Raw genomic sequence first — 72089 nt, 5'->3', positions numbered from 1 at the left:
ATTGTGAATACCTTCAAGCTTTGCTTGTGTAATGTTTGATTGTTTGTGTTAAAGGAACTAATAATTTGACAAATTGCTTTTCTTCTATAGATTAGCTTAATATTAGAGTTTTGATTATTGAAATTTATTTTGGATGAATATTTGAATGATTTGTGATTTAAAGAATTATATAAATAAGTCTAATGTATTCACTACAAGAAAAATGTAAATTTTTGACGAAAATTTTTTGGCGGATATGGATCCGTCGGAAATTTCTGACAAAATTTTTCGATGGATATTTTCGTCAGAAATTTCTGATGGATTTATATTTTAGTCATAAATTTTCGACAGAATTTTCTGTCAGAAATTTTTCGTTGGAAATTCCGACGGAAATATAAATCCGTCGAAAATTTCTTATTTTTAATTCTTTTTTTTAATTTCTTATTTTAATTTTTTTTTATTTCTTATTTTTAATTCTTATTTTCATTTTCTAAAATTTGAATTTTTATTTTTAATTCTTATTTTTTATGTAATCATTTTTAACAACTTTTTATTTGTTTTTAAAAAGATAAATAATTATCTTAGGTGTCACCTACAACAATTACGTACTATTATCGTATTGATATTTAACACCTCTAATTTTTTTTTTGTTTTTCAAAATAAATATTATTTATCTACCATAAAATAATCAAACTAGTGAATTTATATTTTAGAGGGATGAAAATCAAAGAAAAATATTTTACTCATTTTACAAGTACGAAACAATCTTTATAAATCTTACAAGGATGAAAAATAAAGAAAAAAATTTACAAAGACCAAAATCAAAATCACTCAACTTATAGGAACTAAAATATATTTAAACCTTCTAAAATTAATATTTTCGATCTTAACAATTATTTTAAATAAATAATATTTATTTTTAAATATTTATAAACTACTTAGAGATGTTAGTATATTGTCTTTAAAATTATAGTAAGCAAGTTCAAGTGTGAATATTTTCATATTTGTGTGTTTCATGAATTTTCTATTAAATAATTAGTGCATATATTAGTTTATTTAACATAAATAGTAGTTTTATATTTTAGAAGAAAAAAATATATTTTCTAGAAGTAATAAGCTTAAAATTACATATATATATATATATATATATATATATAGTGACGGATCCAGAAATTTTAGATAGTGGGGGCAATACTTATTTATATATTTGTAGTACTAAAAATTTTATATAAAACTTTTAAAGGTATAAATATATATTATAATTATTTATTACAAGTTTTTTTATATCTACGATTAGTATTAAAGATGAAAATAAATTAGGTCACATTTTATTTTATTATAATTTAGTTGGTTTGAACCTAACTTTCTTTAAAAATATATATTTTAAGTATGACTTATTTATCTATCATAGACATTTTTAAATGTTTGGGTAGAACTACAATCATAAAGACTTATTTTATAATAATTTAACACTATTAAAAAAATAAAAATAAATATGTTAAATTTTATAAAAATCAAGTTTAATTTATTTATGATATAAATATGTTTTTAATATCTAATATATATTTTTAGATGATAATTTATTTTAAAATATCTTATAATAACAATTCTAAATGGAACATAAATCTTCTGATTTTTCTTATTTTGATTTTTTTAATCAATATATACAATTTTACTATTTTGATTTTTTCAATCAACGTATACAATAAATAAAAAAACACAAAAGATAAACATGCATGCTACAAATTTTATTTTATCAAAAAATATTTATTTTAATATATTACATTATATATGTGAATATTAAGATATATATATATATACACATATATATATATATATATTATAATTAAACTTTTTTAAAAAATTAATTCATTATTAAGAATTTTTTTTTATCACATGAGAATTAATTATCTTCAAAAATTTGACAGATATCAAATAAATAAACATTTTTTCTAAATCTATATATTTATTTTATTAGAATATAATTTTTATTTTTTAAAATATATTATTTTTTTAGATAAAAAATTATGTATATGTCAAATAGTAGTGGGGGCAATTGCCCCACTATTCCAAATGTGCATCCGTCCCTGTATATATATGTGATATATATATATATATATATATATATATATATATATATAATATAATATAGGGGGTTATAATTATACCGGTATAACTTTTACTAAGTATTATGTCGCTTAATAACTTTATATTAAATGTGAATTTTGTAAACCCAACCGTTAAATTGAAAGTTCATATCATTTTATATGTGTATCAAATTTTGTTAAAATTGAACAACTGGAAGGTAATCAAAGTGTTCATATTTTAGTGTATTTTGAAATGAATATATTACATCAATTTTATTTTATAAAAATGAAGTATCAAATCATCTTGGATTAATATAAAGTTTTGTATATATAATCTATAAGAGATATGAACTTTCAATCTAACAGTTGGACTTACCAAATTCACATTTAATATAAAGTTATTGAGCGGTGTAAAACTTAGTAAAAGTCACATTTAATATATATATATATATATATATATATATATATATATGAGGGGATTATAATTACACCGGTGTAAATTTTACTAAGTGTTACACCGCTCAATAACTTTATATTAAATGTGAATTTTGTAAATTCAACCGTTAAATTGAAAATCTTTTACTCTTAAATCATATATACAAAATGTTATATTAATCTTAGATGATTTCTTATAAAAGAAAATTAAATCTGTCGGAAAATTTATATTTTCAATCAGAAACTTTTTGTAGAAAAAGTTATATTATTGATGGAATATTTCAGACAAATTTATATTTGTCGACAATGTAAGAACTGGTTTTAAATTTGATATAAAAATATTATGATATAATTAGATAAGATTTTAAGTTAGTATTTTATTAATGGTTGAGAATTAAAACATAAAACAAGGATAAATACATTTTTTGAATTTTACATGTTTGATTTAAGATAACTTACAAAATAACTTTTGGTAAAGTTATTCCGCTCAATAACTCATGGTGTGTGTTGAATTTCATCGATCCAATTAATTGTTAAATTAAAAGTTATTAAATTTTACTAATAATTAATATAAAAAAATTAATTAGTTTTGAAATAAATTATTTGCTAATTAACAATATAATTGAAACATTAATTATTTTAAATTATTTAACTAAAATCTTATTGACAATTTACTATATGATCTTAATATTTTTGTATAACTAATATCTGGTTTTAAATTTGATATGAGAATATTATATATAATTAGATAACATTTTAAGTTAGTATTTTATTAATAGTTGATAATTAGAAAATAAAACAAGGATAAATACATTTTTTGAATTTTATATGTTTGATTTAAGGTAAATAAATATATTAAATTAATTAATAATTTATTTAAAATATTAAATTTTAATTTATAAGTATGAAATAAATAAATATTTATAATTTTATAAATTATATTATCATTATAAATTATAAAATTAAATAATTTAAATTATAATTTTAAATAGAAATAAGTAGATGTTAATTATAAAAGTAAGTACATATAAATAAAGAATAATTAAATATATTATTATTATTATTATTCGTAATATAAAATTATTATATATTATTATTATAGTACAAATATAAGATTGTATATTTGAGGATGACTTAAATGAATTAATTTGTACAAGTTATACTGACAACATACATATATATTTCGGTAGCTTACTCATCAAAACTTCACAGTTAAGCGTGTTTGACCTGGAGTAGTACAAAGATGGGTGACCTTCTAGGAAGTTTTCCAAAAATTGCACAAGTAAGGATAAAACATGCTAAACAGTGAAATATTGTGAAATAAAACCCTTGAGAGACCAAATATGAGGGTTGTTACATTAATAAATTTTTTTAAATTAAAAAAAAATTATAATTTTTGACCGAATTTTTTGTCGGAAATTTTCGACAGATTAAATTATTTTCGACGGATTTTTTTTTCCAACGCCACTTTTTCTGACAGATTAAAATCCATCGGAAAAAAAAAAATCCGTCGAAAATTTACCTGTTTCCGTCAGAAATTTCCGTCAGAAATCAACATTTTTCTTGTAGTGATTGAGCATTTTCTTGATTGTGCTTATAACATGTGAATTATGATGAATCTATTAAGTCAAAATGTAAAAGAATCAAACCTAATTAAAGGTTACTGAAACATGTTTGGTTAAGACCATATTGTAAAGCCCAAATATGGTTTGTTCATGAGTTTACACTAAATATTGGGTGTCCCATGCTAAGCATGAGACTCTTAGAGGAAGAGAGTTAATCTTTGTCACTCTGGCTCTAAGCATGGATACATCTATGGTAAGTGCAAAATTTATAGATAACAACCTATAGTTGAGATGAGATGAGATAAGATAAGATGATGTGGGATGAGATAAGATGTGCTAAGGTGTAATGGAGCTTTTGACAACACTTGATATGCGACTTCCTTAAGATGAATAAGAAAAACAAGAGTTTTTTTTTATAGCATTTGGTATGTGGCCTCCTTAATAATGAAAATACTAAGATGTTGAGATAAGCAAGAGTTTTGAGTGGAACTTGTTGTGGGACCTCTTTAATAATATAAAACTTAAGAATCTAACGATGATGTGAACTTTGTATTAGCCAAACATCACATGCATATAAAATCTATTTTTGAGGTATAAATGTGAAATCATATACTAACTTTGGGGATTTGTTTGGTTTGAGATCACCATTTTTCTCATGACGAGGGGTGGACTTTGTAGTTGCATCAACACTTGGTGGATGTACTTAACAACGAGGACAAAGAAAAGGTACTTTAAGAACCGAGACTAGTAAAAGTTTTGTGCATATATATATATACATATATATATATATATATATATATATATATATATATGTGTGTGTGTGTGTGTGTGTGCGCGCGTGTGTGTAGGGACTAAAAGTGAAATTTGAAAAAAAAAATTAGGAACTAGAAACATATTTAATCATTGTTTAATTGAATGATGTTTTCGTCTATCTTTATATAATTATGCTTTATTCACTATTTATTTACATGCTAATGACTTTTGTTCTTTTTATTTTTGTCTAAACATACATGTTTATCCATATAGATCCCCAATTCAAAGTCTATCTCTAGTGAAAGTAGATTGGCACACATGATTAAGACAATTGACCATTAGATGCATGATTTAGGAAAGTCCATTAGGATCTATGATCAATGTAATAACTCATCAAGTATACCAAAAAGAGAGGGGTCCAAAAATTTGCATATGTGTGAGATTATGCAATTAAGGATGACTTTAAGATATTAATTTGTGTTATTTATACTAACAAGATGCATTTACTTTTCAGTAGTTTATCATTAAAGAATTTCATAGTTAAGCGTGCTTGATTTGGAGCAATTTAAGGATGAATGACCTTTTGAAATTTTTTTTAAAAGTGTGTGAGTGAGGACAAAGCATGTTGAAAAGTTTTGTATTAATTTGTGGAGATAGTCGTTAATTCTAAAATTGTTAGACATTTTAGAGAATGGCTACCAACTAATGGTTTTAAACAAAGAAGAATTGTCTAAAATATCATCATGTAAATTGTCATGAAGTAAAACCATTAAGACATCAAATTGATGTTACAATCAATCACATACCTTTAGTAATTAACAAATTGTGCCATATTTAGCAACTATTTAGGGATTATAACATGCCATGTGTTTTTTTATTTTGTACCCTAATTGAGATCATATTGAGGAGATCGATAAAAAAAAACTCATTTGACAAGATATTGGTATTTCCATTAAACCCTTCATCTAAATTATTTCATTATTTTACCATATTATTATTATTACACTAATTAACTCTTTAGATTTTATTTGTATTGGAGACTAAATTTGATATTAAGAATACCCTACTTCAAGGAGGAAGATACTATCTTATGAGACTACTAAGTAGAGGTTGATTAAATCACATCTCACTAGGACATACTTTCCATGTGTAAGATATTGATGAGAAAACATGGTATAGAAATTCCTCGAGAGTCAATTGGACTTTAAATGGGAGGTTAATTCCTTACATAAATTGACTTTGTTAAATGGTCATGTCCCTATTAAATAATTTTAAATTTTAACTATACACATATTATACTATCTATTTCTACATATAAGAGTTAAATATTTAATTCATTAAGATTAAAAAAAATTAGTTAATATACATTGATGATAATAACAAATTTGTTATATTTTTATATTTTTTTTACAAAATTATCTTTATACTATTTTTCTCTCATAATTAATATATTATTTTTTAACCATTAAAGTGCATGTCTTATATTACTTCTCTCTTCTAACAAGGGAAGAGAATAGTTCAAGCCTTAAACAAGAGATCTATAACCTCACCTCTTTAAAGTCTAGTTTGGCCTAACCATTTTAATAAAAAAAGTCAAGTTTCGACTTTTAGAAAAGTCTATTTATATAAAAAGATTAGGCTTAGGCTTATAGAAAAGTTTGTTAGTCCTGATAAATTAACCTATTTATTTATATAATATAACAATATATATATATATATATGTATATTATTAAAATATATATAAATAACTAAATTTATAAAAATAGAAATAAATTAATAAAATTTAAAATATTTTTTTATATAATTTTTTTTATTTTATATTTTCAAATTTATGACCTGTGCATGAATATACATTAGTATACATGGCTACATATGAATTATCTCTTCAACAAAAATAATTCAATTTTTCTTCTATTAATAATTTAAATAGACTTTTAAATAGGTTAATAGACCAGACCAAACTTTAAAAAGGTCAAACTAGACCTATAAAAAAAAGTTTGTAATAATAGGTCAAACTCAAGTTTTAACTTTATAGAACAGACTTAGCCTATATGTTCAAAGACTAGCCTAATTAACTTGACCTATTCCGATCCCTACTCCTAAACAATTAGAGAACTTCTTTTTAAAGAGTATGATTATTGTATTTTACCAAATTAGATAACATATTTTAATCAAGGATCTTTGATAATTTCTAAATATGCATTCATATTTTATTTAATTTAAGTAATTATTGATCTACATCATGCCTTTAAAAAAAATTTCAATCACAAAACATTTAGTCAAGAGATAATTTCAATTTTAGTTTAATTACTTAAATATTAGGTAATTTTAATTTTTTTTTCTTGGTTGAAATGGAACCTGAGAGAAAATAATTTGAAAGTTACAAGTTTCAAAGAGAAAACATTGCTCCAAGCTACACAAAATTGTCACTCCAAGCAAAAAGAATTTTCTCAGAGCTACCAAAACTTGCTTTAAGCAAGTGACTATAGAGGACACCCTTGGATGTATTAACTTGGTTACTAAAAGCGAGAAACATAGGCGCTCTGAGTGACTACACCCAACTTGAAAGTCCATTAGAAATTATTATAAAATTAGGATTTCTAGAGCTCTTTGTATTGATTCATATTGTAATACATCTTCCTTAGTACAATTTTAGAGAGATTAAAAAAGGTTCTGTGGATCAACATTGTGATTACAGATTATTCAAAGATTCCTCTGGAGTTGTAATCATTAGTCATGAGTGACTATGTTCTCTATTGTTGGAGATTAAGGTAGCTGTTAGAACAATGTAAATTCTTCATTTTTTCACTCAATATATAAAAGTATTATTTAATTAATTTTTTCTTATACTCTTAATGCTTGTTTTGGTTGGATAATCCAATGCATGATTTTAGAACTAATTGAGGTTGGAAAACCCCTTTCAAAACTATGATTTGAAGAAAATTGTGATGACATTTATTATTAAGGAATTGAGATAAATTTCATTAGTTGACTTTTAGTTCCTAACCTTAATGCATGATTGTTTAATAAAAATTATCAATGAATTAAAATTTTCCTTAAATAACTTAAAATTTCTTACTTAAAGAATTATGATTTAAATACATGCGTGGGTTGTTAAATTAGCTATTTAATTTCAAATTGAATGAAAAAATTATAGAATTTTACAAAGAGAATGCTAGTGAATCAATCTCTGACTATTTTTATTATATATTAAGTTCATCCTCGTTATTTTTTTCTTTAAATTTCTACAATTAAATATTTCTTTATGTAATTTAAGATAATCACTTTTAATTTACCTATCTAGTAACATAATTATATTAAATAATTATAAATGTAAGTCTCTATAGATCAACAATTAAAATTTTGTCCTCTTTATTATTACTACATTAATTGGTATACTTGTCAAATATTTATCAATCTTTTAGTCTAAAAATAATTAATGTATGAAAAAAAATATAAATTAAATCTTATATAAAGAAATAAACTATATGTTTTAAGTTGAGTTTATAAATAAAAACGGAAGTAGTAATATATTTAAGATTATTTACATATTCTTAAAATAAGAATTTTTTTTTCGTATTTATAATAGGTTATTGGTTTAAATATAAATTGTTGAGGTCTTTTGTTTTGTTTTTTTACAGGAATTGTTGAAATCCTTGAACATTAATATTTTGACATTTCTCACCCAGAAAAAAATGATAACTTTGGAAGTTATAGAATTATGATGGTGGGGTGGCAACCTCAGATTTATCATGTAGTCTTAAATAATATTGATTTTTCATGTGGGTCTTCAAATTTAATTATGCAATCCTTATGAAAGGAATCTTTCAAAGGTTGGCCATTCCATTGTTCGCTCTTCTACCTATGATTGACTTGCCACTCAAAAGTAGAGAGAGATATCTAAACTTTGCTCGTGTTGACTTTTCATAACAGGATCTAATTGTGATTCATTACTAGGAATGTTAAAACTTTGCAATGTCCAAGCAGCCTCCAAAGTTTTGTGCGATAGCTCAGTACTCTTCATCATTTGATCCACTTGCCAATCAAAATTAGGGATCTTAGAGCTTTGTGATGCCAAAGCACCCTTTAGGGTTATGCTATTCGTATCTTCACTTTTCATCATACGATCCACTTGCCATTCAAAATTAAGGGTGTTCGCACTTTGCATTGGACAGACACCCTTTAGGTTTCCTTGTTCACTCATCATCCTAGAATTACTTGCCATTCATAATTATTGATGTTGCAACAAAATTTATTATTATAGACGATTATTTAATAATAATAAATTAATTATTTTTATTTTATTATTTAATAAAAATATTAATGATTAATATATAATAGTTATTAAAAATATATTTACATCACACCAAAATTTATTATTAATGATAATTATTTATTGGAAAAAATTTAAGTCGCACATTCAGAGATAAGGTACTTAAAGAGTATACAAATGGATAATAATCCTCACCTTACAAGTTTATTTTGTAATGTTGAATTAGACTTATAACTCACTATTCTAAGTTGGTATTAGATTACTCATCATTATCAAGCTTAATAAGCTTAATAGTCCTAAACTTGAGGAGGTATATTAAGAAAAACTTAAGTCTCACATCGTCACATCGACCAACGATAAAATAATTAATTAGGAGATAAGATAGTTAAAAAAATAAAATAAAAATTAAAGAATATATAAGTAAAAGACAACTCTAATCTTACAAGTCTCACATCGACTAGAGGTAAAATAATTAAAAAAATTATGAATCATTTCTTAAACTTTTAGTAATAATAGCAAAAAATATTAAATACTAGTAAAAAATGCCAAAAAAAACTTATATATTTTTCTTAACTATTATAAAAGTCTTTACCAGTATATAGAATAATTTCCTATAAATATTTTAGTGACATTGCATATAATGACTAATAGGAAAATGCTGGTAAAAGATTTTACAATAACTTTTATTATCACTAAAAGTCTATTTTGTAGTTTGTAATGACCAATTTCCCTTTAGAAGTTTCTCTTGAGCGTGTTGGCGGTTTATCATCGGCGAAGATCTAGAAAAAATTTTACACGTGAATAGTTACCCTGACCAAATAACTCAAGAAAGAAGACTAGAAAATTTAAAATGGAAAATCCCCTTTAACAATGATGAAATAATCTCGAGATAATAATGTCTGATGAATAGTCCACATTACCCTTCCTATACTCTTCTCCGATAGTTACCTTATACACTTTCTCTACAAGACCCTCTTATACTACTACTGTAACATTGAAATATCCTCAGATTCTCCAATTTTTCTCAATATGAAAATCTTTCCTTTTCTCTGCTTGATAATGTTTAGAGGCTGCTCTCTTCTCTATTTGTAGAGAGGCATTGCCCTCGTTGTGCTATGAAAATTTAGTGATTTTTTTAAAAATAAAAATTACATTACTTCGTCGCTAAGTTAATTTTTCATTTTCTTTTTCTTTTGTGCTCACTACTTGCAGTTCATAATATGGGATGTTTGGAGCTTTGAAATGACCCATTATTACCTGGCTAGTTGGACATTCGCAAGGGCTAATTAATGAGAACTATAATATATATTTGGCCCATTGAAACAGCCAATGAAAACTAGAGTTCGTGATAGCGCATAATTATTTGGGTTGTTGGACCTTTGCAATGCCCAACCATCATTGGATATGGTGAAGTTTTTTGGTAACCTACCTTTTTTTTTTTTTTTCTTTCTCTTTTCCTTATTGGTGTCAAACAGGTTGTTAAGGTATCGTATAATCCTATTTCCATTTAAAAAGTACGTTAAGAAAGACTATATAATGATGTCAAAGTCTCCCACGCGTCTACCCGAAAATGTAAAAAATATAGCCGAATAAATTTGACCAATTATAAAGCACTATATATATAATACTACCATATTTAAAGAAAGACAAAGGAAGTGGTTCTTTAGCTTATTTCAATTATAGAATTGTACTTGGAAATTACCTGGAAAGACAATGTCGACGTCGCATGAACGTATCCAAAGTGAAATTGTCTACATTTTTTTTTAATTAAACTATGAGCATTCATCCATTATTTTAGAGCCCCCTCGATGTTATAAAAATCAACACCAAATGTCATTGCCTCATATACCAAAACAAATAACCTAGTCTAAGTGAGAGAAGTGGATAATTTCCTTAATTTCAAATTGTGAAACATTCGATACACAACACGCGGGTGACAATCAAACAACAAACATGTCTCACGGCAATTCTGGGTATATTTTTGTATACGTTTTAATGCATCTATGTTAATATTGAGTCTGTTCTTTTCTCTAATATGTAATTGATTGATTTTCTCATTCAATATTTATTTCATTTTTCTTGTTTTCTTAAACTTAAAAAATCAAACCAAAACTTTTCATCTATGAGATCCACATTTTGTTTCACATTGCTTTAATATGTTCTCTCTCAGTTTTATTTTCACGGTTTTCTTAACCAAAGATCACACTTTCTCTTAAACTTTCTTTCTCCCTTTCATGTCTCGATCTCTACCTTAGATATGTTCATATATGCGCTCTCTCTTTCTATGTCTAGATTCTCACAATTGAAACAACTACATTTTCTATTGCTTTTTCCTTTTCGGATTTTTAAGAGCTATTCTGAACTGATTTAGAGTGTATTTAGAAAACCAATTAAGTGAATGTTACAGGCTATTTTAAATCCCAACAATTTTTGTTTTTTCGTTTTGTACTTTGACAAGTGCAAACGCATATAATTCACAGTAATTGAAACACACTTTTAATTACAAATGTCATGCTTTTCACATATTAACAATCACGCAATTTTATAATTCACAGCCCAAAACAGAGGATTTTGTTAAATTAGCCAATATCTATCTACACCGCCGAAATAGGAATGACTCAACATTCCTTCAATATTTCCACAATTAATTACACATTTCATGCTTTTCACATATAAAAAATCGCTCAGTTTAGAGCTACCTAAATTAAGTCATGGTTATTTAAAGTGCACTATCCTATATGATAATTCATTATATGTTATTGAGGCATAATATTATATCACATACGTTAGTGGAAGCTGTGTTTTGATAAAAAAAAAATAATTACGAAACTTTCTAATCCCAAACCACTAAGTTTTTAAATGCAAGTGGTCTCATTCAAAAAGGATACCTATATAAGGCTATAACTTATGTAGAGATAAAATTAGGTAATTTACTAGTTTAATATTATTCTGATTAAGTTTTCAAATCCCATTGATTTCACTGAAAAAGGAGTTTTATTTCTCAAGTTAGAAGCATTTCATGTTAGAGATGTGCTGAATTATGTTCAAGTTTTGCCTTGAATTTTCATAATCAACAAGGTATTATTTTGAACTTAACATATTAGTCATCTATCTAAATAAATTAGTGTGTTTTGAGTTATCCCATTTGTTGGGTGTCACACTCACATTTACTTGTTTTACAAAACAAAATTACAATACTTTTTTCCTAATCCATGCATCATGACATTTGCTCAGTTGCACACATACATGAATTTTTTTTTTTAAATTACATTACTTCGTCGCTAAGTTAATTTTTCTTTTTCTTAATTTCTTTTGTACTCATTGCTTGTTGTTCATAATACTTGTAAATTTCAACAAAATTACAAATATTTTTTCACTAAGCCACTTCTAGGTCAACACAAGTATTCTTTGACTGATCACTTCAAATCATTACCCAAGTATTCTTTTTACAAATAAGTCCCTCCAAACTTAACTCCAAGTATTCTTTTACAGTCAAGTCTTTCCAAGCTCTACCTCATGTATTCTCTTACAACCAAACCTCTCTAGGCTATACCTTAAATATTCTTTTACAATCAAGCCTCTCTAGGCTATACCTTAAATATTCTTTTACAATCAAGCCTCTCTAGGCTCTACCCTATATAACAATGGTTATGAAGGTATTACCAAGTTGTAGTTGTCATCTCTTTTATACATGATTACAACAAGCGTTTAAGTACAAAAGAACTCTTGAAGAAGATTTTCTATGAGTTGTATGTTTTGTATCTTCCACTACAAAAAAATCAAGTTTTAGCTACCACCAAAATCGGTCGCTATTTAGGTAAATTCAGTCGCTATTTCATTCAGCGACCAAAATAGCGACCGAAAAAATCCGTCGCTAAAACCCTGGTCGCTATTTCAAATTGCGACTGAAATTTTTTCCTTCGCAATTTAGCGACCGAAAAATCGGTCGCTAACCAATAAAAATCCGTCGCTAAAATTTTGGTCTCCTAACTTTTGGAGACCAATTTTGCGACCGAATTTTTTGGTAGCAATTTCCGTCGCTAATTTTTGTATTTATTTAATAAAAACATTTTATAAATCAGTCGCTAAATCGGTCGCTAAAAAACTGAAATAGGTACGGATAAAATTGGTCGCTATTTCGGTCGCTAAAAAAACTGAAATAGGTACGGATAAAATCAGTTGCTATTTCGGTCGCTAAAAACCTGACATAGATACGAATAAAATCGGTCGCTATTTCGGTCGCTAAAAATTTGAAATAGCTACCAATTATTTTGGTCACTATTTCAGTCGTTAATAACTTGAATTAACTACAAATAATTTCGGTTGCTATTTCGGTCGCTAAAATATACCAGTATTTTTAATTTCTTTTTTAATTATAAATTTATACCTGCCTGCATATGCAAAAATTGGTAATTCCTGGATCATAAGAATAGCTAGTTTTCCCAATGTAGAGGTTAATTGCAAAATTATATTTTTAATATAATAATATATTAAATGTCAATTCTATATAATTGGAAAAACATAGCAAAAGGTTTATAGTATTTCAAGTAAAGATAAATCCATGACATTCCCTAGCATCTATACTTGGATTAATTCCATAAAAATTACAAGAAATAGAAAATTAACAATTATATACCAGGTGTTCTCCTGGAACCTTCATATCTGTCCCGCTTTCTACCATATTCACTTATACTATGTTCACGGTCATACCTACTATGTGAATCCCTTTCTGAATAAGATTTTTTACTCTCATAGTAGTTCCGTTGACGCACTCTTCCACTATCACTTCTTGAATCATCCCTGCGATGCCTCCTCTCACTCCTATGATCTTCCCTGTCATATCCAGATGGAGAAGCAGGAACCTTCAAAATTGATATATCAAAATTAGATATATGCAGCAAACTTTAAAATTAATGACAATTTTATTAATGAAAATTCCTAAATGTAAAAAGGAAATTTCAGCAATGAAAATATTGAACATTTATTAATAGCACAGATTGATAAAAGCAAATTTTGACAATTTCTATAAAAACTAAATTGTATTCCCATGTTCTTCATATCATTTCAGGAAAAACAAAAGGCAACAGACACTTAAAAGTAACACAATAATCTAAAGAAAAAGTTCTTTAGATTCTTCCTTTCCCTCATCTTGCCAATCCTTTTGGCAGGTAAACAAGTTTGGATTTTGTTTCACAAATAAATTATTTCCCTAGGATAGCATAATGACACTTTAAATGTTGTTTCTAAAGCAATTAATGAAACCATTAAAAATGAAAGGAAATAAAAAGTAAAGAGAAATAATCTTACATCTGAACCCATATGTTGTTCAGTAGAACGAGTCCTGTTGGTTTCTCTTCCTCCATAGTGATCTTCACTTAAAGAACTTTCTGTGTAAACAAAGTCACAACACCTTCAGATGTTATTATTTACTTTTTCTTGGGGAAAAAAATAATACCAAATTCCATCATACAACAAAAAGTATATATATATATATATATATATATATATATATATATATATATATATATATATATATCTTAAGCTCCGACTATTTCAAAAACACTAAAAAGCTTTTACTATAAATGAAAACTCATATTTACCAAAATGACGTAGCACCTTCTTGGTGGCAATGGGATTTATACATATATATCATGTGGTAGCCCATTTTAACCAAAATGATGTAGCACCTCGTACAAACTATCCAAGCTATTCACAACTAGCCCAATCCTAATAACAGTGTACATGTAGTGGCACCTGTTTTACTTAAATTGACAACAAATCAAAATTAAATTCTTCTGAAAAAACATTTCAAATTATAAAACAGTAAAATTGATGCAGCTTTAGAATAAAGCAAATTACTTGTTACAGAAAAGAACAGGAGCATATTCCAAGAGACTATGCATTCCTTTTGATTATAAAATAATTATTGCAACATTTCCAATACAAAAAAGAAAGTCGATTATATTATATTGAATTATGTCATGAACATCCAAGTATCAAAATACAACTATTGGTGAACAAATTCAAAGGTAACAATTTTTTTGTGATAAGTGAGCGAACATAACTCATTGCAATTCAACAGTGACTCCAACACACATAATGCATATTGGTCCAGGAAGACTCAATGCACATAAAGCACTATCTTAAACATTTTATAGTAATTAATTTTTTTTTATATTAATCCAGTGCCAGAAAAAATAGTCTTTTATATTAAATGCAATAATGTCAAATTTTAACACACATAACACCGATTAATTTTTTTTAATGATAGAACTTATATGGTCTTTCTAAATTTTCATAAAAAGGAACCTTGATACAAAAGACTAAACCACCTACTTGGTCTCTAAAATAGGCAACTGCTCTTTCAGCACACATTTCCAAACTTTCACCATTTGGGGGAGGTGTGTCATAACTTCTTCGCCACTCATGTACTTGTTCTTTCCCATATCTGTCTGCTGTTTCTTGCTTATTGAGACCCTGTAGTTCCCCGTACCTGAAATCATTACAAGTATAGCTTATAGATTATATGTTGTACATAAGGTTGTGAAGCAGTAATAACAAACGATGAAAGTAGGAAACAAATTACTACATTCTTTCATTCAATTGCCAAGCTGCTATGACTGGAATCGATTGCTTTTTTGTATCTTCACTAAAAACTTGACTCCATTCCCTTGCTTGTTCACTCTCATTGTGCATTATGATAGGCACCTACAGGAAGTTTGATAAGTAATAGTTTAGGAAAAGGCATTTGAATACTATATTGTAGAAAATGAAAACAAATAGAGTTAAATTCCCCTGCCTTCATAGTTAAGCGCTAGCCGTTTGATATTCCGAATCCAAATGTCACTTTCAAGAGGAGTATCATACATAAAAGAGTTACATCATATTTTTTCTCCTATTCCATCAGTTATTATCGCTTATCACACAATTCTCTTTTCTTTAATATAGAAATAATTTAATGAAATATAATTTCTCTATGAAAGATAAATCATTGAGCCAGCACCAACATACAAAACTGTTGGACTAATATAGTATTCATTGCGAGTAAACAAATATGTTTTTTGAATATTATGTTTCATATTCAATTAGGCAACTAGCTAATAGCAAAATCTAGCCCAAAACATTAAAAACTCCAAATGGTTATTTTTATTATTATTAGAACAATAATGCAGATACCTAAATCTGTTACTACTACGTGCATATTTACCACTGCCACAGATTTAGAAATTAATACATTAGCAAACACCAAAATTGATGACGACAGGGAACCAAAAGCAAAGATACACGCACACAAATCAAGGGTACAATCAGAGTCAAAATTTGTTAATGACCCTACAAATGGGAAGGTTCTTTTAACATCTAATAAAAAAACCATAGTTACTACTTGAGATTTAATTTAATTAATTAGCAACTAACCAGAGTGTGAACTGATTAGGATTCATTATGTCAACAACAGCTGTAGACTCATTGGTTAAGCCAGTCGACCATATTGTCTTCTCTTTCATTATCTCTGTGAGAGAGTGAGATCATGGATGTAGTGCTAGCGCACTATACGTGAAGCTAAACAGTTGAGTTTTCAACTGTGCAAGCATGCATCTACATAATTTTAATTTTGAAAACATCAATGAATTGAATACCTGAGGCCATCTGATTAAGCACATCAACAACTATAGCAAACAAGAGAAGTAATATGGATGTTGTTGCCTAGATTTCTCTAACGTTAAACCACAGTCAGGTTCACCATTCAGAATCACACAAGAAGCAGCAATATAAAAGCAAATAGAGGTTCACCTTCTCGATCTAGAGAAACTTATTTAAGAAGCACTCCAACTAACTAATCATTTGCTTTCTCAGAATATAACTACATATTGAAAGATTTATAATGGTAGAACAAAAAGACTTAGTTGCTCTACAACAGATTAATATAACAACAAAGGTATGGAGAGTACCTCTATTATCCGCAAAATTGGAGTGATAGTGCAAGCGCGTAGCCTCAAGCAACTTGGAAACAACATGAGCACTCTTGGAACCTTGAGAAAATGATCATCGAGATCAGCAAATATCTGCTGCAGATTGACGGAATGCTTCATAGAACTCGGCGTCTGTTGCTTGATCTTGGTGCCCTTGGGCAACGGGGTCTCCATCATTTCCTCAGGCACAGGAACAGGCTCGGGCTCAGGCTCGGGCTTGGGCTCAGGCTCAGGCTCAGGCTGAGGCTGAGGAACACGAAGATCCTTCTGAGGCGTGATAACCTGGTCCTCGTGAACAACCCTGGCGGGCTTTTCATGGAAGACCTTGGCCTGAACCTTGGGGAGGGCATCTTCTTCGGCGACATTGAGGGTGGGGCCAGCGATGTTCTCGATGGAGGGGAAGAAGTACTCCCAAGCGCCGCTCTGGGGATCCTGCGGCATGGATTGGGGGCCAGGGGGTTTGGAGGGAGAAGGGGGCATGCGAGGGGGAGCCTAGACCATTCCTACTTCACTTAAAACCCTAAAAAATATAAGCAAATTTTAGACTATCCTAATAAAAGTCTATTATATATTAATGATATTAATAAATTTAACTTTTTAAAAAAATTAATAAATTTATTTTCAAATATATTACTACGAGTATTTTTTAATTTACGTGATAAAAATATGTTTTTTCTCGTTATCATTAAACAGGTTTCCCGTAAACATTATCAAAACATTCTTATTTTATCTCTTTCTCATAAATAGGTTTCCCGTAAGAATCCATAGAGCACTTTAATACATATCAAAACATGATCATTCTCAAAATTAACCACATATCTATAAAATATTATTCAAAAAGTATCATAATAAATAATGAAATTAAATCTTATAATGGTTATTTTTTTCATAATTCTAAATTAAATATTCTAATTATTTTATAATAAATAAAAATGAAAATATAATAAAATATGTTAACTGATATTTTAAATAAAATATATTAAAATATTATAATCAAAAGAAATTTAATATTAAATCAAAATATTATATAAATCATAACTAAAATTATAATAAATATTCTGATATTAAATTTATTATATATTAAAATTAATTATATATTTGTATAATTGTATCAAAGAAATTGCTCTAGATTTTAGATTTTATTTATTATGTTTTATAATAAATAAAATCCAATATTAAATCAAAAGATTATAACAATCATAACTCAAATCTAGGTAAATATCTTTCATAATAAAAAAAATCCAATATTAAATCAAAAGATAATAAAATTTATAACTAAAATATTTATAAATTTTCTAATATTAAATTTAGTATATATTAAAATATTATAATCAAAAGAAATCCAGCATTAAATCAAAAGAGTATAAAAATCATAACTAAAATTATAATAAATATTCTGATATTAAATATTTGTATCAAAGAAATTATTACAGATTTTAGATTTTATTTATTATGTTTTATAATCAAAAGATATCTAATATTAATTTAAAAGATTATAATAATTATAACTCAAATCATAATAAATAATTTGATATTAAATTTATTATATATTAAAATTAATTAAATATTTTTATCAAAGAAACTGATACAGATTTTATATTTTATTTACTATATTTTATAATCAAAAGAAATCCAATATTAAATTAAAAGATAATAAAAAATATAACTAAAATCATAATAAATTTTCTAATATTAAATTTAGTATATATTAAAATTAATTCAATATTTATATTTAAGAAATTGTTACACATTTTAAATATATATTTTAAAGTTTTTATTTATTAAATTAATTGAAAATAAATTATATTTTATCACTTTTTAATAAAGTAAGTGAATGATAATAAATTAACTAAAATTTTTAAATATATTTTAATTAAAAATATTTTTTTTATCAATACAATGACTAAAAGTATTATAATAAATAATGAAATTAAATAAACTAAATCTTATAATGGTTATTTTTTAATAATACTAAATTAAATATTCTAATTATTTTATAATAAATTAAAATAAAAAGATAATAAAATATTTTAACTGGTATTTCAAATAAAACACATTAAAATATTATAATCAAAAGAAATCCAGTATTAAATCAAAAGATTATAAAAATCATAATTAAAATTATAATAAATATTTTGATATTAAATATTTGTATAAAGATATTGCTACATATTTTAGATTTTATTTATTATATTTTATAATCAAAAGATATCTAATATTAAATAAAAAAGATTATAATAATTATAACTCAAATCCAAATAAATATTTTGATATTAAATTTATTATATATTAAAATTAATTAAATATTTTTATCAAAGAAACTAATACAAATTTTAGATTTTATTTACTATGTTTTATAATCAAAAGAAATCCAATATTAAATTATAAGATAATAAAATTATAAGCTTCTGTATTATATACATATTACATTCCCAAGAATACTAAGAAATCAAGTTGGTATAACGGTATGGCTGCTGGCTCATAACCCCCACAACCAGGGATCGAATCCTAGCTTTGTAATTTTAGTTGAAAAATGTGGGAAAGTCACATTGGTTCAAAATTTAATAAAAAAAATTTAGCTACCGAAATTTAATCGGTCGCTAAAAAATTCAAAAGTTCAGTATTAGCGACCGAATTAAATTCGGTCGCAATTCTTTGATAATTATTTTTAAAATTGGTATCTAATTCCGTCGCAAATTATATTTTCATGAAACACAAGTAAATAGCGACCGATTTAGCGACCGATTTTCTCGCTACCACTCTAATCCGTAGCTAATTCGGTCGCAAAACAGCGACTGAAAAATTTCAGTCGCTAAATCGGTCGCTAAACAGCGACTGATAAATTTCGGTCGCTAAATCGGTCGCTATTTTAATCGGTCGCTAATTTGGTCGCTAAACAGCGACCGATAAAATTCGGTCGCTAATTTGTATTTTTCTTGTAGTGTTCTACATTCATGTTCTTTATTTTCACTTCGCTTTTTGTTCTCGAGTTCTAAAGCTTTTTATATAGTAACTTCGAAAGAGATGATTGTTGCAACTTCTTAAGTCTGTTTCATAGAACTATTTTGTCTTACTCCTTCATTTGATCTAGAGAGAGGAAGTATTCATTGGTGTATTAAATGCTTCAATTAATGTCTTTCACCTAAACGTATTCTTTATCTTTGATAGATCAAGTTACTTATTAGAGCATAGTAGCAAAATGGGAATAATAGGAAGCAAAGTCAGTATACAGTGAAGATGCAGTCCTTTTCTTGTGCCTTTTGTGTGAAATCTGAAATCTGTGTCTTTTATTCTGATACTCTTTATGCTTTTATACACCTTTAATAGAATGTGAGTTCCAAGACAATGAATTTTGATCTATTAAGATATAAAACATTCATTTGAAATTTCAAATGTGTTAGTCATAATAAATGATAGACGTTAAGAACAATTGTATGTTTCGTTTGATTAGCTTCGTCTTACAGACGCCAATTTGTCTTACAGAGTTTGAAACAATGAATTTCTGAAAATGTTTTCTTGCCTAAATACATAGTATTTATTATCATTAAAAATTATGAAAAATGAGGAATTTAACTTAACAAAAAGTGTGCTTTTCCAACCAAAAATGCTCCAAAATAGAAGCATGGTCGTGCATAATAGCAAGCACGAGCATGCTTCATTCAACAAGTGTGACTTCCTCTACCCCACTTACCATAACACATAAATAATAAAATTAGAATAACATAATCTTTCATTATTAAAAATACCAAATATGTTCAGATAGAGAACACCATATCCATAACTTAAACAAATAACATAATCAGCGAAAATTACAAAGAAATAAAACTAAAGTCTTCAAAATAATTTAATAGAAATAACACCCTAATCTAATCCTATCTACGCCCTGATGTCACATGTCCTATCAGAGCAAAACTCACATAGAAGCCTAAGCTTCATCACCAACATCCTCAGCCTCATGTTGATAACCACTTCGATAAGCAAGAGCTGAAACTAAAGCTAGATCTTGCTAGTCCCCTCCTCTGGGTTCTCCCTTGGTCTTTAGAGAGTGTAGAAGAAAAAAAAGGTTAGAGGTGAAAAATATGCTTTTGGGAGTGCTGGAGCGTTCTATTTATAGGCATTAAGAGTGGCCAGAACAACCCGTTTCGAATCCGGAACGGCCCGTTCTGGACTCGCTCATCATGCTTAAATTTCACATTCAGAACGGCCTGTTCCAAAACTAGAACGACTTGTTCCAAAACTAGAACGCCCCGTTCTGAAATTACATTTTACCCACAACGGCCATGTTTGGAATGACCCGTTCCCAAATCGGAACGGCCCGTTCTAGCTTTGCATTTTACTCATAAAATCCTGGGTTGGAATGACCCATTCCAATATAGTCTTTTTAGGCCAAATTAGTAGTTTGAAATGGTCCGTTCTAGTTTGAGAATGACTCGTTCAAGGCTACTAAAAATTAAAATATTATCCAAAAATAATTTTATAAATATTTATTATTAAAATACTAATAATTATTAAAAAAACCTTTAAAACATCTTATAAAACCCATTAAAATAACTATAAGAAAGTAATTTCCATAAATATAAAATAAATAATAATTACTCATTATACTAGTAGAAAATTTGGGATGTTACAACAAGGGCGTGTTTCCTCTTGAAGCACGGTTGTGCTTCAAGAAAGCACAGTCAAGCATAGCTTTAAAAGTTCAAAAGTGCTCCATTTTATCCCTCAATTGCATGGATTTCATCTCTTAAAATATATTCCCTGTTCACTACACACTTAGCTAAGAAAATTGAAGTTTTGCCAAAGACTTACATGGAAATATTGTATAATAACATGTTATTCATGACTATTTTGTCATATTTTATTGTTAAGAGGAATAAGTTGTCCTACTCAAGGATGTGATTCAAATTGTGGGATGTACCTTGATGCTTTGCTTGTATAATGTTTTATTGTTTGTATTAAATGAATTAATAATTTGATGAATTGTTTTTTATTTCTATAGAATAGCTTAATGTTAGGGTTTTGATGTTTGAAATTGATTTTCGATGAATTGGATGATTTGTGAGTATAAGTTTTGATCTTCATCCTTATAGGTTTATGTTTTTTTTTTTGCTTGTTTGGCATGTCTTTTAGATGAGTTGTGAATACCTTGATGCTTTGCTTCTGTAATGTTTGATTGTTTGTATTAAATGAACTAATAATAATTTAATGATTTTTTTTGTTTCTATAGAATATCTTAATGTTAACGTTTTGATGTTCAAAATTGATTTTCGATAAATTGGATGATTTGTGAGTATTAGGATTGATCCTCATCCTTATAGGTTTATGCTTTTTTTTTTGTTTATTTGGCATGTCTTTTAGATGAGTTGTGAATACCTTGATGCTTTGCTTGTGTAATGTTTGATTGATTGTATTAAATGAACTAATAATTTGATGAATTATTTTTTATTTCTATAGAATAGCTTAATGTTAGGGTTTTGATGTTTGAAATTGATTTTCGATGAATTGGATAATTTGTGATTTGATGAATTATATGAACAAGTCTAATGTATTGAGTGCTTTCTTGATTACGTCTATATCACGTGAATTGTGATGATCTATTAAGCCAAAAGGTAAAAGAATCAAACCTAGTTAAGGGTAACTAGAACATGTTACTTAAAGCCCAAATATAGTTTTTTTTTAGTCTACACTAATAGGCTTTTTTACACTAAGCACAAGACTCCTATAGAAAGAGAGTAAATCTTTGTTCCTCTAGTGCTAAGCGTGGATACATTCATGCTAAGCACATATACATGCACGCCAAGCACAAAATTCACAAAAAATAACCTATAATTGAGATGAGATAAGATAATATATATATGATAAGAGATGAGATAAGATATGCTAAGATGTATTGGAGCTCTTGATCACACTTGATATGTGACTTCCTTTATATGAATAAAAAACAAGAATTTTTATAACACTTGATATGTGACCTCTTTAATAATAAAAATACTAAGATGATGAGAAGAACAAGAATCTCAATAGAACTTGATGTTTGACCTCTTTAATAATATAAAACATCAGAATACAGCAATGGTGTGAACCTTGTATTAGCTAAGCATCATATGCATATAAAACTACTTTTAAGGTATCAATGTGAAATCCTATACTAAAGAGTTCACATTAAGGATCTTCAAATATAGATTTTAAGGCTTATTTGGTTTTGGATCACCATCTTTCTCATGATGAGGAATGATTTTTGTAGTCATGTCAATACTTGATGGATGTACTTAACAATAGAGACAAAAAAAATAATGAAAAAAAAAGTTAGCAATGAAGGCCGGTCAAAATTTTGTATATATGAAAACTAAAAGTGACATTTGAAATTTTTTTTAGAAATATATTTAATCCTTGTTTAATTGCTGATGCAATCGTTACGTTTATCTATATATGTATGCTTTATTTACTATTTATCTTGCTATATTGACCCTTGTTATTTTTATTTTTGTCTAAACAAACATATATTGTTTATCCATCAAAATCTCTGACTTAAAAGTCTACCTCTAGCAAGAGTAGACCAGCCATGTGATTAAGACAATTGACCATTAGATGTATGTTTTTAAGAAAGGACACATGTTGATGTGATCCTCAGACTGGCTAACGAGGAATGAAACTCCATTAGGATTTATGATCAATCACATACCTTTGGGGACAAGCTGTGCTATATTTAGGGGTTATTTTTGTTTGCTCACATGCATGTTTTTATTTGGATAAATTATATTTTTCTTTCATCTATTTATTTTTAAATTCAATTCAATTTTATTTTTTTTTAAAAGGTTAATTTAACATTTTAATTTTTAAAAAATGTTTAATATTGTACTTCCATCCAAATTGACACTCACACTTTTAATGAAATTAGGTGAAAGGATAATATTGACATTTTTTAAGATTTAGAAGATTAAATTGAAAATTTTAAAAATAATGGAACCAACATTTTAAATGATTCAATTTGATCATCTAATTTTCAAATGATATTCAATGATGTCCTTCCATCAATTTCATTAATGACATCAATGTTAATTTGAACACAAGGATAAAATTGAAAAGTTTTTAAAAATTAGAAAACTAAATTAAACTATTTAAAAATAATAAGACCAAATTAAATTTTAAAATAAATAAAATTATAATTTACCCTTTTTATTTTGTACCTATTTGGGATCATATTGAGGAGACTGATAAAATCCTCATTTGGCAAGATATTGGTGTTTTCAATCAACCCTTCGACTTTATTAGTTTTTGTAGCAACCTCTGTCGCGACGGGACGGCGAAAAATAAATTGAAAAAGAGGAGTCGCCACCAATGTTATTTTTTACGGAAAAACATTGGAAAAACCATAAAGTAGAAAACAGTCTGCGAAAACCAAATTTTTGAGTTCGGGAGTCAATTACGTGTGAGGAAGGTATTAGCACCTCACAACGTTCGTCCTAAGACGATTACCTTTAATTAATTAAACTAATTATTTGTAATTTATAAAAATATTTATCTCACTAAAATAATCAAATATTTTTTTTTTTTTTTGGGCTCGACAAGATTTAGTTCTTGCTCCTACGTATCTTCATGTGCAATGAAGAATCAGAGTCACGTAGTTCTTTGTAAAAAATATTTGTGTGTTGATATTTTTTAATTAAATTTTATTTTTGTTAAATATAAGATTCTTGAACTGTCTCAGCTCATTCATCTTAAAAATATAAAATTAACTAAGGTGTACACCAAAGTCAATTCAATAAAATTTTAATTATAATTATTGCTAGAGATTGTTATGAGGTTTTAGACGAAATTAAAGATAAATAGAGTAAAGTAGAAAGCTTAAAAGGAAATAACAGAGGATAAGAGAAAATAAGGAGGCTCGGCCTTCCATTTAAATATGATTACAATTCATAAATTAATAGGAGGCTCAGCCTTCCATTCAATGAATATTTTGGAATAAAAAAAACTTGAAATTGATTATTAAAAATGTCTTAGATATTTAAATGGAGAGTATGACAAATAGAACTGTACACAAGAGATGATGAACGTGACTTCCACCACGGATCTCCCTCCCTTTCTCTCTATTTCCTCTTTCAGCTACTAGCCTCTGGATAAACAGAAACTTCGGGCAGAACCTCCTCCTCTCTTAGGGATCGGAACTAGGGCAGAACCTCCTCTCTCTTTCTCTCTCTCTCTCTCTTTCTCTTTTTTTTTCTCTCTCTCTCTCCCTCTCCTTTCTCTTTTTTTTTCCTCTCTCTCTCTCCCTCTCCTTTCTCTATTTATAGGAATTACGAAGTTACTATTCAGGTACTATTCACTCACGAAAATACTATTCATGAACAGTAAAATACTATTCATGAACAGTAAAATATTATTCACTCACGAAAATACTATTCACTCACAGAAATACTATTCACACTGAAATTACTGTTCACATTTTTTTTTTAATTTACCTTTTTTGCTATATATATATATATATATATATATATTTTTTTTTATTTTTTTTTTTAAAACAAAAATTGACATTTTCCGGACGAAATTGGGTTACTACAGTTTTATTATTTTACCGTATATATTATTAATATTATTCACTAAATATTTATTTTGTTTGTATTCTAGACTAATTTGATATTAAGATTAATACCCCATTTAAAGGAGGAAGATACTATCTTCTGAGGCTACTAAGTGGAGGCAGATTAAATCGCATCTCATTTGTATATACTTCTTTAATAAGTGGTCATTTCACTATTAACTAATTTAAAATTTTAACCATTTCATGTATAATACTACTTTTTTATATATAAGATTGAAATATTTAATTCATTAAAATTAAGAAAAATAATTAATATAATTAATAATAATAAATTTATCTTATTTTTATATATTTTTTAAAATTGTTTTTATACTAGTTTTTCTTTTAATTAATATGCTTTTTTTAAGAATTAGAAAATATATTCTATACTACTTCTCTCTACTAACTAATTAAAGTGTATGTCTTTCAAAGAGTTTATAATTGAACATATTTTAATATAAAAATTATTAATGCATGAAATAATGTGAATTGGATCTTATATAAAAAAGCAAACAAAATGTTTTAAGTTGAGTCTCATAAAGAAAGAGGAGTAGTATATTTAAGATTTTTACATGTTCTTAAAATAAGAATTATTTTCTTATTTGTAAATAGGTGGTTTAAATACAAATTGCTGAAATATATATTTTTTTTACAGGAATTGTTGAAATCGTTGAACATTAATATTTTGACATTTTTCACCCAAAAAAAAAAAAACTTCAGAAGTTATAGAATTATGATGGTGGGGGGCATCCTGAGATTTATCATGTGGTCTAGTATAATATTGATTTGCCATGTGGGCCTTCAAATTTGATAATGCAATCCTTCTGACAGGAATCTTTCAAAGCTTGGCCATTCCCTTGTTGGCTCTTCAACCTATGATTGATTTGCCATTCATAAGTAGAGATGTCTAAACTTTGCTCACCTTGACTTTTAATCATATGATCTAACTGTGATTCATAACTAGGAATGTTGAAACTTTGCAATGTCCAAGCAGCCTCCAAAGTTTTGTGCGATAGCTCGGTACTTTTCATCATTTGATCCACTTGCCAATCAAAATTAGGGATCTCCGAGCTTTGTGATGTACAAGCACCCTTTAGGGTTTTTCCATACGTATCTTCACTTTTGATCATACGATCCACTTGCCATTCAAAATTAGGGATGTTGGAACTTTGCATTGGACGGACACCCTTTAGATATTTGTCGTTTCCTTGTTCACTCATCATCCTAGAATCTACTTGCCATTCATAATTATTGATGTTAGAGCTTTGCGATGACCAATTTCCCTTTAGAAGTTCCTCTTGCGCGTGTTCACGGTTTATCATCGGCGAAGAAGATCTAGAAAAAAATAATGACACGTAAATAGTTACCCCAACCAAATAAATCAAGAAACAAGACTAGAAAACTTAAAAAGGAAAATCCCATTTAACAATTAATGATGGAATAATCTCGAGATAATAATGTCAAGAATATTCCATTGTATCAAGAATAATTACATTACCCATCCTATACTCTTCTCCGAGAGTTACCTTATACATTGTTTCTCTACAAGACCCACTTATACTACTACTGTAACATTACACCTCACTCTTGAAATATCCTCACAGATTCTCCAATTTTTATCAATATGAAAATCTTCCCTTTGCTCTGCTTGATAATGTTTAGAGGCTGCTCGCTTCTCTATTTGTAAAGAGGCCTTGCATTCGTTGTGCTATAAAAATTGGAACTTTTTCATAAGAAGATAAAGTATTGCTGGAGTCATAATTTCGGTGGCCACTATGGTTGACTTGCAACCGACCAAACCACAGCCACCGAAACCACAAGAAGAAATTAATGTGTTTGTGATAAAATCCAAAGACAAATTTTTTTTGTCACTAATATTAGCGTATCAAAAGATTTAATGTTTTTTTTTTAAATTACATTACTTCGTCGCTAAGTTAATTTTTCTTTTTCTTTTGTGGTCACTACATGCTGTTCAAGTGTTTATAATATGGGATGTTTGGAGCTTTGCAATGACTCATTATTTACCTGGCTAGTTGGACATTCGCAATGGCTCATTAATAAGAACTATAATTTTTGGCCCATTGAAACAGCCAATGAAAACTAGAGTTCGTGATAGCCCATAATTATTTGGGTTGTTGGACCTTTGCAATGCCCAACCATCATTGGATATGGTGAAGTTTTTTGATAACCTACTATTTTTTTTTCTCTCTCTTTTCCTTATTGTGTCAAATAAATTGTTAAGGTAATAATCATATTTCCATTTAAAAAGTACGTTAAGAAAGACTATATAATGATGTCAAAGTCTCCCACGCGTCTACCCGAAAATGTAAAAAATATAGCCGACTAATTTTGATCAATTATAAAGCACTATATATATAATACTACCATATTTAAAGAAGAGTTAATTATATATATATATATTGTCAAATGTAAATTTTTTTTACACTGGTAACTAATTATGCACCTTAATAGTGTCATGTTATTATTATATCATTTATTTTTAATAGTAACATAACACTATTAAAGTACATAATTGGCTGCTAGTGTAAAATTTTTTTACACTAGTAGTATATAGGTGATTAACTCTTAAAAAAAAGATAAAGGAAGTGGTTCTTTAGCTTATTTTAATTATAGAATTGTACTTGGAAATTACCTGGAAAGACAATGTCGACGTCGCATGAACGGATCCAAAATCAAATTGTCTATATTTTTTAATTAAACTCTGAGCATTCATCCATTATTTTAGAGCTCCCTTGATGTTATAAAAGTTAACACCAAATGTCATTGCCTCTTATACCAAAACAACTAACCTATGTAAGTGAGAGAAGTGGATAATTTCCTTAATTTCAAATTGTGAAACATTCGATACACAACACGCGGGTGACAATCAAACAACAAACATGTCTCACGGCAATTCTGGGTATATTTTTGTATACGTTTTAATGCATCTATGTTAATATTGAGTCTGTTCTTTTCTCTAATATGTAATTGATTGATTTTCTCATTCAATATTTATTTCATTTTTCTTGTTTTCTTAAACTTAAAAAATCAAACCAAAACTTTTCATCTATGAGATCCACATTTTGTTTCACATTGCTTTAATATGTTCTCTCAGTTTTATTTTCACGGTTTTCTTAACCAAAGATCACACTTTCTCTTAAACTTTCTTTCTCACTTTCATGTCTCGATCTCCACCTTAGATATGTTCATATATGCGCTCTCTCTTTCTATGTCTAGATTCTCACAATTGAAACAACTACATTTTCTATTGCTTTTTTCCTTTTCGGACTTTTAAGAGCTAGTCTGAACTGATTTAGAGTGTATTTAGAAAACCAATTAAGTGAATGTTACAGACTATTTTAAATCCCAACAATTTTTGTTTTTTCGTTTTGTACTTTGACAAGTGCAAACGCATATAATTCACAGTAATTCAAACACACTTTTAATTACAAATGTCATGCTTTTCACATATTAACAATCACGCAATTTTATATAATTCACAGCCCAAAACAGAGGATTTTGTTAAATTAGCCAATATCGATCTACACCGCCGAAATAGGAATGACTCAACATTCCTTCAAGATTTCCACAATTAATTACACATTTCATGCTTTTCACATTTAAAAAATCGCTCAGTTTAGAGCTACCTAAATTAAGTCATGGTTATTTAAAGTGCACTATCCAATATGATAATTCATTATATGTTATCACTACATCAAAATTAGTTTTTTGTGACAATTAATTTATTATTTAGCGACCATATAAATGGTCATTATTTTTTTTACCAGCATTTAACTAATGGCTAGTGTATCCAGTGTCGCTAATATTATTATCGGCATTTAAACAAAATGCCGGTAAAGATCTACTAAATTGTCGGAAAAACTTATTTTTTTTAGTGACAATTCTAGTAGCTATTTTAAAAGCTATTAAAAATTATTTTTTTTTCAATTGTCTCTTTTACTTTAAATAATTTATTCCTATAATTTGTGAGATTTGTAAGATAAGAGTTGTCTTTTATTTATATATTTTTTAATTTATTTTTTTAATTGTCTTGTCTTTTAAGAGATGTGAGATTTATAAGGTGAAAGTTGCTCTCTAATTGTTTTATAGCACTATTGAACTTGGTAACAATGAGTGATTTGATACCAATTTAGAATAGTGAATTAGGAGTCAACCCTATAAAATGAACTTGTAAGGTGATAGTTATTACTCACTTATATACTATTTAATTATCTTATTTCTAATCGATATGGGACTTAAGTTTTTTCTAATAAATTGTCGCTAATAGTAAACTTTAATGTAATATAAATACATTTTTAGTGGCTATTATATATTAGCCATTAATATTTTTACATATGGCAACAATTAAATTATTACCATTAAATAATTGTCATTAATAACAAATTTTGTTGTAGTGTATTGATGCATAATATATATCACATACGTTAGTGGAAGCTGTGTTTTGATAAAAAAATAATTACGAAACTTTCTAATCCCAAACCACTAAGTTTTTAAATGCAAGTGGTCTCATTCAACAAGGATACCTATATAAGGCTATAACTCATGTCGAGATAAAATTAGGTAATTTACTAGTTTAATATTATTCTGATTAAGTTTTCAAATCCCATTGATTTCACTGAAAAAGGAGTTTTATTGCTCAAGTTAGAAGCATTTCATGTTAGAGATGTGCTGAATTATGTTCAAGTTTTGCCTTGAATTTTCATAATCAACAATGTATTATTTTGAACTTAACATATTAGTCATCTATCTAAATAAATTATTGTGTTTTGAGTTATCCCATTTGTTGGGTGTCACACTCACATTTACTTGTTTTACAAAACAAAATTACAATACTTTTTTCCTAATCCATGCATCATGACATTTGCTCAGTTGCACACATGAATTTTATCAAGGCAATTGACCAATATACCCTATGCATCACTCTGCAGTGAAATTAGGTCTTTCTCTGCCGTTGTTAATGCTTCATTACTGTCTAATAGTACTAATGGTGACAGTATATCTGAAACATTTAGAAACGAGGAAAGAAGATCGATGTTTTCCGCTAAGTCAAGGTATATATATTGTTGAACTTTCAAGTTATATTTTTGCTCGTGTTTGATTAAAATTATTTGTTTTAGTTGTGTACTGCATAACCTATTCATTCAGTATTAAAGTAGAGTAATAACTCGTGCATTGTGTTATTTGCATACCTCTTGAATCTCTTGAAAAACATGCATTAGTTGTGTCATATAATTCTTCTCTACCTTGTAGCATTTCAATTTTAAGGTTCGTTTATACGGTCGTTTGCCAAATAAAATCTATTTTTACCCTTTAGCAGTACTAGTGTTTCAAGGTTCATCGTACATATTGTTCTTTATATACCAAACGGATAAAAAAATCACTCAAAACCTGTGAGAATTTTTTCAACAACTTAGTGAAAACCCAATTCAATTGAATAAGTACCCCTTCTAAGAAACCCTATCTCAAAAGATAACAACCCATGCCAAGGACACACCGGAAAGAAATCATCTGATTATGTAGCTTTCAATTTTGAAGCAGTACTTATATCTTTCACCTTTGAAAACAATTAGCATGATTTTAAAAATTGGCCTGAATTGGTCTAAAAGTCGGTCTTAAATTTGGTTGAACCAAAAAATTGTTTTTGTGTTGAATCGGTTAAAATGGTTAAAAAAAAAATTAATAAAATTGATTTAAACCGATCCAATTAAAAAAAACATTTTTTTTTAAATTTTAAAATTTAATTAAGATATTTTTAATAAAAATTATAAATTAGATTAACTTATTTTTAATACTTATCTTATAAATATAATTTTATCATTTATGTTAATTTGTAATTTTAATATTTTTATTTTTTATAATTTATATTATATTAATTTAATTTTTTATTCTAAATGTAAACTTATTATTATTAATGGAAATTGATATATTAAAGCATAATTTTAAATGTTACATTATATATAGTTTAAAATTTTATATACATTAAATGTTAAAAATCTTGAAATAGCATTTTATTTTAATTTTTAGAGTTATAAAATTATAATGTTATATTTATTTAATATTATTTTTTATTGATAATAATATTATTATTTTATTAATATTGGTTTGATCACGAATCAACTAAAGTTAAATCACTAAACCATAAATCAATATTTAGACTAAATTTATAACCGGTCTAATTTTGAAAACATTGACAATTAAAATTGTGTCTTAGAATCATGGAAATAATGTTTCTTTGAACGCAAAATATCACTTTGTAAAATGTTTGGTTATTTAAAAAGAAACCCAAAAAGTTTTATTTATATAATAAATCATTTTCATGTCAAAGTAATCAATTAAATCAAGTTGGTATAATCGATTGAAATAATCATCTAGAACTTTTCAAATTTGTTTTATAACAAATTATAATCGATTAATCTAATCATTCATCAATTGAAAAAAAGGTGATTTTAGCCATGAAAGTCAATTAATCGTTAAAACAAAATTGTAATCAATTAAATAATTTTTCAAGAATTAGTTAAAAAAGTCTCAATCGATTCTAATCGATTAAAAAACCATCCTAATCGATTGAAATGAAGCATCACTTTTCTTTTCAAAATGAACAAGTTGTATGTAATTATCGATAAAACTAAAATTAATAAATTTTATAAAAAAAAAAAAAACCATTTTAGCATGTGTAATCAATTTCAAAAATCAAATAATCAATAATTTATTTTAGTTGTAATTTTTAACCAATTTAAAACACATATTTCTCAGGTGCCTAATCCTTTTTAGACATAAAATTGTCTCATGACTTTCAGTTTAATAAGTCTTAAGGTAGATATATGCTTTAAGCTTTTAAACGCACACACACAAGCACATAATGTCACCCAAGAGACTTAACAACCATTAGACACAAATAAAGAAAAATTTCATGACCATGATAATTCATTGCTAACAATGTACCCTCTAGTTGGTTACATCATCAACCAAGTTCTAGGTCCACCTTTTTCAGCCTCTTCACTTCTAAAACTTGAGATTCGAGGGTTTTGTATCTTGAGTTCGATTTCTCAATCAACCATGTTGGAGGTCCACCTTTTCAAGTCTCTATGCTCCCAAGGCTCAAGACTAAAGAGTTTTATACCCTCCAATCGGTCGTCCAATCAACCATATCATAGGTCCACCCTCTCAAGCCTTTTTTATTCTAGAGCTTCTCTGATTAGTTTCCCAATCGACAACGTTGAAGGTTTACCATCCCAAGCCTATTCGCTCCTAAAGCTCGAGACTAGAAGGTTGCATACGCTTTAGACGATTACCCAACCAACTAGGTCAATTGGAGGGTGACAACATGTCTTTTTCCCACATGAAGGGCAAACCAACGATGATAAATGTGGCTAGGTAGCTACTACATGCATGGTAAGATGGAAGTCTATAATCTCTTTTGTAGGTGAGGAATGCAATATTCATTTTACTTTGAGAAATCTAGGATTTTTGGGAGATAAATATCTGGGACAAGAAAACATTGCCAGTAACAGTGGGATGGTTTATTGGACATTTATGCTTTGTAGACACTAGGTAAAAACTCAAATAGGATGAATTTTTAGTTCTATGGTCTTAGATTTATTTTTTTGTGCCATAATACATTGACCGATGATATAACACTTTATGTCATATTGTTATATGCATATCTCATCACTTATCCACTTTAATAGTTAATATGTTACATTAACTGTCGATTAATAAACTAATAGTATTGGACAATTAATCAATTGAATGATAAAATTCGTGAAATTTTGAAAATTAAGTGACAAAATGTATAAATTTAAGAATTTAATGGCAAAATTTATAAAATTATGAAAATTATGTAACACAATTTACAATTAAACCTAAATGTTATTTATTAACCTTTACTAATGGAACAAACTTGAAAAGATTGACATAGATACCAACAATTATTCTATCATTATTCATTTCTTTTTATTTTTCTCATTTTGTCTTAGCCAAAAAACACATCTATATTCTTCTTGTTCTTTTTTTTTTTTTTTTACGATATGAAAGCATATTCTTTTCTTATTATGGATTTTGGTTATTAATATTTTCATAAAAGATAACTCCGCCAGTAAAATAATTCATTCTAATTTAGTATATTATTATAACATAATAAATAGATTTCTTTTAAAAAATATATATATAGCATGTACATATACTAATTTTTATTACATTTTGATAAAGATTCATAATCACACATGAAGCTAAGAAATTGATGATGATTGGCCATTGTAATTTCATATTTTTCAAATTATATATTTAATATATTTTTAGATAAATATAAATTTAGGTATATTAGATTGTTTTAAAATAATTATATATTTTATATATATATATATATATAAAATTTGATACTTATATATTTATTGAACAAAATTTATTTATTTTTTATTGGTCCTCGAGTGTTCCAACTTCCAAGTCCGCAGGAGTCCATGTTTAAGAAGAGTCCGAGTCAGCAGTTGACAGAGAGAGCACCCAAACAATCGCTACAAAATTGGTTATCCCAAAATAAAATTGGAAGTCACAATCGAACAAACGTAGCGCTACTGATACCAGGTGAGTGGTCATGATTAAATCTTGCACCGCCTCGTAAAATTGGCAACACTTAATTTTTATAGTCATGATTGTGATTAAAATTGGAAATCACAACACGTAAAGTATTTATTACTATTTTTCTATTTTAAAAATAGAGAGTTGCTACGGTACCCTCAAAGATTGATGGGTTTCAATATATTCTTTTATGTAAATTTATAAAAATTAAAAAAATAACTAATTTAATTATAAAATGAATAACTCAAATTATATTTATAAAATGAAAAGTAAGATAAAATTATAGAGATTAAAATTATAAGATTTCAATAATGTTATAAAATATTAAAAAAGAAAAGAATTAATAAATAGTAAAAATAAAAAATTATTAAAATTACAATATAAAAATTCAAAAATTTAAGATAAAACACAAAAATATACTTAAAAAATTATTAAAATTAAAATATAGAAATTTAAAAATTTTAAGTGAAGAAACAAAAAATATACTTAAAAAATTGTTAAAATTAAACTATTTAAATATATAATAATATTATTACAAATAAAATTAGAATATATAAAATAAAAATAAAATGACTAAATAATTTAAAGAATAAAATATCATAAATATTATTTAAATAAATTGTTAAAAATATAAAATATAAAATAAAATTATAATTACAACTGTACCAGTACCCTCCCAAATAATATGGGTACCGTAGAATTTCTCTTAAAAATATTGTTCTATGTATATACATAGATGAGCAAATATTGGAACAAAATGGGAATGACACGAAATCATTATTAAGCCTTGAGGCAGCAGAGGAACTATGGAGGCGACCAAAATATGGACAAAATATACAACGTGGTAACAGCAAATGTGCCAGCGCAAGACATAGAGAATCGGTTGAAATATCTTTTGGAGAATCCACAGTTGTTCTCGATTGACGAGGCAATAGAAATCGCTGATGCTGCATATCTTCTGAGACTTTTGAGAAAACCAGACCAAAACATTGAGATGGCGGGGCAAATGGCACACAGAGGAGCCCTTTTGAGGCTTCAAGCAGATATGTTATACAAGAAAGGACAGGAACTACTTGAGCAGAGTAAAAACAAGTTGAAGATATGAAAAGTTAAAAGTCCTGTTAAAATAATACTAAAATCTATTACTATTTTTAAAGGTTGTAGTGGCTAATATATATATTATATGTAATTTTTTTTTTCTTCATATATTTGCATCTCAAAAATATGTCCCATAATTATAAAAGCAACTTTTTATCCTCTCATTTTAATGATGATCCCAATTTTTTTTTTCTTTTTTAATGTACATGCAATCCTGTCATCTGGGTACGCCACTGGTAAAATTGTTTGTTCAGAACTAGATAAATAGGAAATTTCGCGTAAAATAATATTATCTAAAATTTAATGGACATTTTACATGAATTTGAGATAGATTTGAAGTTTACAAAAAAAAAAAAAAGCAATCTTCCCAAAATCTATTTTGTTTTGCTTGAAATTTCTGCACCAAACAAACTGGCGCCCACATTAGATTTTAGCTATGAATTTATTGCGATAATTTTGTCATCATAGTAAATAAGATAATTAAATAACTAAGTATAAAGTCATAAATTCAAATCTCATTTATAAATATTTAAATATTGTATATAAATTCAATACCTGGACGGCTAAAAGGGGGGATTACAATGCTTAAATAGTATAAATATTTTAATATTTGGAGGAAATAGATAAACTAAAAGAAAAAAATAATTGAAGTGAACTCTTGAAGGCATGTGGGCTTGCGAGTGAGTGAGTTGGCCTTGGTGCATTTCAATAGTGGTACGGTCACTCGAAAACCCCATAAGTCAAAAATAGTGCATGAGATTCCTTGAAAAACGTTATAAAGTTAATACCTACTAGTAACAGACGTTCGAGGTCGAAAAAGAGTTGATTCAAGTCGAACAAAGATAGTGAAAAGGTTATTGGAGGTTTCTTGTACGGTTGCATCAAGGTGGGCATTACAAAAGCGGGTCGAGGAAGTAAAAACACGCGGGAGAACGGTTATGGGAAGTTATATTTTAAGTTTATGTAAGCAAGGTAGTGGACAGCAGTTATACACACCCACGATGGATTCTTACGAAATTAACTGCTCTTGATTAAACTCTATAAATACGAGGAACATATACCTTCACGGGGTCAGAAACTTCATACTTGAAACTCTCTCTCAAGTACTCACCACCTGCGCATATAACTTTCGTGCATGGAACTGCTTCTGGGTATGACCATTTCTCGGCCACTTTTCTTTTCCATTTTTAGGATTAGGAGTAGTTTAATTATCTTTCCCTCTTTTAATCACGTAGTGTTGGATTATTATTAACGCTGTAATGTTTTGAACATTATGTAAAGTAAACTATAATTTGTATTATCAATGTCATTATCGTTCATTCTGTTCATCTAAGTGTTTACGTGCATGGAAATTACTACGTGTTAATAATTGGTGAATACTTAAAAATCAGTAATCATTAATCTTTCTACTCCATTCTTTCTCATTCTATAGAATTCAAAACATATATCTAAATTGAAACGTTTGTCGTGCTAGTCTGAACCGTAAACAAATAGTAAACCTCAGAGTCAGTGCTATCACTCCCATGTGTGGCACCTTGTTACTTGCTGTTTCGTAAATAGGGTTTCAGTTTCAGAAACCATAAGAAAGCAATACGAGAGAAGGAAATCATCAAATACACTGAATTATTTCCGCTATCAGATATTTCACTACCAACACGTGCATTTGAATTCGACGCCGCGTAACAACTATTCCCAGGGGTGGCTTCCTTTTCCTTGTTGACATGTATTTTGGGTACTGCCAAATGTGTCGAGCGTGCAACAATATTACCCTTAATCGCATATTTCACTCGCGATGAACCTGCAGGAACATTACCACTTCTTTTCGGAATTGCGCTTAATTCTAACAAATTTGATGTTAGCGAAGTGTCGGTTTTGATGTTAATGTCATTAATATTATCCACCACTAGTGAAGCAACACTGCGGATATTTCCATGAGATGTTTCCGAAGATGTTGCCACACTACTCTCTATATCATTGTTCACCCTCTAACCAAAACTGGGGACGTGCCTATTGGACATTCCTGAGGGATTACTCCGAATATCATTATTCACTCGCGAAGCAAAATTGGGTACGTGAGTCGTGACTATTGGATATTCCAAGAGAATGGCTCCAAATAGCCTTATTCACTATGGAAGAGAAACTGTGACCGCTTTGATTATACGTGTAATTTTCAGCACTCCCAATTAACCTATCTACTTGTGAAGCATAGATATTGGAGTTGGCTGAGCTACCACTAGGGTGAGTATGATCACGAGGGTTCATTTGTTGGCATAGAATTAATGTTGCCAAGCTTGGATAGAAACAAAGAGGGTCGCAGGCTTTTTGGTGTGGCGTGGTCTATCGCCAAATAACCCTGTTTTATTTGAAAAATTGATGCGTCTTTTTCTCTTGTTACGAATACGCGTTTAGGAAACACCCACGATAAAGATTTTTGTAAGCATTTTCGTTATCGACAAGACGGAAATATGATTAATTTATGATTACACAATTTTGGGGTGGTTATTCAGCAGATACGTGAATTGCTGAGGCGTGATTGGAGGGTAGCACTTTCTCATATTCTGCGTCAGGGGAATGCTTGTGCAGATATCTTGGCAAAGATGGGGGGGTCTCTTGATAGGCCTTTTGTTGTCTTTGGCTCTCCTCCTCATTCGTTATGTGAAGCTCTACGTGATGATGCTAGAGGACGTTCCTTCCTTCGTTTGTAGTTTCTTTTAATTTTCCAGTGCACCAAAAAAAAAAATTTATGATTACACAATAAGTGGAAACTAAAAGAGTAGAAATGCTTGCACCGAGTGAAGTTGTAAATACGCGTTGAGGAAAATTGACAGACTATTTATTTCTTTAAAAAACATTGAATGAAAACAGACGTCGATAATGAGCTTTATTAAAAGATGAATCTTGGAAGAAAATACTCGGAATGTAAGAATGTAAATCGTAAGACTAAATTACAGATATATATGCTCTAGTTCATGTAGAAGTGCCTCTTTATATTTAAGTGATTATATCGTCACAATCATCACTAAAGTTTTCTTTAATATTCATTTTGTTGTAGAAGGTAAATAAGAGACTGAATTGAATAATAAACATTATATACAGATGAATTGCTTATTGATGAACCAGATGAAATCTGGTGGCAGTTTTTTTATATTATATTATATTATATATATATATATATATATATATATATATATATATATATATTAACAATATGTTTATTTTCACCTTTTTCAACGCACACCTATGTAATTAGCTACTACTTCTAGGGATGGATTCATGTGCAAGAGAGTGGGGCACATGCTTCCACTACCATTTTATACACATATATTTTTTATTAAAAAAAATAATATATTTTTAAAAATAAAAGTTATATTATAACAAATATATATATATATATATATATATATATATATATATATTTAAATCATCATATGTATAAAATATAAAACTAAAAGATTTTTTCATTTATTTGATATTTATCATACTTTCGAAGGAGATTAATTCTTATATGTGATAATTAAAGAATACTTTTTAATAATGAATTAATTTTTAAAAAAAAATTAATTTATGATAAAATAAAATTTGTAGCATATATATTTACTTTTAGTGCTTTTTTATTTATGTATACATTTATTAAAAATATCAAAATAGTAAAGATTGTAAGATTGTATACGTTAATTAAAAAAATCAAAATAGGAAAGATTGGAAGATTTATATTATATTTCGAATTTTTATTATAAAATATGTTTTGAAATAAGTTATCATCTAAAATATTATATTAGATATTAAAAATATGTTTATATTATAAATAAATTAAACTTGACTTTTTATACAATTTAACATATTTATTTTTATGTTTTTGTTAGTATTAAATTATTATAAAGTATATTTTTAAGATTATAGCATAGTTTTAAAAACCGGACCGGTCATCGAACCGGTTAAGGTATTGGGTCAGTGGGTCAAAGGTTGAACCGGTGGGTCACTAGTTGAACCGCATGACTCGATTTTTATTTATTTATATTAAAAAATATTCATATTAAATATATTTTATACTTATAAATTTTAATAAATTCATATCTTATTTTAAATTTCAATTTTTCTCTTATTTAAAATTATTTTTATTTTTATTTTGTAAAAAAATACATAAAAAAAATTACATGTTAAACGGTATATTAATACAAATTAAAAATATAAATAATATGTACATATATCATATGCTTGCAATTAATATCACAAAATAATATATGTAATATTTACATAGATATTGCATTATTAAATATATAATTTAAAATTAATAATATACTATAAAAGTTATTTAAGTTGTATATATTGCAAACAAATATATTAGAACAAGTAGTGATTGTTATATTTAATAAGACTCCTTGCTTTTTCATTAAAAGATTCAATTTTCATTATTATTTTTGTGATTTATGGTCCCTTAAAAAAATTTATAAAAAAAAAAAGTGGTTGAACCGATTTGACCCACCGGTTTACCGGTTGAACCGGAAAATTGACCGGTTCAATCCGATTTGAAACGGGTCGACTGCATAACCGATCCAACTTCAGTTTCGGATCGGCTGAACCACCGGTTTCCGGTCCAACCGGTCCGACCGGCCGGGTCGGTCCGAGTTTAAAAACACTGGATTATAGTTCTAATAAAACATTTTAAAAAATATCTATGATAGATAAATAAGTCATATTTAGGACATGTATTTTTAAAAATAAAATTAGGTTCAAACCTACTAAATTATAATATAACATAATCTGACCTAACTTATTTTCATCATTAATCGTAAGCATAAATATAAAAGCTTGTAAAAAATAATTATAATATATTTATATTTTTAAAAATTATATGTAAAATTTTTAGTACTATAAATATATAAATAATTATTGTCCCTACTATCTAAAATTTCTGGATCTATCATTAACTATTTCCAATAATAAATAATTAGTATGAATACATGATTATTCAAAAACTTGCCACAAAAATTGAGTGACAGATCCTCATTCAAGGATGTAGGAGGCAATTGGCCCCACAAAGTTTTCTTGGTAACTTAAACATTTTTAATAATAAAAAAATTTCCCTCAAAATGCTTAAATAGCTGAATTATTGTAATGTTACTTTTTTTTTTTTTTTCGTTCATGGAGTATCCACCGCTGACAGCAGTGACTAATCTCCTCGCTACGTTGAAGGCACCTCAAAGGGTGGGATAGCTGGCCCCCAGATTTAACGCGACTACATACACAAGGCAGGATTCGAACCCTTGACCTTGCTTAAGCGTGGATCAATCCCTACCGCTAAACCACACGCTTGAGGTTATTATAGTAATGTTACTAATATATGCACCATCAACGTGGTGAGATTTGGAGGAAACAAAAACTAAAAGAAAAATAAATTCAAATGAATTCTTTAAGCCATGTGGGCTTGCTTGTGAGTGAGTCAGTTGGGCCTTGGTGCATTTGAATGATGGGCCGCTATCACTCCCATGTATGGCAGCTTCCTATTGCCCGTAAACATGTTTCTCAAATAGAGTATCAGAAGCAATAGAAAAACAACAAGAGACAAAAATGATCAAATTAATACACTAAACCATTTCCCCTGTCAGATGTTTCACGACCTTTGCCACTGACAACGTGTGCATTTGAATTTGACGCTGTACTTTGGGTGCAACATTACTATTCACTCAAACTCTGATCATTGATTAATTATAATTACTTACTATAATTATTAATTGAAGTCTATGACATTTCAAAGTCTAACCCATGTAGACAGCGAAGCTTCGCCAAACAAGAGATGGCGCTCCTGTTTTATTTCCATATTGACTCGATTTCTTCTCTTATTTATAATACACGCGTTTAGGAAACACGATATGGTCATTCCATGAATTGAAAAAGACAAAATATTCATAGCACAAAGCAAATTCCAAACCGCAATAGTATTTTATCACTCGTAAGAAGTGCTATTTTAACTTGTTAGGAGTTCTTTCTACATGGTTAAAGTGATGACTTTTGTCGTCTCTTTTGAATTTTAGGGAGTATTTTTGAGTTTCCAATGTTTAACCTGGCCCAGAGTACCATTTTTCTTTTTCTTTCGTAAACATTTTTGTCGTAGACAAGACAAAAAAAAAAGGATTAATTAATGATTTAATGATTATACAACCCTTTACATGTAGGTGGAAACAATTAAAAATTTCAAGTGATGAACTTTCCATGGACACTGAATCAAGTTCCAAATATGCGTTGAGGAGCAGAATTTTTAATTCTTATATAAAAATCATTGAATGAAAACAGACATATTAAAAGATTAAAATGTTAGAAGAAAAACTACTCAGAATGAGAAAATGTAAATTCTAGCAAAGACTAGATTATGGTTAAGTTCTAGCTCTTACAGAAGTGCCTCTTTATTTAAGTTATTAGCGTGACAACCATTACTAAATTCTTCTTTGGTATGCATTTTGTTGTAGAAAGCAAATAAGAGGTTGAATTGAACAACAATGTTATACCAGTACGAATTGCTTATTAATTACCAACGAGACGAAATCAGGTGGGAGATGTTAATTGGCTTTTTAATAAAAGCAAAAATCATGATTATGAATGGTACAAAAATCTTTGTCCAACCTTTTTCATACCATTCATCATTTCCATTAATTGAATTGAGTTTAGATTTCTATCCCATCAGCTCTTATGCTGCCAGTTTGTATGTTTCAAAAATATTTTCTCATCAAATGTAAACCATGAAAATTCTTAAGTGGAAAATTCATACCAAATGGAATCCATGATTAAAAAAAATTAAATGCAAATTCCAGGAATAAGAATCCAAGGCACTCAAAATTAATGAAGATAATATAAATAAATTACCACTCAAATGAAAATACAAAGAAAAAAGAATAGGGAGGTAGAATCATCAAGATTACAAAAGTATTAGCAATATAGCATATGCAGAAGCTAATTAAAATGTCTCTGTGTTTTTGTTTTTACATTTGTTTGAGGAGATATAATTTTTCCACATATGTCCATTCCATATGTATTTACAATGATGCAACATTGTTGCCTTTGAATTTAAATTTATTTTTTATTATTATTCAAAATTTTATATTAATAAAATTTTTGCATGTTTCTATAAACTTGTGTATGTCATTTTTTTTATTCATAAGAAATATTACTCATGTAAGTTTTCTTATTCTAATAATGTAGAATTTTATATAACAATCGATGCATCATTCCTAAAACAAATTTCGTGAGAAATTATTTTTCTTATTTAAAGTTATATTTAGGGCCTTTTTTCTAATATATGAGAACTTTTTTGCTTAATAAAAACTAATAACCAGTACATATTTACAATTTAAAGAAAACTTCTAAATTTTATACTAAAATCTATAAAAAAAAAATATTGATATTGTACATGGTTTTAAATTGTTGTCACAGTTATGATTGTGACAATTATGATTGCAATTATTGTATCTATTGCGATGTAAATTGTAATTATTGTGTCTATTGTCATGTTTTGGTGTAAAATTATTATATATTGACACGAATATAAATAAATAATTAAATCTGTTTTTTTTTTTATTCAAAATCTTTCTCACTTTCTTAAAATATATTATAGACACCCCCAATATTTCAACCGACCATCATTAATTGTCTTTCTTGTTTCTTTAATATCTCATGTGACTAAATTTATTTGAATAAAACAGTTATATTACGGTTGAATTGCGAAATATTAAGTGAATTAAAATCACACTACAATTGCGAACCGTTGTGATTGCGATGAACACCGCAACAGCTATATTGTCGTTGCACTTACGGTTGCCGACTGCAATTTAAAAGCCTGACTGTACCTTAAAAAAAATCTAAAATTTCACAATATACTAGTTGACTTAAAATCCACCAAATCATTGGTCACCCATTGACTTAAAAAAGCCGGTTCTAACATGTTTCAATCCGTGAAGCAATTCTGACCAATGGTATCACGCATGGAATTTCCCATTACTCTACCAAGAAGTTACAAAGAAAGTTCGAACATGTTGCTTTTCCATTTCCATTAAGTATGTAGCACTGTACAAGTATTTGCTTCATCAATCATTTCTCCCTTCTCCCTCTCTTTCCCTTCAATTTCCCATCCAAGATGAGCCAATCCGACTCCAGTTGGATGCTTCCCATCGAGGTGATGCTGGGTTCCCTCTACCACGGCCAAGTCCAAGCCTGCAGTATTTCAACCGTCACCGACGAGCTTCGTGTCCCAAACGTCGCAGCCTTCAAGCCCAAAGAGGTCTCCATTGGACCCTTGCACAGAGGAACCACCCGCCACCTGCAGCGAATGGAAGAGACCAAATGGCGCTACATGCGCGAGTTCCTCGACCGGAAAGGTCCCCATGAGCAGCAAAATAGAAGATCAGAACAAAGGCTCCGAGAATGCGGCACCGACATCCTCAAATTAGAAAAATTAATTATCGCCAGTTACGGAGGTAACATCGAATCAGAGCCACAAGAACTGAGTAAAATAATGATAGTTGATGGTTGTTTTCTGTTAGAACTTCTCATAAGACTAAAAGATTTTATCAATGGTAATGGTGATACTAACAACAACAACACTACTATTACTAATACTAACAGTAACAACAACAATAATACGAATAATTATTCCAATGATCCTATACTAAAAAACGAGGAGAAGATGGTGGCTGTTTTGAATGATATCACGAAGCTTGAGAATCAAATTCCCTTCATTGTTCTCAAGAAGTTGTATCGAAAGGTCTTCCCTGATGGTAGTAACATCGACGATGATCATCGCGTTGCGAATATTGTTCGCGAAGCATTTGGGTACAATGGTGTGGATAACTCGGGGGGTGTCCACATACTTCACTTGATGCACTTGTCCACAGTGGAGCAGAACCAGCAAGAGGGGAAACTCGCGAAGCAAGAGTTGTTGCGGTGTGCCACGAGGCTTGTAGCTGCTGGAATAGCGATTGAAGGTGGAAGCACAAGGAATCGCCATAGGTTGGTGGATTGGTTCAACTTTGAGATAAGTTTCGATGGTGAGGTGCTGCGGATTCCGCAGTTGTATGTTAAGGAAACGACGGAAGTGAGGTGGAGGAATTTGATTGCATGGGAGCAGAGCAAAATTTGGATAAGGTGTAAGTACACTTCGTATGCTTTGTTTTTCAAAGGTTTGGTTTGTTGTAAGCATGATGTTGAGCTGTTGAAAGAGAAGGGGGTTATAGTGAACGAGGCTGGGAAGAGCAATGAGGAATTGTTGAATCTGTTTCGAACGATTTCCAATGGAGCTGAGTACATGGATTCGAGTTATGAGGTGATTTGTGAGAGCTTGAACGCGCACAGAGTGAGGAATGTCAGAATAATGGCTTTGCAACAATTGCCTATTGTGACTTGGCATCGGTGCAGAGGGGTTTGTGAAACCATTGTTTACTATTGGTGGAACTGGTACAAAATTTTGATAAGGGATCATATCCCCACAGTGTGGAAATTCATAGGAGTTTTAGCAGCTGTTGCGCTCCTTGTTCTCACTTTTATACAGGCCTATTATGCTGTCCACCCCAATAAATGATGGGTGTTTTCTAATTTTACCAAGTTTCTATTAGCAAACATGGAATCAAGTGGAAAGTGGGATCATGTGTCTGTATATTGGTTTTTTACCAAATGAATGAATCAATGATTGATTTTGTTTTAGCAATAGTGTTTTTGCTAGTTAGCAATCATGGTTTTACTGATTTTGCTTCTCTGTGGCTCAAGTATTTTCTAATAAGAACAATGAATGTGTAAATAGAGAATATACAAGGAACGTAAAAGTATGCCTTGAACAAAACTAGAATTCAACTATTAATTAGTCCAAGTTGTTTTAATGGAATTAAAACAGGAGTTTGATTAATGATTGTGTATTTAGATCGCTTCTCTTCAATTTTCCTTTTTTAGGCCTTCTTGTGAATTTGTGATGGTTCGGCTGCAGCTAATCAATTTTGGGTTTGTATCCATTCTTTCACACAGAGAAAGTATGAGACAGGGGTATAACAAAACAGACATGCCAAATGAAGAAAGATTTTCTCTAGTTTTCTTGTCCCATTCTATCAAACAAGTATTTTTTTCCTGTAATGGTATCAGTACTATATCTGATATATCTGATGCTTTGCTTACTTGTTGAGAATGAATAGAATCAGATACTAAGGTTACTAAAACTTAAATGGTATATATCCTTTTAGCACTCGAATACTTTTGTCTGCCTAAAATCATAAGCTGTCACTAATATTCTTTTTCTTTCCTTAGTTACTACTATCTATAGTTACTGTAATAAATAAGGAATTCAGTTGTTGCTTGCTTATTCAACCATGTAAATTTCTACTTTGAAGTGTGAGTTGCTGCTCACTTATTTTCATAACTGTGTATTATTGTTTATCCATGTTCCTATTAGAGAGGAGATTTCCCCTCTAAGCCAATGACTTTGTATGCAACAATATGGGATGCATCTGGTTGGACTACCCAAGGAGTCAAATATAGAGTTAATTACAAGTATGCACCTTATGTTGGTGAATTCTGACCTTGTTCATCATGGTTCTGTAGTTGAATAAATTGTGCATGTAGCTAAGTCAGCTATTAAAAATAGAGGATTGCTTAATTGAAAGACATTATTATATAAAGGAAGAATACAGCAACTTCAAAAATAAAAAAGGATTTGTTGGTTCTAGAAAAGATAAGATGCAGGTATATAGGTATATAACAAATTTGTTGCATTTCAGCTGAGAAAACTTCCTTCCTAGAAGTAAAAACATCTTGAGCTTAATAAGTTTAATTTTTCCTTGCATACTGTTATGAGTTGGAAAGTTATTGTAAATATCTGGGTATTGGATAATGATAATGTGAATAGATGAAGTGCACACTTTTGTTTGAGATTGATATGATCAAGTTTTGATGTTCTTTGAGTGTTTCTCAAGTGTAGTTGTCTACTCCGGGGATCAAAGTCAGCATAAGGTTAAAGCTGAAAACCTGAAGGTTGTTTACTTTTTGCATCAAAACCTTGAGCTTACCAATTCTTGTTTCATTCTGTTAGCTCTAATTTTTTGAATGCGTTTTTTATAGACTACAAGTGCAAGTACACAACCTTTTGGTATTAAGCAGAAGGTTTTGATGCAGGTAGCAAAGAGCCTCCTGATTAGTCTTACTTTCATCCTGGGAGTACACAAAGACACGGTTGAGAAACACCGACAAAAAACTTCAAACATCTAAACTATATCAACTATGCACTTCATCTATTCATCTATTCACATTAATTATCATTATCCAATACCCAGGTTTTTTTTGATAACTTTCCAACACATACAGTAATTCAAGAAAAATCAAATTAACTTGCATTTTAAATAAAATTAGAGTTTCATGATAACCCGCATAATGAAAATTAATTTCAATCGACACTTATTATCAAAATAAAAATTTTATTTAATTTAAGGATACTAAAAATACCTATATAATACTGTATCTATATTTTAACCGACTACTAGATATTTTGGAAAATAATCCTTTACAACATGTTGACAGAAACAAGTTTCTTAATTCAGTAATTATTTTAAAATAATGTTTGGGTATTGTAAATAATATCTTACAAACGTAGATGAATTCTTTATATATTTTGAAATACTTTATATACTATGTTCATTAAAAAAAAATTGATTCAATTAATAATTACCTTTACCTTTACCTTTATCAACATTATTAATCACTAAACTAATAAATTTCGTCGATGAAAGATATGATATATAAACTTTTGGATAAAAATCAAAATTATGCGTGTATGTATTATACTAAATAAAAGATTATATATTATTCATTTTAATAATACTACTATTAAGTTAATTAAATAAATATAAATTAATATATATTGATAAAATTTTATAAATAAATATATTAAAAGAAGATTTATTAAAAAAATATTATATAAATATAAATTTTATTGACTAAACAAGAATAATTGTAAATACAAAATATTCCGTAAGTTTTTAATCATTTAAAAAATTAATATTAATTTTAAGCTATAATAATAGTTTAAAAATATTTTCAACATTACCCTTTGTCTATTTACTCTTTTCACATCCAATTTTCCTCTTTCTTATTTCTCGTGGTTTAAAAAGAAAAACACTTAAGTTCGAATTACACTTCTATAACTAGAATCAACCACACTGCACTATTTTTCCTCCTTCTGAAACCTTATCTCTTTAGTTATCCTCAGCCATGGCGTCACTACTCTTAGCATCACCTCCTCCACTCTCCATTCAATTGAACAATTCCTCTTCTCACCTTTCTTTCTCTCACTCCCAAACTCTCTCTTCACCGCTCTCCACTCCCTTTCCTTCCCTCTCAGCCTCTGCATCCTCCACTCTCACCCCAACCCCTTCTGGTACTTGCTTCAGCAATTAAAAAAAAAAAAAGCAAACTTTTTAATAATTTCGCTTTGTTGTGTATGAATTCTAACACCCCATTTCCAAATTTGACTATTTTTTTGTTTCTGCCAGTGTACTGTGGCAGAGGAGACAGAAAAACTGCAAAGGGTAAACGCTTCAACCATTCATTTGGAAATGTAAACTTCTACTCCCATTTTCTCTTTTTAATCAAAATTATTATTATTTTATTTATTTTCAGGTTTTGTTTTTCTCGGTTATAATATTATGTTAAGTTGGGGGTTATTTATTATTAGGCGAGGCCAAAGGACAAGAAGAAGAGTAGAGGGCCACCGAGGCTTTATGCACCACCGGCACCTTCGAAGAAAGACAAGTACGAGGATAATGAGGTGGTGAAGATTGAAATTGATGAGTCACTCTTTTCTGGCTGATTTTAGTGCTGAATTGTAATTTTGAGTCCTAAATGGTTTAGTTGTTGATATGTGATTCCATTGTGACATACACAATTTGGATTTTGCTTGTGTTATATCAGTTTTTACTTTTAAATTTGCATTATCCTTAATTGAGGTCACTGTGTTTTCTTTCTGTTGTTTTGGAGCTGGGAATTGGAAAGACAATAGTTATTTTTTAAAATAAAAATATTGGGTGGATTTTTGTTAGGATTTGTGCTTCATTGGACTTTTTGTGTAATCTCATTTATCACTAGGCAAAGGTTTCTGCTTATGTTAAAGAAAAGTAAGAGATGTTAGTAGAATGAGATAATGGGAAAGGGATAGGACTGTGAGTACTGAGTGCGTTGGTAACACTGGAAAAGTTCTGTTTTACCAAATTAAACCTTGCAATGAAAATGCACATGCTTCCCTAGCACAGTACTTTTCTATGTTCAATTTGGGGCTTAGGTTTAATATTGTGTTTTTGTATTACATTTCAATGAAAGGTGCAGTCATCTTAAGTCTTTTAGTGATGTTGGCCTTCTTTGTGTTCTCCATTATGCTAGATCTTGAAATTTAAAGGAGTAAAGAAACGGGTATATTTTATTTGCATTGTTCTTGTAGTGCTTTTGGACACGTCATATTGAATCTACTTAGGAAAGAGATGTAGAATCTACTGGTTTATTGTCTCTGAAGATCACAGTGTACACGCAGAACATAGGGCACCATAAGTTATATGTCTTCATCTTCTTTGGCATCTTCAGCTGCTTCCTGTGTATCTTTGTCCTCAGCTTATACAAGTAGAAGTTGGTGACTATTAAGGTAAGTAGAAAACATCCCTCAGGAGATTAATGAAATGGCGCATACTAGCTTGACTAAAGCATGAATTCCAGAATCCTTGGGCAGTTATCAAGCAGATTAGTCCACCCGTTTGTCAAGAACTGATAGAGAAAGTAGGTTAGCCCCAATGCGTAGATATGTATGGTTGCAAATTTTGGCATTTAGATTATAAAGACCGAAGTTAACCAAATTTACAAGAAAAAAGTTTTCAATAGTAGATTGGCAGGATCATTTTGTAAAAGTGTAGAAAATTTAGATTCAGACAACTCCTATCTAAGGTTTAGATTGCTAGTTGTTTTCAATTGCAATTGCATCATGGTTACCGTGTTTCACTTCCAAAAATTGGGGGAAATTGCAGTTACTATTGGATTTTAAGCTTTTTTTTTATTGAAATAATAATAAAGGTAGAAAATCAATATTTTTTGAAGACTGCAAGAGAGTTCCTCCACTATATAGTTACTTGTGATTGACTACAATCAGAGTATTTCCTGTACAGTGGGAAGAATAAAAATTTGGTATGCAAAAGATATTTTGGTTCCCCTGAATGATGAACTGTGAACATGTCAACAACTATTATCTAAGAACTGTATTTATGGTTGCAAATGACACAGTAATCTGATACAAGTCTTCCTATGACGCTTCCTTCTTGAATTCTCAATCTGTTACTATGTTTGTTCCATAGATGAATCCCATAAGTCTTCCCTCTGAGCTGAAGCAGTTTGGCTTCTACCCATCTTGATTCTTCCAAAGTTTCTGGCTTTGTAAATAACCCACTTATCTTGTTCCAGTCCACTGGATAAAAGGCCATAGGAGGCAAGATTGTAAAGTTGAAATCATGCCTTTTCCCCAGCCTTTTAATCACTCTGGAAACCAAGTAGGGACCGTTGTGCCCCCATTTATTTCCATCAAAAGTCGACGAAAATTCGCTGATGAATCTATGCAGAAGTGGATGTCTCCTATCAAAAATCAGAACTGCATTATTTAATCTGGTCCAGTGCTTAGAATTCAAATTCATGCTTTGTGCACCAATAGAATTCCTTAACCCTGTTAAGGGTTTAAGAACCATAAAATCTGCATCTATGTAGACACCGCCATATTTGTAGAGAACTGCAAGTCTTATCAGATTAGATAGATTCTGAGACAAGGGAATCTCACCAGGATCCTTTCTACCCTTCTTCAACTCATGAAACCAAGCTTCAGCTGGAGTCCTCTTGAACAAAAATGGCAAGTCTGGGGCTATTGGCTGCACTTTGAACCCGTGATCAAGCAGTGGTTTCAGGATTCTGTAGCCATGTCTGGTGTCCAAAGTTCTTGATAAAATTATTATACATGCCTTAGGATGGTTCTTGAAAACGCTTTCCACAGACAGCAATTCTCTCCCTCCAAATAAGCTTGCAGGTGAAATCCAAGTCATGAAAAACTGAGCCTCACATTCCTGGCTGAAAAATCCCAAAACTCGAGCATGAAATTGTCGTGTCAAATTGTTTGACTTGAGAATCTTGAAGTTATGCAGCTGTTCTCGAAACCAAGCTATTCTTTCTTCTTCTGTGGCATTGAATGGGGCAACTAGAGCATTCTGGTTTCGACTATCAGCTTCATCCTTCTCTTGAATGGAACGTAAAGGTATATGAACAAGTGTTGACCTTATTCCTTCCTTTGTTATGTGATTGTGAGCTGGCAACTTCTTTGGTGCTTCTGTACCAGCTGCAGAGTGTAGGGAATCATTGTAGATGATACTATCTGCATGGATAAGAAAAATTATGGCAGAGAAAGTGATTAGAGGGAAGACAGATAGCTTGGCGTGTTTAAGAATCTGATGAACAAACATCCTCACAATTCTTCTATGTCTGATGAAAGTTGCAATTATTGGTTCCAAGTTTTGTTTTTGGTATGGTATACTCTAATATACTGTTTTTCTTTTATAATTACAAAGTCAAAGACAAAGGCTATATTAAATGATACATGCAAAAATTGTTATCTAGAATTTGATATTATACAATAACTAAATTTATATCTGTGTGATGCATAGTTTATTTTGGTAAGTTAGGTGATTTAATATTTAATTGATTACATGATTAAAAATTGACGGCAACAGTAGATATAAAGTATAATAATATTAAGAATAAGTTTAAAAAAATAATATTAAAAAATAAATTTATATTAATTTGTCACAAATTAATGAAAATTCCTTTTAGACGGCATTAGATCACATACTTGGATCTTTATTTTCACTATCAAATTTTTAATATATTCTTTGATGTAATTCTTGAAATTCTTACGTATAATTGACTATGAAAAAAAATTGGTTTTTAGAAGATACACTTTAATTTTCTTTAAAAATTGACCTTGACTTTTATTAATAATCATTGTGAATGAAACAATTGATGAAAAATGTATTCATTAAAATTTGAATTGAATGCTAACATCTTAAAGACTTAATGACCTGGAGACCAATTTGATTACTTGTTATAACTTTTCCTTCAATTTTAATTTAGTCAAAGTCTTTAAAGAACGTTTTCATTTGCATAAAATATATATTTTTTTTATATTTTTTTTCCTTTTATTAATGGTAATTAATATTGTTTTAATTTGATCAATGTTAATCAAATGATAATAATATCAAGAAAAAAAATGTGTATTTTATTTTATTTTTTTCATGTATAATATGCATAGTTTCTTAAACCGAATAAATGGTTGAATAATTATAAAATAATAATGTAAAAAGATTCTTCATAACACAAAAGAAAAAGGAAAAAATTCCTAATAATAAATAAGAGGTAATGATTATTTTGGTGTAATTATTGTTACATAAAATCTAATGTTTTGATTAATCAATGATTAATAAGAATACGAATTTGTTATAAAAAAAATGAGAATATAATTTATCTTAATTTAATGGTAATTAAAATATTAAAATATCTAGATTATATAAAAGGTATCGTTTATAATTTAGCGTAAAATCTACGTACGATATATTAAATATTTTTGAAATATGATTAAAACTTGAAATATCATTTTTTTTATTTTACATAATTAATTAAATGATTTAAGAAAGGAAAATAATTAGTCAATGATTAATGAGAATATGATATATTATAATAATATTTTAAGATAAATAATAAATAAATGATTTTTATTGTAACTTTTTATAATATACATTATTTGAATTGATAAATGAAAATGTTTTAAATATTTTATTAATGTTAATTAATATCATTTTAATTTTATCAATGTTAATCAAATAATAGTAAAATTTTTCCAATTTTGTGGAATTAAATATTTTGATCTTTTTAGTTTTGTCAAAATATTTTTAAAAAATAGTTTTCTTTTACATAAAATATTTTTTTTCAATTTTTCCTTTTATTTTATGAAAATAATTTTTATAATATATAACAATTGGATTTAGCAAAAACAAATAATGATCAGTAATTATTAAAATATTTTTATCTAATTTTTTTTTGTTTTGATATATTTATTTGTTTTTAATTATTTTCAGCAGTAGATTATTTTATATATGGTAGTGTTATATATATAGGAGAAAATTATTGGAAGAAAAAATATTTAAAACAAAATTATTGAAGAAAAGTGTTCTTTTATATTATTTATAGATTTATAGGTATGGCATTATGAAGTGACTTATACGAAACTCGCTATGGTCAAAATACCACCTAAACACGATACTTGGGGTTAGGATTCAGATGATGGATAGTTGTTGCACGTTGATAGTGTAACTTGTGTTGCAATCATGCATGCACACAAGAAAACCAAGGATAGTAAAGGACAAAATTTAGGTAGATTTTATTTTTGTAATGTGTAATAAAACATTATATTAAATGCCACAAGTGTACTTTTAATTTTCATTGGAAAATAGTACCTCTTGAGTATTAAATGAGAAAAAGAGAGAGAGAGCTCTAATGATATCAAACAAATCATTTGTAAATTAATATTTTAAAATTAATGGCCCCAAACTTCATCATTTGTGATGTTTTTATAGCTGTAAGGTCCGTTGACCAAAGCTGTTTGCATTTTGCAAAACGCAAGTCGTGGAACGACTTAGCACGTTTCTTTGTTATCGACAGGTGGGTGGTGCAAAGCACGGGTATTAATTATATTTATGTTTTAAAATTTTAAATTATTTGTAATTGTATATATATTAAATTAATTAATTAAATATTTAATAAATTTGAACTGTTGTGTTATTTATAATAAATATTACAATTAAAGAGTTTTTCTTTAATGTTCATTTTAAAAAAAAACTTTTCAATGCATTTAGAGACAAAGAATATAACTTGTAGAAATGAGATAAGACTCTAACACCTCGATTTTCATAAAATTATATTAATAACATGATAATATTTATTTTAATGTTTTAATGTGTTTATTAGAAAGATTTTTAATATTATTTAGCTATTTGATATGAGCTTTATTTTTTATATAAAACATATGTTATTTTTACAAAAGGAAGAAGTATATTTATATTATTTATCTATTTTATGTGAACTCTATTTTAATATAAAAAATAATTTTTAATTAATATTTGATTATTTGATATGAGATAGATTTTTATGAAATGTATTTTATTAAAGGCTAAGCATATGTTGTTTTTAATTAAAAAGAGAAAGTATATTTTGATTGTTTTTAATGTATTTATTTTGAAATTTTATATTATTTAATTAATTATATGAACTCTATTTTATTTATGAGACATGATTTGTAATTACTATTTTAATTAGTGATGTAGGATGTATTTTATAAAAATATAGTTTATTAATAAATATGCTTATATTATTTGATTAAAAGTGAAAGTTTTATTTTAATTATATTAATTGTTTTATAAGAGGGAAGGAAGGACATCTTGCATATACCTATAGGAACAAACACTTTATGAAAGTTTTTTATTTTGCTTTTTGATTGTTCTATTGTGTTACTTGTGTGATTCTGAGCGGATATGTATTCAATTTTAATAATGGATATGTTTGGTAGCAGGATTAGCCACAATCCCTTGCCTGATGCATTCTCTTAGAAATAGACACTTTTTGAATGTTTTCTATTTTCGTGTTTGAGTTTTCTGTTGTATTCCTTGATGGTTGTTGAATGTGAATATGCGATTAATTTCGAAAATAGACAAATTTTGATATGAATTAGAGTGTTATGTGGGTTCCTGTGGAAAATTCCTTATGAAGTGAAATTGAGGATATGATCTTTAGATGAATTTTGAGACATTATACATAAAATTGATGATGGATTCGTGTTTTGGATAATATTTGGAGTGTTTTGACCGATTGAAATATTATATTAACTGACTGGTTGTAAAAAAAAAGTGTGAAATCATGAAGTTGGGTCTATGACCTTTATGCTTCGTATGTTATGAATTGCGAATTGAATGTGTATGATGTTGGATAATTTCCTGGTATGGTTTATGTGCTATTATGATGTATATGGCTATGAGAAGTTCCTTGTATGAGACTATGTAAATATGATGTGAAAATGTGAAAAGTGAACGTGTGACCTGTGACATGATAGTATAAGATAACGTGATATGAGATATGAGAATATGTGATAAGTGAAATGTTGAGTCAATGAACAATGAATGTGTAACATGCATCATGTACATATTTGACTCCAGGTGTGCCGCTTAGGCCACATGCCAGTGTAATGAGCTATTTCAAGTGTGTTGTTGAGGCCACATACCAGTGTATCCATGTGAAATTCTAGGTGTGCCATAGGCCATCAGTGATATATGTGCCCCAGGTATTGTTGTATCAGCATGCCAATGATGATATCCGTGCACATTTCGTATGGCGCCACATCATGCATTTATGAGTCGAGTCCATGACATCATTGCATGATGAATGTATGTGTATGTGATAATGTTTGTGTATGGATTGAGCTTGTTATGATTGTTGTGTGTGTTACTATCTGACCTATATTTCTGCACCTGAAACCGAGTGAGACGTTTCTCATTCCCCTATTTGTTCTATGTATGTTGTTCTTGTGTTGTAGATGATCCTTAGCTTGAGAATGTTAATGATGAGGCTTAGGCTTCAGTAGGCATACTTTGATAGGATTTGTGACATTGAGGCTTAGTTAGAACTAGTTTAGGATGTTGTTTCCATTGAACTATTTTGAAAATCTCAGTTTCCTTTTTTTGTAATTTCCGTTTTGAATTTATTGTTTATGAATTACGAATGTAAATCCTCTACTTTTGATAATTGAGATTCTAGTTTTATTTCTGAAAGATTTTAATTTCTATTTATTGTGTAATCATATATGTAGGATAGAGGATGTCAAATTAGGGTGATAATTACTTAATGAGAACTATATGTTAATAACATTATCAAGTATAATTTTTAAATTTATAAATATAACTTATTGATATTAAGATTACATAATTAACATCAATTTCCTATCAAATTTCTTATTATCAAACTACGTAATATATAGTTGTATAATTCTAACCAAATCTTATAGAATAAGTTTTTTTTTTTTTTGTGAAAAATTAGTTAAATCTTTAATACCTAAAATAGGAATTAATTATTTTTTAAGTAAATATAGTCCAAACTAACACAATTAATAATTAAAAATACTACACAAGTGAAACTGAAATAATAATAAAATAGTTTATTGTACTACTCTAAAAACCACAAATAATATAGTTAGATGATACAAATAAATTTTTCATTAATATAAAAAATATTATAATATAAAACTAAATTAGATATTTATTTATCATATGGTATAATAAATTACTTTTAAATGATTCAAAAAAAAATATAAGAAATGATATAACTTGTTAAATGAAATTAAGATATGATTGATGTGATTTGATCTCTATATGCATTGATTTGGGGTAATGTATAAAAAATATGTATATTGAGGTGTTGATGCTAAAAAATGTTGTGGGCATTAAAGAATGTTGATTGGTTTAGGACTAGAGGAGAGGATGTTGTTTTGGAAGTTGAAGATCTCATGTAGGGAATCTTGTTTCGGTGCTCTAAGAGACCAGTTGTTGAAAACACTCATTGAGTAGGCGTGAAATTCTTAGAGTGAATTTGTTGAGTCTTCTCTAAGTCCTTGCTCAATGTGGAGTAAAGTATGAAGTTGAGGGTTACAACCCTTAATTGATTACTAGAAAGGTTGTATGGTTCCTTGAGGAAAGTTAGTGGACTAATTCCATAAAGACACTTGATAATGCATGTTAAGATCATGGTACACCTATACTTAACTATATTAGTCTTGACGGTGGAATCGAAATTTCCTAATTTAAGTGGAAATACTCAAGAAATTAAAATAGGGATTGATATCCATTTTAGTTGTTGATTTAGTGGGCACATTGGACGTAAAAATGATTAAGTTGATTCAGTAGGGTCAAACTACTTAGATTGATTAAGTGTATTAGGAGATATCTATAGATGAAAGGGTGGTAACACATTAGTTAAGGTATTTGCAACGATGTGTTATTATTTGTTGTTGTCCATATGCATTAGGTGAATACCTAGTTATATGGTGTGATTATGGTGAATGTTTGAATTGCTTGGGTGTTTAACTTTCAAACATGTCAGTATTTTGTTGAATTGGTGAATGTTGTGAACCATGAGGTGTTTATTGTTGGTTTACATGTGATGTTGATAGTAGTATAGATGTTTTCTTTCTATAGTTGAATGTTTTTGAAATCCAACTTACCCTTACATATTTTTCTTGTGGTTGAAATTGTGATAATCATGAATTTCATAAAAATAAATATAGTTCAACAAAGTATTAATCATCCCAACTAGAAATTTATTCAAGATGAATGTTCTTCTAATGACATCTTAAAGAAAAAATCCTTCTTTACTTTAGTACCAAGCAAATCAACAGCCATAAAATAACTTTTGTCATCCAAATTTGGAATCTCTTTTATAGTATTCCAAGTATTATTTATTATTTTTCTCTTTTTCTCTGTCTTTTTCTCTTTTCTCCAATATGTTTGATATTTTTCAAAATTGACAGTAATAGTCTCAATGCCAATAGAAAGAATATCTAGAACGTTAGCATGATTGTTGGTACCAATTGAATTATCCTCTGCACTTGGATCTACTTGTCTTTTGATGGTTTGATTTTTCAATGGAAACCTCCAAAATAAAAAAAAATAAAAAAGGGACTAAACAGTGAACTACATTCCTAAGGTGGTGAAGGTCTGTAGGATAGTTTGTAATTATTTGGTTGATAAATTATACATCAATATTGATAGATAAAAATGTAACAAAAAATATTGATAGATAAAAAAATAGAAGAAAAAATGTAATTCCAATGAATGAAAAAAAAACACTATTGAAAAGAAAAATAAATAATATACAAAAAAAATTATCTAAAAAGGTAAAAAAAATATATTTAAAATAAAAGTCATATAGAAAAAATAGAATATTTTATCTTAAAGGATGAAAGACTATATATATATATATATATATATATATATATATATAAAAAAAAAAAAAAAAAAAAAGAACAAACCATTTTTGTAAAAAGAAAATAAATAAATGACAATTAAATGTCATTCTTTAAATTAGTAGAGAAAAAAACACTTAGTGTTCCCGTTAATAAAAAAATAGTTAATTTTGATAGAATGAATAGTTATATAAAAAAAAAGTGATGATGATTAAAAGATAATTTATAATAATAATAAAAAACCTTTAAAATGTGTGCACAAAAAGATTATATCATATTTATGTATTTTATAGATTGAAAATAAAAATAATTACTCTAATATTAAGATACAATATATATTAAAAAATTCAAAATAAATTAGAACTTAGTGCATCCCAACTTTTGTAACTTACAATTAGATTCATGAACTCAACTCATCCGATCTTTTCCATCAAATGAAAAAAATAATAATCATTATGATTATAAAAAGACTTAGTTTTAAGCGTTATTTTTTCTAATTTTAAGATTTTTTTTGTTAATAATAATTACACTGATACCTAAATTAAGAACCTAGTGCATATTAACTCATAACCCATTACTAAGCAAAGAGTTATTCTCGAATAGGAAACCAGTTGTGCGTAAAAATTGGCAAAACAAAATTAAAAATTGAAGCCATACATGTGAACATGGTAATTGCCAAGTTCTAGTTACATGACTTGATTTCGGACCAATTGCGATTCAAAAATCAACACCAAATTTTCTTGTCAGAAAGACTTCTCAAACACGAAATGCTACTTTGTTGTGCATCATTTTGTGCTTCTCAAACACTATAAATTTTAGGGGAGAAAACGTCAAAATTTTTGAACAATCTAGTACGAATACAAAATTAATTCAAAATTCAATATTATGCATCCGAAGGGATTCAAAGAAGTTGAATTCGACATTAAGTTTAGGTATGGTGTGTGAATTTAACTTTTTTTTTTCTTCTAAAGAGTCAAAGTTAAAGTGTGCAGGTTTAAAAGTTTGTTTATAACTTAGTTATTTTTATATTAATAAAAAAACTATTGAATTATTTTTTACATTTATTAATTTAATATTTAAAAAATATTTTTAAACTAAAGGATGATATTGTTTTTTTACACCATACTGAAGGATGAATTAGTAATTAAAAAAACATATATAATTTTGTACTCGTAATGGTAAGTTAAAACCGGAAGATGAAATCTTTGGTAATGGAAGCGGTATAATTTTCTTAAATTAAAAAGGTTGCGGATGACTTGTTTTGAAAATTAGAAATTAAACAGGTCTATGTAAATATTAAATGATAATAAATAGTATAATTATTATGTGAATGTCGTAAACAAAATTAAACGGTTACTTTTATGTAATACAGTCTATATATATATATATATATGAGGAAAGATCCTTTTACTCTAGGAGTAAAATTATTTAGAGTTACTCTGTTCAATAACTAATGTTCTACATCAAATTTTAACGATCCAACCGTTCAATTTAAAGTTCTTAATGTATAGATCAAATCTGCAAATTTTTAGAAAATTTGAAAATCATTTGATACTTCGTTTTATTAATTCAAATCAATGTATAAAATGATTTTATGATTATCCGTCAATTTGAATTAATGAAACGAAGTTTCAAATGATCATCAAATTTTCTAAAAATTTGCAAATTTGATCTAGAGTTACTCCGTTCAATAACTCATGTTCTACATCAAATTTTAACGATCCAACCGTTCAATTTAAAGTTCTTAATGCATAGATCAAATTTGCAAATTTTTAGAAAATTTGATGATCATTTGAAACTTCGTTTCATTAATTCAAATCAATGTATAAAATGATTTTATGATTATCCGTCAATTTAAAGTTTTTAATGCATAGATCAAATCTACAAATTTTTAAAAAAATTTAAAAATTATTTGATACTTTGTTTCATTAACTCGAATCAATGTATAAAATGATTTTATGATTATCCATCAATTTGAATTAATAAAATGAAGTATTAAATAATTTTTATTGAAGGGAGTAGACTTACTCCTAGAGTAAAAGGATCCCTCCTCTCTCTCTCTCTCTCCCTATATATATATATATATATATATATATATATATAGGGAGAGAGAGAGAGAGGAGGGATCCTTTTACTCCAGGAGTAAGTCTACTTAGACTTACTCTGTTCAATAACTCATGTTTTACATCAAATTTCAACAATCTAACCGTTCAATTTAAAGTTCTTAATGCATAGATCAAATATGTAAATTTTTAAAAAAATTTAAAATCATTTGATACTTCGTTTCATTAATTCGAATCAATGTATAAAATAATTTTATGATTATTCGTCAATTTGAATTAATGAAATGAAGTATCAAATGATTTTCAAATTTTCTAAAAATTTACTGATTTGATCTATGCATTAAGAACTTTAAATTGAATGGTTGGATCGTTGAAATTTGATGTAGAACATGAGTTATTGAATGGAGTAAGTCTAGGTAGACTTACTCCTAGAGTAAAAGGAACTCTCCATATATTAGGAGGATTCACCTGTTCCAAAATCTAATAACTTATGTTCTACATCAAGTTTATACTTTTTAAAAAATTAAAAAATATATAATACTTTATAATATGAATTCAAATTAACATATAATATGAGGAGTGATTCACTTACTTAAATAATAAGTTTTGTTAGGCTAATTCTACTAAATAACTTATGTTCTACATCAAATTTTAATGATTTAATTATTAAATTAATTTTTTTTAATATATATCTAGTCAACAAGATTTCAAAAAATTTTAAAATTATTTGATATTTTATTTCATTAATTTAAATTGACTGATTATCATAAGGATAAAACTTAAGTACAATTCCTAATTTAAGTGTTGTTGGTGTTGTTCTCCAATTAGAGTCGAAGTTTTATCTCGATAGTATATGAAAATGTACATTAATGAGACCAACATTAAATGCACTTGCATAATACTAAGGTAAAACTCCAACTCTAATCGGAGAACAATATAATTGTACTTAAGAAACTGTCTTTAAGTTTTGTCCTAATCATAAAAGTATTTTAAACTTCAATTTGAATCTATATAATAAAGTATCATATGATATATATATATATATATATATATATAAAGAGAGAAGGGGGGATGGATCTTGTTACTTCAATGGTACGTTTTTGTAAATTTACTTCACTCAATAATTCATTATTGTTACAACTAGTGGTGTTTGTAGCGCAATTTGGTTTGGTTTTTGGCTTAAGAGTTATCTAAACTAAACAAGAAAATTAAGTGTAATTTGATTTAGTTCGATTTGAATGAATTATGAAATTCGAACCTAACCAATCTTTTGTAGTTTGGTTTGATTTAGTTATTGTAGTTTTTAATTTTTTATTTAAAAATTAACTAAAAATATGTAATATTATGTTATTTGTTTAAGATCATACATAAAAAATAAAACTTAAAAAAATACTAAAATATTTTTGTCACTTTATGTATCTAACATCAATTATTATCTTATTATTTTGGTAAAAATATTTCTTTAATACAATTTCGGTTACCATATGAAATATTTTTTCTCATAAATATAGTTTGTCATTAAAAGAAATTATTGTTGAATGTTATAAATAATTCATATTTTTTAATTCTAAAATTTAATATAGTAGATTATAATTTTATAAAATATATTTTAAATAGGTTAAATAGTATTTTTGGTCTTTTTTCCCCTAAAAAAAGTATTTTTGGTCTTTTATCTTGTTTGTTACATTCAATATAATTCTTTATTTGATAAAATATTTATTTTGGTCTTTTATCTTTTTTATTTGAATCGAGTTGGTCCTTTTAAAATAATAATTTTTAATTTTGTAAATTTTTTTGAATTTTATTGATTCAATACCTGAAACTTGTAATATTAGAATCACCTATATAAAAGTAAAGAAATTCAATCGACATTCAAATTCAAAAAAGGCTATAAATATGACATTTTTTGTTTTGAACTTCAATTGTAATCAATAATTTAATATAAGTGAATATAATGAGACAAGTTTCTGGTTTTAAATCATTAAAGAAATCAATCAAAATCTTGTCCCAAAATTGCAAACAATTATTGTTTCAAAAAAGGACTAAATAACCCAAATTTAAGAGTTAAGTGACCAAAATGAACATTTTAAAAAATAAATGATCAAAATAAATATTAAAAATAAGATAAAGAAACAAATGTATAATTTAATCTTTTAAATATTATAATAGATATTTGGAGAGAAAAACACATTCTAGTAGCTTACAATTTTATAAAATATATTTTATGTTACTTGTCAATTTTGTATGCACGAACTATGCATTAATATATATATATATATATATATATATATATATATATATATATATATATATATATATATATATATATGAAGTGCAATTTGGTTTGATTTGGAGTGATTTTGCATTTCAATCCAAAACTCAAACCAAACTGCACAATTTTGAAAATTTTAAAATTGAACGAAATCATCAATTTACAATTTTTCATCATTTTTTATATTTTAGACCGATTTGCAATTTTTCATTTAAATTGATTCAATTTTGAATACTCCTAATTGCTATTAGGGTTGTGATGAGACCATGAAACCCCTTACATTTAACCTAAGCCACTGCTCTCCTAATTGCTCTAGAATGGATAAAAAAAGATGGGTTCCTCAATATTCTCATTGAAATTGATTATAAATATATAACAAATGAGATTGCTCAAAAAGCACCCAACCTCACCAAATATGGATACATTCTAGATAAATGTAGAAATCTTCTTAAGTTGTTGTCACACTGTCATGTTGGCTTTACTAGAATGCAAGCTAGTAAGGCAAGCTAACCTAGCTAGTTGCCCATGCTATTGTTGAAATGTACAAAGGGATGGTGGAATAATTGATTGATGAAAAGGACAAACCAAATTATGTCATAATAGGTGAACATCGCAAAACCTCACCCTACTACAATTTACAAAAATACTTGTCTCTCTGCCATAAGGAAGAGCACAACATCCTCTTTCATCTATGAACATAGCTAGTAATAGAAATAATGCCTTTTGATCTGCATAGAAAGTATCATCTTAATGATTGAACTATGGAGTTAATCAAATGACTCATGTTTGATTTTGAAGATACTTGTCGCACTAGAATTGTCATTGAGTTCAGATACGCAGGCACTAGAAGAGATCTTTCTTTCATGATTGACTTCAAGATGACTAGGTCAGGTCTAGACTTGGACCTAATTTTTGCTTGTCAAGTATATGATAAAAATTGTGCAACATAGTATCTACAAAAGGAAAGAATGACCTTCAAAATATGTCAAGGACATAAGGTATCATTGCTACGTCAAAGCACATCATTCTGAGGTATCTGGAGTAGACAAAGATTACATATCTACATCATGGGAAGAGGCATTTTACAATCTTCAATTCCACTTGCCACTAGACCCTCTAATTGCAACACTATACAAACAATGTCGCAATTTTGTTTATCCATTACCCATTCTATTTCATTTTATTATTGATTTACTTGTAAATATATATTTTGTGTATACATACTTTGCTCCCACTCTTGTTCCTATTGTTGAAGACATTTTAGTACATATCTCATCTTCTCACATTGAGCCACAAATACCAAAAACCGTTTTGAAGTTAAAGTCTTTGTTGACCACTTTGGTATCTACCTTGGTCAAGGACCATCATCTACAAAGTAAATTTGATTAGATTATTTTAAGTTGCTAAGCAAGCTCAAGTGGTTCTTAGCTTAGACAATGAAGACTCCACTCTAGACTAGCCTTTTTTTGTTGGTGCCTTAGGAAGAAACAAAGAAGAGAAATGAATTTAAATGTTTTTCTATTTTTGAACACTATATGTTTTTATATCCCTATTTCAAGGGAGTCTTTCTTTTCAAACTCTCTTTTAACTATATGCATTGCATGATCTCATATATATATATATATATATATATATATAAGTCATTCTACTTTGATATGTTTTATTAACTCTATATGTATGATCGTATATCATCTGAAATTGAACATGATGAGATCTTATATGCTTAAAAACTTAATTTTTCAAAAATGTGTTTGTCACGGTTAAAAAGAGAGAGATTGTTATATCAAAAAATTATCTATGATTCCTAAAATAATTAATTTTTAATTTTAATAAACATAAGTGTTTTTGAAAATAAAAATAAAAATATCAAACATTAAAGACAATAGTATAAATCATATAAGAAGATTATACAACAGATTGTATATGCATGATAACATGTCTGAGTAAACATATCATTTGTCTCATACAAGTATTTTAAATATAAATTTTAGTTATATATAATAAACATTTACTATGTAAAATATGCAAACTAAAATAGTGATTAGTTTTAGATCTCAACATTTTTCTTAATCTTTTTTTAGCATTTGCCATTAACTCTAGTTGCTTACTTAGTTTAGTACTAACATGACTAATAAAATGAATAATTTATTAAAAGTTAAAAAAATATAATAAAAAAATTATATGCAATTACCTTATTTATAAAAAATAATAAATATATTACTTAATTAAATTATTCACCTAAAGTAATTTAATTATCTTAATTTAAAATATTTTATCTTAAATAATCTTAATATTGGTGTAAAAAAATAATTTCAATATTCTTCATTTATTTAGCCATGTCAGTACTAAAAGAATTAGGAATTAAACAACATAAAAATTGTTAAAGATTTAAAATTGACAAATTATTTTTTTGGTAAAAGATGAAAAAGGATAAAGATATATTTGCGGGTATTAAAACATATTTGATCTCTTTCAAATTTATACATCAATATTTCAAAGAAAAAGTATAATTTTTTTAAATTAAAGTGAGAAAAATATAATTTAAATGACTCCGTAAAAAGTCCTAATCCTCTGTTTTAAACGTCTTCAATCTAAAAATGGCATAACCATTATATTGCTGCATTTCTAGGCTGTTCAGCTTTTATTGTCGTGTTTTTGTTTTTTTAAATGCTTGCATTGTCAGTTTGGACCAAACTCGTGATTCTATTGCATATTATTGTCCTTGGCTTTCCTTTTCGGCCTCTTATTGGTGTTAATTATTGTTTCTTTAAGCTTTGTTATTAGAATTGGATTGGTATTTACACTCCATAAAAACATTGAGTTAATGAGTTACTGTTTGAATAAATAGGTCATTGATGACACTCTATGAATCGATATAATATTAAATATATAATTTTATGGGATTCAAAGTTATTGTTTCATCTTTTGAAGAAAAAAATAAATTAAAAAAGTGTATGATTCAGTCGGGTCAAGGGAGTTGTCAGGTTACTGGTTTTCATCAAACCTACCCTAATCAAACTGGTATGTTCCACCCGTGTGAGCCAAGTCTAGTAACATTGTCTTCAAGTATTCTTTTTGTGCTTGGTTTGAGAAAATGGAGAATAGAGGAGAAATTTTTATAACTCTTTTTTTTTTCTCTAATTTTTATGATGGAAAGAGAAAAGAATTGAAGAGAGCAAAATTTCTAATCTCTACTCATTTATTTTTCTATCGGGAAGAAGTGAGATATAAAAATTTTGGGTATAATGTTTAGAAGAGTATTTTATCTTGTATGATACACAAGGTAATTGTTTATTTTATAAAACTAAAACTTATACAAATATTATATTATAGGTATACAATGCATTATAAAGATTATGAACCTTTAGATTGATTCAATTTTTATATTATCACGTACCTTCTGCATGATAACAAAATTTTTTGTTCATTTAAAAAAAAACTTTATCACCAACCGTATGTCATTGTCGAAGCAACTCCCGATGATAGTTTTCGTATTTCTCCTTTCTTCCCAAAGTGAAAGGATATGGTTATTTGGTTGCCCTAAAGTTTAAAATTGTTTTTCTTTTTCTTGCAAGGAATAAAAATTCCTCTATTATTTTCAAATCCAAAACTAAAAGGAGAAACATGGAATGAAGACTTGTGACGAATCTGGTGGAGTGTCTGCATCCAAGAGAGCGTGGACCCTACAACAGATGTGATGGAGAGGTATTAATAACTAAAATTTTCTAAAATTATTAAAAAATATTTTTTAATTAATTAAAAAGTTTTATTAAATATTTTGAAAGTTTTAATAATTATTAGTATTTAAATTAAATAATAAATATTTATAAAAATTATTTTATATAATATTTATTAGAGAAATATGTATTTTTATGATATTTATTTGTAATAAATATTTAGAGAAAAAGATGTGTTTTGTTATAATTTTTATTTTTTATATATTTTTATTTTAATTATAATTGTGTTAAGATAAAAATATACATTATATATATACATATATTTATTTTATATATTATATTTATTAACTATATTATATTTTGTTATAATTATTTAGTATAGTTTTAATAATTATTTTATATGTATATGGATATATTATAAGTTTTTATAATTAAATAACTTATTTATTTTATTAAGTGAGGGAAGGACTTGTAATTGGGATTAAAATGTTTTCATTATTGATTAGTGAGGAGTTAAGTTTTTAAAAGAAGGTTAAATTAGTTTTTGAAAGCTTATATTTTTACTTTTGCGCATATGCTCTAAAGAACAAGAAGGAAAACAAGAATTTATGAAAGATCACCTCGGAGATCCACGTCCTTCATCAAGTATTCATCGATGTAAGGGAGGTGAGTAATCTCACTCTAAGACGTGGGATAATTGTTAAGTAGTAAGGTTGGTCCCTAATCTCTTGTTTGTTGTATGCATTGTATAAAGAGAATTCTAATTTGTATCTGTTTATAATTTATTGTCTCCTATATGATTATTCTATTCTTGTATTGTCATTAATTGTTACATTCATGATTAATTTCATTCATCTATTTGATGTATGTATGGTATAAAGGGGGGTTCTCCCAAATGTTTTCCGTTCTTAAATTTTAGTTTTTTACTCTTATAATTGTTGTAATTATGATTGTCTATGGTTAATTTCATGTATTAATGTTTTTTTATATGATTTGAGTTGCCCATGGATTCCTATGGGAACCTTAAGGGAATGCATTTATTGGGCAATTGTATGAGAAGATATTATGAGTATGCAATTATTTGAAATTGAGATTGAATTTGTGTAATTGATGGTATTATAGACTAATATTAGGCTTTAATCTATGTTCTTACCAATTGGATTCGAAGAAGAGAGTTTGGATGTGAGTTGTGCCTGATTATAAAAATTCTAGCATGAATATTCCTTAGTATTTATGTGATTTCTCTGTATGTGATAAATGAAATTGATTTTTGATTATTGGGTTAGAAATTATACATTTGGGGTTATAGTTTAGATATAAGAATCACATAAAAATGTTAAGAAACGAGCGAGTTATGTTAGTCACAAGATGAGTCTTCCATTCTGTGCGCGAGACATAATGTTTGACACTTAAAAGTAGAGCTGTCAAAACGGGCTACCCGGCCCGGCCCACCACGGGTTGGCTATTTGGTGGGCCAACCCAACCCGGCTCATTTATCAATGAGCTCAAAAAAATCGAACCCGGCCCGGCCCACCACGGGTTGGTGGGTTAAACGGGTTCGCTCACCTTTAAAAAAAATAATTTTTTTCATTTTTTTTTCTTAATATACAACTAAAGACCAAAAATTTAAACTTATTTTAAAAATTTGAGATTCTTAATTAAGACATCCATAAATGAATCATTCATCCTAAACATTAAATGATAATTTTAAATACAATCAAATCAAATCTAAATAATCTCAAATAGATAAATATAATCCAAAATCATCTTAAACTTCAAATATAATCCAAAATCATCTTAAACTTCAAATACAATCCAAAATCATAAAAATTACAAATCACAATCCAACATTAAATTATTATTGTTTCATGTTGGACTGCATCATGACCTAATAATTATTGTATTTTTTCAAAAAAAAAAAATTAATCACGGGTTGGTGAGCCAGCCCGGCTCACCACGGCTCACCAACCCGTATTGAAATTTGACCCGCATTGAAATTTTCAAATTTTTTTTAACCCAACTCGGCTCGAACCCGTGGTGAGCCGGGTTGGCTCACCGGGCCAAACCCATTTTGACAACTCTACTTAAAAGCTTTGCGAGAGACCTTATATGATCAAATTAGGTTTTGTGGTATTCATAGATGTTAGCTTTCCAATGACACTAAAATCACCTAAAATGGAGGTCTAGAACTCAAGTTAAGATCAAATTAGTGAGTAAAGGTCAGTTGTCAAGTTTAGGCTGAAATGTTGCAAATTTGTAATTTTTAAAAATTGTATATGGGAGAATTAACTGTTAATGTCAACATAAAATTTGTAGATAATTGTTTAGGATTTAGATAATTGTCTTGGCTTTCTAATAAAATTAATATTAACTTGATAGCATATATATAACTCTAGATAAGGTGTTTGGACCACACGATGTCTTAGAAGATTAAGTTAAGAAAATGTAGTTATGAATGGTGATGACAAATAGTTTTTCCCTTCAAGTATTTGATCCTATAAATGGTTTGAGGTACCTATATTAATGTCTAGGAAACATAAATAATGAGAGAGGATAATTGTGAATAATTTATAAGGTGAGTTAATTGTTAATGACTTGAGGTGTTTGATGATAGCAATGCCTAAGGAATCAATTTGTGGTATCAATAATATTGCTAGACTAGTTAAATTATTAATGTAAATGCTTAATTTGATGATGATCTCTTAATGGTTATGACTAAGGTTTTGGTTTCATAATAATCCTTGTGTTAATTGATGGATATGATTGAGAATGATGAGTGAACATGAAATTGTGATGTTATGATGAATGAATGTTGCAAATGGAACGATATTGGAAAATTGTTGAGTAAGGTTATATATGCTTACTAAGGTTATTTTTAAGTGTTTTACTGATTGAAATGTTAATTGTGACTTTTGGTATGAAACTTGTCCTTTTACTCGAGTTGAAGTGGATTGGTTGAGTGATTCTAATGTTTGATGAATGTAAAATAAACATGAATGCTCTTGATACATTGATTGAATGAGATACTTGACTCATGTATGGAAAATCGTGTATAACGCAGATCATGTATAAGGCAAATCGTGTATATGGAAAATCATTTGTATAGCAAATCGTGTATATGGAAAATCATTGAGTATGTGCAGTGATTCATGAATATGATAAAGTCTGTGTGACATGCATCATATGCACGTGAATCGACAAATTGACATATCATTATAAATGTATTACATATATCTTGTGATTGGTACCACATGCATGCAAATTAAGAGTTCGTATCTATTGCATCTCATATTCACATGTGATTGTATTGTATCTTGAGATTAATGATTGATGTATTGTGGATAAGTTATTAAGTTTGATAGTGTTAATTATATGTTAATACCAATGTTATTGCTATAAAGAATGTATTGAGTGTGTTTGACTATCCATCTCTTATTTCATGCCATGAGTTAATTAAAATGAGATGTTTCTCACTTCCCTTATTCCTATGTTGTTGTTATGAATATTGATGCAGGTGAGGTTCAATAACATTTTGATTATGATGGTAATGAGGCTTGATCGTTATTTGGGAAGTGCTCTAATAGGATATGTAACATCAGGAATTGCCTAGGATTGGCTATTGCATTGTTATTTTATTTCTAGGATATGATATTAGACCATTTGGTTATGTTTTTACTTTGAAGTTTAATTGGAGTTTTGATTTGAGAATTTAGTTATATGATTTCCTCTGCCAGAGTTGATATTGTTCAATTAATTATTTATGAATGAACTCAATCTTGGATTAAAGCATTCTTTATTTTACTTATTATCACATGTGAGGTAGAGGGTGTCATATGGGCCATGTTGAGTGTGGTTAATGACGATTTTGTCAATGTTAGAGGAGTTGGAGAGAGTGAAAGCTTTGTGATGGATTTGGTGGGGGGAAGGGGAGTTGTGTCTATGTCATTGATGAGAGTTAGAGAGAGCAATGCAAACAAAGGATCCATTCAATCATCAACCTCGTCCGCACCAAGTGTAGGTAAACCATGTCGAGCGTGACCCTATTTTCAAAAATGAATTAAGTGAATATTTGCTTATGCATGTGAGTAGAATGATTAGTAAGTCTTATGGATTAATGATTAGATTTGGAACATGTGTATAATGTTAGAGTTTGAGAATGTATGAAGTGTTGTTAATGTGAGTTTATGAATTTTTGAGACATGTGTTATGTAAAAAGAGAAAGTGATTGTGTAAAAAAGTCTAAGTATATCTTAATAGTGATGTGACTTATGTGTAATCATGTGTATATGAATCTTGTGATCATACATAGAGTTTATATGACATGCATCATGTTATCTCCTTTGGCAAGTGTACCAAATCGTATAAGTAGTTCAATGAAAGTATGAGTATCGTCTCCCAAGGGACTTGCGCAATACTTTGCAATTTCACTTGTTATACTAACTAAGCTACCAGAAAACAATAAGAGTTTGATTTGCTGCAGTAAATAATGTAAACAAGCAATAACAATTCTTTTTGGTATTTTGGTAAACACTTAGAGTGCAAAACTTGAATCTAATGCAATATTAATAAATTGTTGGGGTTTGACTTCACTAAACCTTCCTCTCATGCTTATCACTAAGTTCACAATAGTTATTATTAAGAATTTATCAATCACTCTCAAAAGTAACCAACCCTAATCTCTTACAAGTTGGCATCTAAGTTGCTAACTTAAACTATCAATCTCTTGCATAGTTTAACCTAGAAACCAGCTTTAAAAACAAGAGCTTAAGAAAGACTAATGGCATTTACTCTATTTTTAGCAATAAGCACCATTAGCTTCTCTATTTCAAGTCAAAGGTTTAAAATCATTTCTCAATCTCTTAAAAACCTTAAGTTCAAGTTAAGGGTGATCAAGCCATAACAAGCATTATGCACAGAAAAAGAGCAATAAAACTGAATAACAACTTAGATTGATAGCTTAGAGTTTACACATAAGAATGAGTTTAGTTACATCAAACCCCAACAAGGGTGAGTTTAGCTACACATAGAGATGTAGAACTCTACAAATGATGAAGAAAGGAAGAAGCTTGATCTTGAAGGTTCCCGAGCTCTCCAGCCGCCACACACACTCCAAGAATGATCCTCCTTGCTTCTCTCCTCGAAAATCCCCCTTTTAGGTCATAAAAGCTTTTGTCTTATGTGAATAATGACATGTTAGCAAAATCCACACTAAGCGTGAGAAGCCACGCTAAGCTTGAGGATGGGTCTGGAGTGAAATGAAGTTCTGGGACTCCCACGCTCAGCCTCAGTTCCACACTCAGCGTGGGGAGTGAAATTTTGTTCCAGGGACTCTCTGCCAAGCTGAGGCTAAGCGTGGGACTAAGGCTTAGCCTGGGGACTTAACGACAAATTCCTTCAACTTCAAATTCACCATTTTGTGCTTAACTTCCTTCCTTCTTTCCTAACTTTCTCCTAAACTACAAAACAACAACCAAATACTTGTAAGTTACCTAAAAACATGATTCAAAAACAAAATGTGATCACCTAACAATTTAGATATGTTTTGAGTTAAAAACAAAGTCTAAAGCAAGAAAAATTGATATAAATGCTTCGAACTAGGCCATAAACTTAATGAAATCATAGCACTTATCACATCATTTGTATAACGTGTTTTTATGATGGGTACGATGTGAAATATGCTATCAAGGAAAGATCCATTGTGTAAAAGCTTAGAGATTCCATGACCTTGAGGATAACTAAGTTTGGGAGCTCTAATCCTGCCACTTTGTGTGCATGGGGTGAAACTTGACCAACATATATAGCTATCCTAACATGCCAATGGTGTATTTTCTCCTAATGAAGAGTGTTGTGATATTTGAGCCAAAATGAACTCTTAGGCTACTCGATCTTCAGGTAGGGATAAAGTATTTTACTAGTGCCACATGCATGTAACTTTAGGAGAGTCATGTGCATGAGTATAACATACCTATTATTTGTGAATGACGAAATAGATTAATATTGGATGTGTGAAATAAACCTTATTGTATCTTGTAATTAAAGCATGAGATTTAACATGCCTTGACTTTTATGAATTATATAATGTGATTAATTGTGATAATTGTTGTTGCTTTAATTACATATTATTGTTATGTTTGTGTGTAACTATTCAACCATTTTCTACATCGGTAATCGAAGTAAGATGTTTCTCACTCCTATTTTCTTTGTTATCTTGTTTTGGTGTGTTTTCATAGGTGATTTTAATTATGGAGGAGTTTGAGCTTATTGCTGGACTCGCTCTAATAAGATGTGACATAGGAACTTTAGATAGGGATTATTTTCTATTATTGTTGCATTAGCAATTTTAGTTTCTTTAAAAATATTCCCATTTCAATTAAATATTCTTTATCATTGGTTTTAGTTTTATTCTTGTCATTTGAAAGAGTTGTAATGTGATACCTTTGTCCTTAATTTTTTGTCTTTTAATAAAGTATTTTTTAGGTCTATTATTTTATATTATTAAATTTTTGTATGAGTGATAGAAAGTGCCACATTTAGTGGTATCAGAAGGTCACCCACTCGTACTTCATGGGAAACTTTCTAGAAGGTCACTCATTCACCCATTTTCTAGAAAATTTCCCAGAAGATTACTTATTCCTAAATTGCTCCTAA

General features: G+C 28.2%; 4 protein-coding genes across 8 annotated transcripts; 2 read left to right on the top strand and 2 right to left on the bottom strand.

The window, feature by feature from the left end:
* Nucleotides 1–13733: 13733 nt before the first annotated feature.
* LOC145955710 (uncharacterized) lies at nucleotides 13734–17818 on the bottom strand. Of its 2 annotated transcripts, XM_083070771.1 has the most exons (5): nucleotides 17042–17818; nucleotides 15682–15800; nucleotides 15429–15585; nucleotides 14400–14479; nucleotides 13734–13954 (listed from the first exon to the last, which is right to left on the bottom strand). In XM_083070771.1, the coding sequence occupies exons 1-4, from the start codon at nucleotides 17540–17542 to the stop codon at nucleotides 14468–14470; spliced, it is 789 nt and encodes a 262-aa protein (XP_082926897.1). In that variant the 5' UTR covers nucleotides 17543–17818; the 3' UTR covers nucleotides 13734–13954; nucleotides 14400–14467. The 2 variants fall into 2 exon arrangements, with proteins under 2 accessions (XP_082926897.1, XP_082926898.1); XM_083070772.1 differs by lacking the exons at nucleotides 13734–13954; nucleotides 14400–14479 and adding an exon at nucleotides 14651–14854 and having other exon boundaries at nucleotides 17042–17817.
* Nucleotides 17819–43218: 25400 nt separating this feature from the next.
* PSRP4 (plastid-specific ribosomal protein 4) lies at nucleotides 43219–48393 on the top strand. Of its 4 annotated transcripts, none has more exons than XM_083070769.1 (3): nucleotides 43219–43798; nucleotides 46282–46334; nucleotides 46422–46868. In XM_083070769.1, exons 1-3 carry the CDS (start codon nucleotides 43459–43461, stop codon nucleotides 46566–46568), a joined length of 540 nt encoding a protein of 179 aa, XP_082926895.1. In that variant the 5' UTR covers nucleotides 43219–43458; the 3' UTR covers nucleotides 46569–46868. The 4 variants fall into 4 exon arrangements, with proteins under 4 accessions (XP_082926895.1, XP_082926896.1, XP_082926894.1 ...); XM_083070768.1 differs by lacking the exons at nucleotides 46282–46334; nucleotides 46422–46868 and adding exons at nucleotides 47849–47913; nucleotides 48031–48393 and having other exon boundaries at nucleotides 43376–43798; XM_020350969.3 differs by lacking the exons at nucleotides 43219–43798; nucleotides 46282–46334; nucleotides 46422–46868 and adding exons at nucleotides 47479–47733; nucleotides 47849–47913; nucleotides 48031–48305.
* On the top strand, nucleotides 43805–45020 carry LOC109791652 (UPF0481 protein At3g47200). Its single transcript, XM_020350971.3, has one exon. It carries the CDS (start codon nucleotides 43837–43839, stop codon nucleotides 44896–44898), a length of 1062 nt encoding a protein of 353 aa, XP_020206560.2. The 5' UTR covers nucleotides 43805–43836; the 3' UTR covers nucleotides 44899–45020.
* Nucleotides 48394–49369: 976 nt separating the features above from the next.
* Nucleotides 49370–50961, bottom strand: LOC109791649 (uncharacterized). Its single transcript, XM_020350968.3, has one exon. The coding sequence runs from the start codon at nucleotides 50831–50833 to the stop codon at nucleotides 49583–49585; it is 1251 nt and encodes a 416-aa protein (XP_020206557.2). The 5' UTR covers nucleotides 50834–50961; the 3' UTR covers nucleotides 49370–49582.
* Nucleotides 50962–72089: the final 21128 nt, after the last annotated feature.

This window comes from Cajanus cajan, chromosome 3 (genome assembly GCF_000230855.2).
Source record: "Cajanus cajan strain Asha chromosome 3, NIPB_CcT2T_4, whole genome shotgun sequence".
Classification (NCBI taxonomy): domain Eukaryota; kingdom Viridiplantae; phylum Streptophyta; class Magnoliopsida; order Fabales; family Fabaceae; genus Cajanus; species Cajanus cajan.
Note: the sequence above shows the minus strand (reverse complement) of the source record. Positions and strands in the feature narration are given on the sequence as shown.

Coding starts and splice junctions, on each gene's coding strand:
- LOC109791652 (XM_020350971.3), top strand. CDS start 43,837: ATGATAGTTGATGGTTGTTTTCTGTTAGAACTTCTCATAAGACTAAAA.
- PSRP4 (XM_083070768.1), top strand. CDS start 43,459: ATGAGCCAATCCGACTCCAGTTGGATGCTTCCCATCGAGGTGATGCTG. Junction 43,799..47,848: donor AATTATCGCCAGTTACGGAG/GTAACATCGAAT, acceptor TGTTTCTGCCAG/TGTACTGTGGCAGAGGAGAC. Junction 47,914..48,030: donor TCAACCATTCATTTGGAAAT/GTAAACTTCTAC, acceptor ATTTATTATTAG/GCGAGGCCAAAGGACAAGAA.
- LOC145955710 (XM_083070771.1), bottom strand. CDS start 17,542: ATGCCCCCTTCTCCCTCCAAACCCCCTGGCCCCCAATCCATGCCGCAG. Junction 15,801..17,041: donor CAATTTTGCGGATAATAGAG/GTACTCTCCATA, acceptor AACTTCCTGTAG/GTGCCTATCATAATGCACAA. Junction 15,586..15,681: donor TGGCAATTGAATGAAAGAAT/GTAGTAATTTGT, acceptor TAATGATTTCAG/GTACGGGGAACTACAGGGTC.
- LOC109791649 (XM_020350968.3), bottom strand. CDS start 50,833: ATGTTTGTTCATCAGATTCTTAAACACGCCAAGCTATCTGTCTTCCCT.